This window comes from Terrapene carolina, unplaced genomic scaffold (assembly GCF_002925995.2).
Source record: "Terrapene carolina triunguis isolate 2854851 unplaced genomic scaffold, T_m_triunguis-2.0 Scaffold85, whole genome shotgun sequence".
Classification (NCBI taxonomy): domain Eukaryota; kingdom Metazoa; phylum Chordata; order Testudines; family Emydidae; genus Terrapene; species Terrapene triunguis.
This window is the reverse complement of record NW_020664436.1, coordinates 9,215,321-9,287,409: the sequence shown is the minus strand read 5'-3', so window position 1 is coordinate 9,287,409 and position 72,089 is coordinate 9,215,321. Positions and strand designations below refer to the sequence as shown.

General features: G+C 45.0%; 1 protein-coding gene across 1 annotated transcript; it reads left to right on the top strand.

Annotated features, from left to right (window-relative positions):
* Nucleotides 1-34,776: 34,776 nt before the first annotated feature.
* CDC42EP3 (CDC42 effector protein 3) lies at nt 34,777-41,342 on the top strand. The gene is made up of 2 exons (XM_029911015.1): nt 34,777-34,825; nt 39,249-41,342. Exon 2 carries the CDS (start codon nt 39,549-39,551, stop codon nt 40,317-40,319), a length of 771 nt encoding a protein of 256 aa, XP_029766875.1. The 5' UTR covers nt 34,777-34,825; nt 39,249-39,548; the 3' UTR covers nt 40,320-41,342.
* Nucleotides 41,343-72,089: the final 30,747 nt, after the last annotated feature.

The following is a 72,089-nucleotide window of genomic DNA, read 5'->3' as shown; positions in this document are numbered from 1 at the left end:
TGCATGTTGACCATTCCAAAATCAGGGCCACAGAGTGAAAATGCTTTCTCAGTCCTGTGACACTGTATTTATATAAACTGTAAAAGGAATTACTGCCAATCGCCCTGAAGTAAAGTGCTTAACAGCCACTGACAATAGAGGGGAGAAGTATACATACTGGGTATATATCTAGCATTTATACTTATAAAAATACCATGCATAATGACAACTGTGTAAATATTTATAAAAATATCTTTGTGTAAGGTCTGTAACATATTTAATATTTTCAATCAATTCACATGCAGTGCTTGCGTGTTTGTGCCAAATGTAACATTTTGAAAAATGAACCTTTAGTAAAACTGTCAGAAGAGTTGTGTTAAGTTCAGGTAGCTGCCAACAATAACTTCTGGGAGGATATCATTGGAAGAAGCCAAACAATGCTGGGGTCTCTATCAGGATTAACTATGGCACTTGTAAAAATATTAACATCAGTTTAGTATTTATGGGCTTCCTATCCCATAACCTGCTGGACTGCTAACAACTATTTTCTTAGTTCTTTAACATTCTGTTTAAAGCATTTTCGCTTTCATCCAATAGATGGACAGTTTCCTTTTAAATCTGGCGTTCAAAATGAGCTTGGTTGTGAGAACTCCTAACAAACACAGAAGTGTCTCTCTAAAGCATGTGTTTATATCTTTGGGCATAGCAAAGGCCTGAGCTCTGTTGCCAATTCTTGCCATGTTTGGGGGTTTTCTCTTAGGGTATGTCTACACTACAGGATTAATCCGAATTTAGATAATTCGAATTTGGGAAACAGGTTGTATAAATTCGATTGTGCGCGGCCACACTAAGCACCTTAATTCGGTTTTAAACCACATTAATTCGGTGGTGTGCGTCCACACTAACCCTAATTCGAATTAACAAAATCGATTTAGGCTCTACTCCGTTCGTCGAGGTGGAGTACAGAAATCGATTTAAAGGGCCCTTTAATTCGAATTAACTGGCTCTGTAGTGTGGACGGGTGAAGGGTTAATTCGGATTAAGGCAGCTAAATCCGAATTAAAGTCCTAGTGTAGACCAGGCCTTACAATCCCAGCTCCTGGAGTCATGGCACTCCATGCAAAATCTCACCTCTCCTTTAAGACAAAACAGTCTCCCCAGCCCTCCTAGTTGCAGAGAAAAGCTTGCAATCCTGAACTGTAAAGGATCGAAAAATGAGGAGGCAAATGGAAAGACCCCCAAATGTGGTTTCAAACTCATTTTCCCCAGCCAATCGTGATTTTTGGGGAGAGCTCTCCTGATTTATTTTATTTATTTATTTAGGAATGCCTGGCATTAGTGCAGATGCAGCTTTAACTAGGGAGCAGTTAGTGCCTCCATAATGCTGTGCGCAAACTAGCCATCAAGATATATATTTTTAAAAATCAAGTGTGTCTTGAGTGTATTCCAGCCAGCCCTGGCCTGTGCCAGGTTTTCAGTTCAGCTGCAGTTGGCCTCACACCAGAGAACTGCCTAGCGCCCAAGCAAGCACGTGGGCTTAGCCCTGAGGGTGCCGGTGTGAGCAGACACCCAGGCTCCAGAGGGAAGCGCTGGCCACACGCAGGACCCGCTGCAGACATCAGGCTTGCAACAGCCTGTGGATGCTGCTGCTTTCTCGCCTGCAGCCTCTGGGGACGAGCAAGGAGCAGAGTAAGGCGTTTCCCATCCAATGCACCAGCCCAGAGGAGGGGGAGGGCGCGCAGGGGAGGGAGCTGCCGGGTGACAGGCGGTCACAGGTGCTGCTGTTGCCTCTGAGTCACGGGAGAGGCGTCTCTGCGCCCCAACCAGCTGCTGCTCCCCCTCCCCCTCCTCAAGGCTGCTGCGGCTGCCAGCCCAGACAGAGCCAACTCCTCACAGGCGGCCTTGCTTGCAGGAGGAGCAGCCACCGAGCCGCGCAGCCGGGGGAAAGGAGCAGACGCCCTGGGAAGCCTGTAAGTTGCTGCGTACAAAGATCTGCGTCCCCAGCCCCTGCCTGTGCCTCCTGGCCTGGCAGGCAGGTGGTTTGCAGGCAGCGGGTGTTGTCTTTCCCTTGCATGATGTGGAGATTTCGTGTCTTGGGCTGCAAGCGGCGGAAGGGCGGGTTTGTAAAGCCTAACCCCCGGGGAGCAGCACCCCCAAGGCGCGAGCGGGGCACAGTTCTGCTCTCAGCTGCCCGTGGCGTTGCCCCTGGCGTATCCGGCTTTCCCTGGGCATGTTCAGCGAGCACAGCCCTGTGCCCGGATCCGCCCCATGCATCAGGACTCCAGTGTTCTGCTAGGGGTGTGCAGGGCGAGCCAGCTCTGCGCGCAGGGCTGCCCAGTGCAATGCGACTAGTGGTTCTGTTCTCCTTCCTCCGTGCAAAACAGGTACAATTCTGCTCCCTCCCAGAGCCACCCAGTCCGTCAGGGCTCAGATTTTCCGCTTTCCTTCTCCCCGTGAAACAGGTCCCATTCTGCTCCAACAAACACCCACCTTGCACATCTCTGCTCCAATATTCTGCAGCATGTGCATGAAACGGGCACAATTCTGCTCTCCCCGTGCACCTTGGCTGATACTTTGCTCTCCACAGGGAACAACTGGCAAAATTCTGCTCTGGGATCTACCCAGCGCAGCGTGGCTCTTCTATTCTGCGCTTCTGTGTGCACAGAATGGGCAAAATTCTGGGCGTGGAGCTGCCATAAGCATCACAGGTTTTTTACTCTGCTCTCTCAAGAGCCGATTACAGGAGTCAGGATGCAGTGTGTTTTGCCATAACACATGGCAACTTAGGACAGTTGTACTGAAGCAGCTTGGCTACTGTCCGAGTTAATTTAAAAAAAAAAAACTGTCAATTTCAGTGACTTAAAAATTAGCATTCAGACAGACAAATATAATTGATGCAATTTATTACTAAAGGTGATACCTAGTTTCATTTCCTACTTTCAGAGTCACATATTTGAATAAAAATAGAGTGGTGTTGGGGTTTTTTTGTTTTTGGCAGGATGTCATTTTTGCAGTGCAGTTCTGGATGGGTCAGTTTAAAAATAAATATCTGCTTGAATGCTGCATTTCTGAATAGCTATGTAGCTGTGACTTGAATGCATCAAAGCAGAGTACTCAGCTGAAAAGAGAGCCCATAGTACAGTGTAATACTGGTTGTCTGACAGAGATTGTAAGTCAGGAACTCACCAAAGGAGTTTTATTAGGATGCTATCTAAAAGTAAAGCCGAGGTAAGATTTTTGAGGGGGGTGGGGAATTTTCACATGAAAATGAAGTCCCAAATCCAGGAAGCAATTAGTGGAAGAGTTCATCACTGTAGATTGTAGTTGTGATTTAAAACTATTTAGAATCTTAATATTTATAAAATGAGCTTGAGCTTTTATTTTTCTTTGAAAGCATTTGGGAAATTGCTCCATTGTCACCAATCATTTAAGTGGGCCATTATTCCTTGCTAAATGTGGATTAGAGGTATGTAGGGGACAATATGTTTGAATAAACAATGAAAAGCATGAATTTAAAGACAACTGAAAACCTAAAATGGGTGTTTCCTAAGACCCATCTTCCATTTGAAATCTTAATGAGACCATTCTTATCAAATGAATGTGCTTCACTTAGGATTTTTAGAAACATGGTACCAATAAAGGAATTGTGGTGCTCAGTGAATCTCAAAGAGCAGGATTTTGTGCATTCTTCACAGGAAAAGAAAACACAATATTGGAATCCAATATGTCACCTGGGTGACTGCAGAAATATAAACCTGTATATAGTCAAGTGATTACTATGTTGCAAGGATTTTATTTTTAAAGTGTGTTGTGAAGGGCCTAGTTTTTTACTGGGTTCACATTTAGATTTATGTTCTCACAGCAGCATGTTACAAGTAGCATTACAGCACTGGTATTCTGAAAAGTGAATGAAGTCGATATATACAGCCAAAATATTCTTTGATTTGAGCATTTGTTTCTGCATTGGAATATGCTGGAATACATTGTTCTTAAAAAGGGTTTTGTTTGTCTCTGCAGAAAAATAGTAAAGAGCCAGATTTTCCCTGGCCCTAGTATGGGTGAGCAGTGTTGGGAGAGGAGGCTTCACAGGGTCTATCCTCTGCACAGATCAAGGAAAATTACTGTCCTCACTCTCGTGAGCTCAGCGAGAGTTCACTTGTGCACTGTCAAAAGTACACATCACCCCCAAAAGTGAGGGGAAACATAGCCATGACCCCGCCCCCCATACCAGCCTTCAAAGCTGGCCAAATGCACCGGGAGGAGAAGGGTCTGGAGTTTGCAGTCTGGGGGGAGAAGAGGGGAGAATTATCTTTTAAAGTGCAATCTCAACCCAAGCTTTCCCTGGGGCATTGTGGCTCTGCACTAGGCCTTCAAGTGATGTGGCTAAATGCTGCAATCTAGCTCCAAAAAACTGTTTAAAACTCTTCCAAACCACTTGTATCAGCTCTGCTTTGACCAAGTAAAGCCATAGGTTTGGCAAAACAAAACTGTTCTCAGTTTTTCTCTGTAAACCAGAGCAACATACTTAATAATCTGTTTCAAATAAAATGTCTTCCTTATGGGTGAAATCCTGGTCCCCAGCCCAAGTCTTGAATAGGGGTTATTGTACAGGGTGTTAAAAGGAGAGTTTCTCCTCATGTCTTGTTACCGAGTTCAGAGCACCTTCCTGGCTCGCTCTAGTTATCCTTTTATTTCTCCTTTTCAATGAGATTATGAATTCTCTTGATCCTTTGGAATACAACAGACTCACGGTCCATGCGTCCACTACGCTCCCATTCTGCCATTGAATAGAACTGCTGCTGCACTGGGACGGTAGAGTCCACTCTGTTGCCTCTTCATATCCTGACTCCACTGCACAGCAGAAGCACAGTGTTTGTGCTACTGCAGGATTTGATCTAATTGCACAGCTAGTGATGCAAACGTAAACTAGTGAAAAACGGAGCAAGAATTTTTTTTTTTTTTTTTTTTTACATCGCACTTGAAACAGCCATTGCTCTACTCTGGGGGTTCCCAGGTTATCCTGAATGGAGTCACTCTACCTCCTTTAGAATGGCCTTATCTTCACTGCAGAGTTAACTCGGGGTATTGTCATCCTGCTTAGCATAGCGCAGGTATGAGCAGTCACGCTGCAAAGCCCACCGCAAAATTACTGCGTCCTCACTGGTGCACCACTCGAGTGTGTCGCTAGGACTTATGGGGCATGTGCTCCAGTAAATGGTGCCGCTCTGATTCTTTCCCAGTGGATTGTGGAAGAACTTGTCTTTCCTTCTGGGTACAGGGGGGCAGGGACATGAACAGGAGAACTATCAGCCCTCAAGTGACTTTTCCTGCATCCTCACTGAAAAGTGGATGAGTTACCAGCCCAAGTGAAAGCAGCCCCTGAGGTCTAACCCACTCTTCCAGCTAAGCCAGAATTTAAGCACTGCAAAACTCAGGTGAAAGGGTTTTTTGTGTGGATGGGCGACAGATTAGGGGCAACACTCAAATAAGACCCCGAGTTAGCTCTGCAACGAAGACAGCATGAGGGAGGACACAATAACACAAATGTTCCTTTGCTGTGGGAACGCTCACACCCAGGCTAGGCTAACCCATGTGCCAACTCTATAATGAAGATATACCCTAAAATGTGAATCCATTTCCGTATGCTTTGCAATGGACCTACTCCTTTATTTAATGTAGTATTAATTGTATTTTTGGATGCCCTTCTTGAGGTAATCATTACTTCCAAAATCTTGCATTGAATTTAAAATAGTATTAAGCTCATTTAAAATGGTATCAAGCTATTAATCCAACATGGGACTCTTACAGGAATCAGGTATAACAGAAGCAATCTTGGATTAGGCAAACAGTGATATTTTTGTGGTTTTGGAAGTATCTCAGGTCTCAGTGAGGTTTGCAAAACAATACAGATTGAGTTTGTATACAAAAATAACAGGGAGATAGAGAGCTGGCCAGGGCGATAAGAGGAACTGATGCTGCCATGGGATAAATGCCCAGGTATTGCAAGCTAAGCATTCATTTTCACACTAATACTATTTGAGTCCACAAATTACTAATGACATTTATAGGCAACCTTTATCTTTGGTGGTGTCGGTGAGCTGGAAACGTTTTTCTTCTTAAAAGTCTCGGAAATGATATGCAAAAACCTATATTTGCTAGGACTGCACATTCAAGCACCCAAAAGCCCAGAAATTCAAAAGTTATGGTTGAATGCTCAACCTAAATTTTACCTTCTTGCATTTATACAGTGATCATGTTATTGAAGGTATATGCTACATCTTTGCCTAAAGTTGTAGAAAAAGCTGCTATAATATATTGGTCAGAAATATTATGCAGCCTCATAAATTTAAAGATAGAATGACCATGCATGCAATGGGATAGAGTTAAGGGGGTGTGTTCAACCTTAACTTTTACTTTGGATGAACTGTTGATGCTTAACTATACACTGTTAATGTTGCATTAATGTTGTATGCTTACATTTAATTGGGAAAAGTTCAGAAATTCTATTTCACTACCTAGATTGCTATCAGAGGAGGTAGTGAAGGCATTCTCTTTGCAGAACAAGTTTAGATAAGACATTAGATGAAGTGATGCAGGCAGTTATCTTGCTAAGGGTCAGACTGGGTGATACAAGTGATCTTTTCTGTGATTCTATGCCATTGCAAATAATGACTGACCTTCTGTAGAGATAAAATTGCTGATTACAAGCTGAAGTCATCCAGACTGAGTTTGACTCACCCAAGCTTCACAGAAGCTGTCCAGATGTACTTTTATGGCAGTAAAAATATTTTAAAGGTAACATGCAAAGCATTTTTTTTTAAACTGGGTTTGTTCACTCGTTTTGTGCTTTTTATGGTTTATAAAGAAGGCCTAAAAGGCAGGAGTTGTTGGATTTTTATTTTGTTTTTATCTTAGAAATATTTGAAATATCAAGTCTGATCTTCATTGACGTCCAAAAGAAATCTTCCAGCAAAACAGAGCATGTGTATTATGAGCTCTTGCATCTTAATGGCAGAACTGAGGCGCTGAATCTTTAATCACGACATTTTCTCCTAAATGTTAATTAGACATTGGTGTGAAATGTTAACAATAACAAACAATTTAAAACAATCTGACTAAAGAATGTTAATATTGTTCCATGTGAATTGTTTGTTGGCTTTTAAAAAATCTGGGAAGTTTAAATACAAAAATTAGATTAAAAGAATGTTAAGGTTGCAAAAGTTAGGAAATGCCAGAATTAAGGTTGTTTGTGTTACCTTAATTTGATTCCCTTGTGCATATTTACTACAAGACCATCAGTCATAACATAATCTCATACTATTTTTCACCACAGGACTTCACCTCATTCAGTGCACAATGAATGAGGCCAGAGGTTTCAAGAAGAAAGAAGATATTTTCTTATTTTAAGGTACTGGGCCAGGAGAGCTGGGTTCTATTCCTAAGCTGCCACAGACTTCCTATGTAGTGTTGAGTACCACTGTCATAATGTGTACGCACAAGGGGGCCAAATTAAGGTTGCACAGGAAACTTTAGTCCTGGCATTTCCTAACTTCTCATTACTTGACTTTGCAATCTTAACATTCTAATTTTGGATTTTTTTCATATGAAATTTTAATTATGAAGTATTTTGAACATCATAAGACTTTCCTCCTGCTTCTTGCACTACCCAATAAGGGGGATCAAAGGAGGTTCCCTGCCACTATCACCAGCAGTGCTGGGTTTACAATGGCGCCAGTGACCCCATGGAGCCGGGCACATGCTCAGAAGGGGCCCTGGCCTGTTCTGCTTGCACTGTGCCCTGAGACCCCGCCAGCCCACTGGCACCCCCCCACACCCTGCCCACCACTTGCTCCTCTCGGCCTGCCCACCGGCCGGCCGAGGGCTCCTCTCCACCCCTTGGCCACACCTGCTGGCTTCTCTCTCTGCCTCCTGGCCAGACCCCAGTGCACCTCCAGCTCCAGGCAGTCTCTGCTTCCCACCACCTGTGGGGCTCCACCTGTCTCCCTGGAGCTGAGCCGCCTGGGACTGATGCAGAAGCTTGGCCAGTATTGGCCGGTTGGGTGGGAGGAACAGTGGGGGGGGGAGAGGGGAACTTGGCTGGGCCCTTCCAGGCAAGTGGGTCCTGAGAGAGCCTGGGTGGGGCAGGGGCAGGTCCGACCTGGCTGATCACACCACTTCCGAAGGTCTGGAGTGATTCCCCACTCCAGGACACTGATTGCCAGGCTGAGCTGCCATAGTCGCCTCCCAGTGGGGCTAGGAGGCAGGGCATGGGGGAGTGGGTCTATGAGGGTCTGGGGGGGGGTGCTGGGCTGTGAGGGGGTGGGGAAGATCTGGGTGCTGGGGAACTAGGGAGTGGGGGTTCTGTGTGGGGTGCTGGGCAGTTGAGGTGTTGTGCAGGGCACTGTGCATTTGTGACAGGGTCTGGGGGGTGCTGGGCATAGTGGGTCCAGGGGGGCTTTGGGCATAGGGAATTGAGGGGAGGGGGTCCAGTGTTGGGTGGAGGGCTGTGTGGCACAACATGGGCCCACCCCCAACAGGAAGGGGCATGCTGGCAGCACAGGGCCGGGTGGGCCATTGTGCATCTGGCAACTGCCGGTTTGTAAATAGTGCCCTCGCAGTGGGCTGGGCAGAGCAGGGCCCGCCCTGCCATGCCATGCCCCATTGCCCCTGGCTGGCCCCTCGCTCTGGGGACTGAACCCCCTGTGCCATGCTCATTGCCTCCATGGGGGCCCACAAATATGTTTGGCGCCAGGCCCACAAAAGTTTAATCCGGCCCTGATTCACCAGCTGAAAATTCTTCCAAGGCAGTTGTAAAACCAACTCTCTCTAGTCTAGACAGCAGTACTTGCTTTTCTCCTGATCTACCTGGGAAGGCAACCAAAGACACCTGTGAGGATATGAGTACTACTGCTTTAGATCTGTAATAATCCAGGGGGAGGTGGGAGGAAGAGGTGCTAGAGAAGACTTTAGGTTTAAGCTCTTCAGTGAAGTACAGGCCGATGATGGACCAAATAGCCGTTATTCTAGTAAAGTTCCTTGTTCAATGTTGAAAGGAAGTGACTGATTCACATGACAGGGTTTGCTACAAGAGGGGTTGTAAGAGACAGTTGATATTTCTTTGGTACTTGGGAAATGCTCAGGGACTATGGTGCTGAGGGCATATAAATATTTTAATTTTAGTTTGGTTATTGGGGTTTTTTTTTTTTTTTTTTCCCAAATGTATATTCTTGCCTTTTTAAAAACATAGTAAGAACAGCCATAATGGGTCAGACCAATGGTCAGTCTAGCTCAGTATCCTGTCTTCCGACAACGGCCAATGCCAGGTGCTTCAGAGGGAATGAACAGAACAGGGCAATTATCAAATGATCCATCCCCTATCGTCCAGTCTCAACTTCTGGCAGTCAGAGGTTTAGGGACACCCAAAGCATGGGGTGGCATCCCTGACCATCTTGGCTAATAGCCACTGATGGACCTATCCTCCATGAACCTATCTAATGCTTTTTTTAACCCAGTTATACTTTTGGCCTTCACAGTATCCCCTGGAAACAAAGTTCCACAGGTTGACTGTGTGTTGTGTGAAGAAGTACTTCCTTATGTTTGTTTTAAAATTGCTGCCTGTTGATTTCATTGCATGACCCCTAGTTCTTGTGTTATGTGAAGGGGTAAATAACACTTTCTCCACATCGTTCATGATTTTATAGACATCTATCATATCCTGCTTAGTCATTTCTTTTCTAAGCTAAACAGTACCAGTCTTTTTAATCTCTCTTTGTATGGAAGCTGTTCCATACTCCTAATCATTTTTATTGCCCTTGTTTATACTTGTTCCAATTCTACTATATCTGTTTTTGAGATTGGGTGAGCAGAACTGCCCGCGGTATTCAAGGTGTGGGCATACCATGGATTCATATAGTGACATGATATTTTCTGTCTTCTCTATCTCTTTCCTAATGGTTCCTAACATTGTGTTCATTTTTTTTTCACTGCTGCTGCACATTGAGTGGATGTTTTCAGAGAACTATCCACAATGACTCCAAGATCTCTTTCTTGAGAGGTAACAGCTAATTTAGACCCCATCATTTTTTATGTGTAGTTGCGATTATGTTTTCCAGTGTGCATTACTCTGCATTTATCAACATTGTATTTCATCTGCCATTTTCTTGCCCAGTCACCCAGTTTTGTGAGATCCCTGTGTAACTCTTTGCAGTCAGCTTTGGACTTAACTATCTTGAGTAATTTTGTTTAATATTTCCCTAAGTAGGATATGTTGATGCATCCTTGAATTGTGTGGCAGCACTATTAGATTTTTCTCACTAAGAAAGAGATTTTTAAATGAAGTAAAAAATAGATACCTTTTTAAATATCCTTGATTATGAAAGAATATTGTACAGGTCACGCATCTAGCTATTTGGATTTTACGAAGACTTTTTAATGTCATTCTTGATTCTGATCCTTGGTAAATCTGACCTTTCTAACTGTATTCAACAAAACATTAAGAAAACATACGGTGCTCAAAAAACAACTATTCTTCTCTCCATCCAAGGGTGTTGGAACAGGGGGAAGGAGGGTGCAGGAGGCCATGTCCCTCCCACTTTTTACTGGCTGTAAGGGTGAACGACGGGGACTGGAGGCAGAGAGGAGCAAGTGGGGGCGGGGTCTCGGGGGAAGAGGCAGCACAGGGGCGGGGCCTCGGGGGAGGGGGCTGTGTGAGGTTGGGGGCTCGGAGAGAAAGGGCAGTGTGGGGGTGCAACGCAGGGGGACGAGCCACAGTTCAGTCGCCTGTAGCATCCCCACTTTTAGGGCACTTCCACTGCTCCTGTCTCCATCTATATGTGTATCTCTCCGTATCGTGTATGGGTCTACTACAAGAGTAGAATCAACCCATTTATATTAACACCTCTTTAAATGCTTTTCATACATCTTTGAATATTTGAGAGAAACCCTCTAAATCTACCATTAACTCAAGTTAACTGCTGTAGCTAAATATGGTTTGATTTAGTTTCCTAAAATGACTTTAATTCCCTTTATTTTCTGGGGTGGACAAACGAAACCTGGAACACAGGCAAAGATTAGACAGAAATAAGTGTCACTTTTTTCCCCCCTGTACTCTTCAAGGTGCACATTCCAAATACGCCAACGTTCTGTTTTCAATTTGGCACACCAGTTATTAAGTAACAGCAGCATGCTCAGACTACCTATTGCCACTGCTTCTAATGATTCATTGACGGTGGTAAGTAGTGTTTGGTATCCGTTTACCATCTTTGTTTTCAGGTAAAGTTGATAGACCCTCTTTGAGGGATTACAGTGTTGAATTTTTCTATAAAATGTCTCCCAACCATAGGACTCTATTTCTGTCTTGTATGACAACTATACATTATTGACATCTTCCTTTTCAGTTTCAGACTATATCTGTACCAGTATAAATCTTCTTAATTTTACAAAACCTGTATGATGGCATTGAACCAACCATGATACTATTGTTCTAAATGTGAATACAAATCTGGCTGGGTTTGATGAGAGAATTAAGATACTGGTTAATGTAATCACAAGGAATTAAAAACAAAAAGCCTAAGAAAACAAAAGCTGCATATATCGGGGGCGGGAGGGGGAAATGCCACCGGATTCTGCCCTTAGTTTTTTTAAATACAGCAGTGCCTAGTCATGGAAGTTGGGGGGGATGGGGGAGGAGAAAGGCATAATATACCCTCAGATAGCTCTGTCTCCATCCTTGGTTATGCTTATCTTTGTGAAGAAAAGTTATCTCTGCTCTTGTGAGCATGCCCCATATAGTAAGAAAGAAGGGCTATTGGTGCAATTTTATATGTACAGATATGTTCAACTATGTTAAGTTCCTTTTGACAGCCCCTACCTTTTGTCTCATTCTTTTTTCCAGCTCTTTTGGCCTTTAGATTGTTTGCTCTTGGCCCTGACACTTATTAAACAATGAGAAAATTGGATGGCCAGAACACAAGTGACATTGAGAGGATAATGTAATTGTTTGTCCTACATGTAAGGCACTTGTATATTCCAGCTTGCAGAGGATTGATGCAAAAGTTTACTACCTTTGATCAGTTTAACTTGGCCGCCTGTTTGCTCATGGCTTTTTGGAATAGGACCCTGGAAGAATAACCACAATTCAAGAGGGTATGATACATTATGACCAAAGACACTTCCTGCAGTTTGGCAACATCTTTCAGTGATGTATGTGTAGATCAGGGGTTCCCAAACTTGGTTCGTGGCTGGTTCAGGATAAGCCCCTGGTGGGCCGTGAGACGCTTTGTTTACCCGAGCGTCGGCAAGTACTGCCGCTCACAGCTCCCAGTGGCCACGGTTCCCCATTCCCAGCCAATGGGAGCTGCGGGAAGCGGCGCAGGCCGGGCCACCACTTCCCGCAGCTCCCATTGGCTGGGAACGGCGAACCACGGCCACTGGGAGCTGCGAGCGGTCGTACCTGCGGATGCTCAGGTAAACAAAGCGTCTCACGGCCCACCAGGGGCTTACTCTGAACAAGCCGCGAATCAAGTTTGGGAACCCCTGGTATAGATATGGAATGGAAAACAATGCTTAAAATATTATATAAATCAGTGGTACTCCCTCACCTGGAGTGCAGTGTTCAATTCTGGTCATCCCACCTAAAAGAGATATAGCAAATATTGGTTTCCTTTTTAAAGGCATACAAAATGAATGATATAGAGAGGCTAGATAGGATGAATAGAAGAGTCCGTTGTCAGAGACTAGACAGAGCACTGGTTTTATGGCAATACTATGTTCCTATATGCATCTTTCCCAGTTGGCAGGATTTGATACACCTTCACTGACATACAGTACATGAGCAATATGCATTTGAGGGGCAGTGCTTTAAAACAAAGTACAGAAGACCCTCGACCCGTCCCTGGAATCTCCAACGCCGCCTCAGTTCACTTGTGCCTAGGGTCCACAGCCACATCAACAAAAGCACAGATTTAATGGTAGAATTGGGTGGTCAATTAAAAAACAAAATTCACTTTAATTTCATTCTAAAAAGTTGCAACATTCTTTGTTAAACAATTATTTGACAGTTATTATTCAACCACCTCTGGCCTACAATATCAAAAGTACTAATGGATCTAAAAAGATCTGCTTAGGAGATGAAAATCAACAAACAGGATAAACCAGTGCAAAACTAGTAGTTTTATTGCAAACAGCCATCTTTTGTCTAATGTTAAGTAATAAAAAAATAAAAATTTATTTTTATTGACTTCAAGACTTCTGTATATCATCTTACCTTGAAACTACTCTAGGGTTCTACGTTGGCAGAAGACTATACGCATTTCCTAATGTTAATGTTGGCATTGAAATAGCCACTGGAATGCCAGGACGCTACTTTTGTGACTTTGCAGGAGTCTTTGAAGGAGACTTTGAAGGAAATTGTGGAGTGGCATGTACTAAATCTGAAACAGTGTTTTCATAATTTTAAATACTTTCAGTAATGCCTTTGCCTAGCAGAAAACATATCCATTGAAATTTAAATCTTTGAATTGTGTTTGAAAAATTCACTGAAAATATGAAAAGAGAATCTGTATGTAGCTGAACAATGTCTAAGGAAAGAAATACGTTTTAGGGCCCAATTCTGCAGACTAAACAAGGATTTAAATATCTCATTCTCTCGCCTCCTCCCACCCACCCACACTTCACATTTGCGGGGAAAGACTGCAACACTCTACAAGTATTGTTACAACTTCCTCCTGTAGTACTGCAAAAGAAAAATCCTAGCATTCTAGCTGTTATTACGTCAGTATTAACATCGTGTGTGTGTGTGTGTGTGTGTGTGTGTGTGTGGAGACTACACACAAACTACATTCAAAGAATGTTAAATTGGCAAAGTCAAACGCTCATAAATTAGGGCAGGGATAGTCAATAGGCGGACCGTGGACCAAATCCAGACCACCAGATGCTTTTGAAGGGACCGTGAAATCTTTTTATTTACCTATAGGGCTGTCGATTAATCGCAGTTAACTCACACTATTAACTCAAAATAAATTAATTACTATTAATCGCACTTTTAAGCACACTGTTAAACAATAGAATACCAGTTGATATTTATTAAATATTTTGGATGTTTTTCTACTTTTTCAAAGACATTGATTTCAATTACAACACAGAATACAAAGTGTACAGTGCTCACTTTATAGTATCATTTTTATTCTAAAAATGATAAAGAAATAGTTTTCAGTTCACCTCCTGCAAGTACCTAAGTGCAATCTCTTTATTGCGAAAGTGAAACTTACAAATGTAGATTTTTTTTGTTTTTGTTTGTTTTGTCCCATAAATGTAAACAAACTTGTTTGTCTGAGCAATTGGCTGAACAAGAAGTAGGACTGAGTCGACTTTTAGGCTCTAAAGTTTTACATTGTTTTATTTTTAAGTGCAGTTATTTTTTGTACATAATTCTACATTTATCATGAAAGTTGAACTTACAAAGAGATTGCACTACATTATTTGTCTTAAGTGAATTGAAAAATATTATTTCTTTTTTACTGTGCAAATATTTGTAATAAAAAATAATATAAAGTGAGCACTGTACACTTTGTATTCTTTGTGGTAATTGAAAGCAATATATTTGAAAATGTAGAATACATCCAAAAATATTTAAATAAATGGTATTCTATTCTTTAACAGTGCGATTAATCGCAATTAATTTTTTAAATCGCACAATTAAACGCAATTAAATTTTTTTTTTTTAATCACTTGACAGCCCTATTTCTTATGTTAACATTGCCTGTTTCTGCTTTTAAATGCCCGAGCTCTCAGCCCTACAGCTGACAACTTGGACTGTCAAAAGCAGCAACAGGCGATGTACAGGCAGGGCTGACCACCGGAGCCCTGGGGCGGCAGGGCTCTGGGCTGCGAGTGCCCCACACTGTCAGTTAAGTTTGTGAGGACACACACCACTGACAGAGGGGGCGTAGTGTGGACATGAAAAACCATAATAATTACTGCAGTGGCTGTATGTCGATCTAACTTAAGTTGACTTTATTTTGTAGTGTAGACTTATTGCAGTGTGAAAAATGTTTCTCTGGAGTCTGGTCCTTGACTATACCTAAGGCTTGACCAAAAAGTTTGGACCCGGACAAAAAATAATTGGCTACCCCTGAGTTAGGAAATGTCAGAATTAAGGTTGTCTGTGCAACCTTAATTTGGCCTCCTTATGTGTATGCATGATTACATTAATGATATATTTCAGAGTAGTAGCTGTGTTAGTCTGTATCAGCAAAAACAAGGAGGAGTCCTTGTGGCACCTTAGAGACTAACAAAGTTATTTGGGCTTAAGATTTGGGGGCTAAAACCCACTTCATCAGATACATGGAGTGAAAAACACAGAAAGCAGTATAAATATTACAGCACATGAAAAGATGGGAGTTGCTTTACCAAGTGGAGGGTCAGTGCTAACGAGGTTAATTCAATTAAGGTGGAAGTGGCCTATTCTCAACAGTTGACAAGAAGGGGTGAATATCAAGAGAGGGGAAAATTACTTTTGTAGTGCTAACGAGGCCAATGCAATCAAGGTGGACGTTGCCCATTTCCAACAGTTGACAAGAAGGTGTGAGTATCGGCAGAGGGGAAAATTACTTTTTGTAGTGACCCATCCACTCCCAGTCTTTATTCAGGCCTAATTTGATGGTTTCCAGTTTGCAAATTAATTCCAGTTCTGCAGTTTCTTGTTGGCGTCTGTTTTTTGAGGGGTTTTTTTGTTGACAAATTGCCACATTCAGGTCTGTTATTGCGTGACCAGGGAGACTGAAGTGTTCTCCCACTGATTTTTGAACGTTACAATTCTTGATGTCTGATTTGTGTCCATTTATTCTTTTGCGTAGAGACTGTCCGGTTTGGCCAATGTACATGGCTGAGGGGCTCTGTTGGCACATGATGGCATATATCACATTGGTAGATGTGCAGGTGAACGAGCCCCTGGTGGCTGATGTGGTTAGGTCCTATGATAGTGTCCCTTGAATAGATATGCAGACAGAGTTGGCAGCGGGGTTTGTTGCAGGGATTGGTTCCTGGGTTAGTGTTTTTTGTTGTGTAGTGTGTAGTTGCTGGTGAGTATTTGCTTCAGGTTGGGGGGGCTGTCTGTAAGCTAGGACTGGCCTGTCTCTCAAGGTCTGTGAGAGTGAGGGATCGTCCTTCAGGACAGGTTATAGATCCTTGATGATGCGTTGGCTTAGACAGCCCCCCAGCCTGAAGCAAATACCAGAAATGGCTCAACCATTTTAGCTCAAATTATCCCAATTATTTCATTTGGTGGCCCCTAGTTCTTATATTATAGGAACAAGTAAATAATTTTTCCTTATTCACTTTCTCCACACCACTCATGATTTCGTATACCTCTATCATATCCCCCCTTATTCTCCTCTTTTCCAAGCTGAAAAGTCCTAGCCTCTTTAATCTCTCCTCATATTGAACCTGTTCCAAACCCCTAATCATTTTAGTTGCCCATCTCTGAACCTTTTCTAATGCCAGAATATCTTTTTTTGAGATGAGGAGACCACATCTATATGCAGTATTCAAGATGTGGGCGTAACATGGATTTATATAAGGGCAATAAGGTATTCTCCATCTTATTCTCTATCCCTTATTGAATGATTCCTAACATCCTGTTTGCTTTTCTGACTGCTGCTGCACACTGCATGGACATCTTCAGAGAACTATCCACGAAGACTCCCAAGATCTCTTTCCTGATTAGTTGTAGCTAAACTAGCCCCATCATATTGTATGTATAATTGGGGTTATTTTTTCCAATGTGCATTACTTTACATTTATCCACATTAAATTTCATTTGCCACTTTGTTGCCCAATCACTTAGTTTTGTGAGATCTTTTTGAAGTTCTTCAGTCTGCTTTGGTCTTAACTATCTTGAGCAGCTTAGTATCGTCTACAAATTTTACCCCTTTCTCCAGATCATTTATGAATACGTTGAATAGGATTGGTCCTAGGACTGACCCTTGGGGAACACCACTAGTTACCCCTCTCCATTCTGAAAATTTACCATGTATTCCTACCCTCTGTTCCCTGTCTTTAACCAGTTCTCAATCCATGAAAGGATCTACCCTCTTATCCCATCACAACTTAATTTACGTAAGAGCCTTTGGTGAGGGACCTTGTCAAAGGCTTTCTGAAAATCTAAGTACACGATGTCCACTGGATCCCCCTGGTCCACAAGTTTGTTTGACCCCTTCAAGGAACTCTAATAGATTAGTAAGACATGATTTGCCTTTACAGAAACCATGTTGGCTTTTGCCCAACAATTTATGTTCTTCTATGTGTCTGACAATTTTATTCTTTACTATCGTTTCAACTAATTTGCCTGGTACTGACGTTAGACTAACCGGTTTGTAATTGCCGGGATCACCTCTAGAGCCCTTTTAAAATATTGTTGTTACATTAGCTATCTTCCAGTCATTGGGTACAGAAGCTGATTTAAAGGACAGGTTACGAACCATAGTTAATAGTTCCGCAATTTCACATTTGAGTTCTCTCAGAAGTCTTGGGTGAATGCTGTCTGGTCCCGGTGACTTGTTACTGTTAAGTTTATCAATTAATTCCAAAACCATCTCTAGTGACACTTCAATCTGTGACAATTCCTCAGATTTATCACCTATAAAGGACGACTCAGGTTTGGGAATCTCCCTAACATCCTCATCCTTGAAGACTGAAGCAAAGAATTCATTTAGTTTCTCTGCAATGACTTTATTGTCTTTAAGTGCTCCTTTTTTATCTCGATTGTCCAGGGGCCCCACTGGTTGTTTAGCAGGCTTCCTGCTTCTGAGGTACTTAAACATTTTGTTGTTACCTTTTGAGTTTTTGGCGAGCTGTTCTTCAAACTCCTTTTGGGGTTTTCTTATTACATTTTTACACTTAATTTGGCAGTGTTTATGCTCCTTTCTATTTATCTCACTAGGATTTGACTTCCACTTTTTAAAAGATGCCTTTTTATCTCTCACTGCTTCTTTACATGGTTGTTAAGCCACGGTGGCTCTTTTTTAGTTTTTAGTTTAGTTCTTTTTAGCCGCGTGCTATACACTCCATAATATTTGTGAAGGGAAGGCTGAAAGCTTCACTCAGTGCTGGACCACTGAGGCTCAGCGCCTGGAGGCTGAATTTGAACAGCCAGAAACCAGGGCTATTAGAGGGGCGCAGCGCAGAGCCATAAGGATCAGGGATGCCTTGAGGCTGCAATTTGAAGCGAAAAGTCACTAATATTTGTTGCTATGCTCGGGAGTGCAGTGCTTGTAATGCTAGGAGATGATTGGTGGAGACCATGGACTATGAAGGTTTAAGACAATTGCCTGTTGCTTTGCAGAGCTCTGTTTCCTTTCAATTAATGGAATAAAGATTGCTTTCAACCCAAAACAACAACCGGAGGCGAGAGGAAAAACAAAAAAACCACATCAGCACTGTGGAGGAAGGGAGGAGGTGGGGTTAAAGATTTGTGTATGTCCAGGTATCATATGCAATCTTGTCCTTTGGAGTACAGTGCAGCAGGTACTGTATTTCAGCAGGGCTAAACTGCAGAGGGATGGGTGTAGAGTGCAGTGGGTACTGGGAGTCTGCAGAGCAGGACTGTGACGGGGCAGGAGTGGAATGCAGCGGGTACAGACTGGAGCCAGGAGGTTGATAAGAGTGTGCTGGCAGTATCTGGGGGGCGTATCGGAAAGAGTTTTGCGACAGCAGCTCCAGAGGAGGGCGGGCGTGGAGCTGCTGGGTTTGCAGTGCTATTAGCACCTGGAGCGTGTCCGCTTGATGCTCCATAACATTTAAGAGCCGCTTCGTTCTGGCACGCCGCATTCTCCTTTCGGTCCCTTTTCTCGCTGTCCTGCCACTCCTTCAATTCTTGTTTTTTCGGCTGCGGAGTGCATCATGACATCACGCAGAAAGTCCTCTTCAGTTCTTCGTGGCCACTTTCTAATTCTGCGCAGCCGTTCAGCCTGCAATAACAAAGATGGAGGCTAGGCTCCAAAGGTCATATCTGTGAAGTTTAAATGCAACATTTTACAGAAGCAGTATTGGTTGCAACACACAGACCACTGATTTAAAACACAGCCACTATTCACATACCTGTCACTAACTGGCTGACCCCAGGCTAACACACATGAGCCAGAAGACCCCCAAGATGGTGAGTAACCGCAGGGGGCAGGGAAATCCATGTTTCAGGACTGTACTGGGCACGTGGCTCTTGGGGACAGCCAGCACTGTAGGGGGGGGGGCCTTATAATCATCACTGTACCCACATTTTCCAGAGGCTGTGTTCATTATTATCTCGCTGCTGAGGGTGAGCAGGGAATCAAGGGAGGGTCTTCTCCAAGACTGCGGCTTCTGCCCTGGCTCTTATGCGGCTTTCCTGTGTGCAGCAATGGTGTTCCCCCCCACACACCCACAGTGATGGCAGAGTAGCGCGGGAAAGTTACCCTTAATGGGACAAGAAACAAAGCAGCTCTGCCAAAGAACCTATGGCAGCGGATTGCCCAGTATCTCCATGAGAGTTTCCTGGAGATCTCTAAGGCAGATTCCTGTGAAGTGAGGGAGTCAATCAACAGCCTGTTCCACTGCTCAGTCTAGGCATGTGGTGGTACGTGCATCATACAGACACAAGCCTGCTTTCTGCCACCCTCCTACCCCCAACAACTCGCTTCAGCTATTTCCAAAATCAAAGCCACTTACCAGGGGCCTCCTCTCCTGTTTGCGCTTCTCCAAGCTCCGACAGCTGTGACTGGCTAGCCTTCTCCAGGGTAAAGAAGAGCTCCTGGCTGCATGTATCTCTGACTTCTGAGTCGTCCTCTGCCTCTGGGTCCCCCTCCCCCTCCATATCCTCGTCCAAGATTTCCTCCTCCTGGCTCAGTCCACTCTCAACTGGCACACGAGCCACTGAAATATCCACAGTGGCCTTCGCAGTGGAGGTGGGGTTGCCGCTGAGTATCGTGTCCAGCTCTCTGTAGAACCAGCAGTTCGTGGGCGCAGCACCGGAGTGGCGGCTTACCTCCCACGCTTTATGGTAGGCGTTCCGCAGCTCCTTCACTTTGACCCTGCATTGCAGTGTGTCCTGGGCATGGCCCCTTTCTGTCATGCATCGTGAAATCTGTCGTAGGTATAATAATTCCTACAGCTGGAGCGCAGCTGGACCTGGACAGCCTCCTCTCCCCAAATGCTGATGAGGTCCATCAGCTCAGCATTGCTCCAAGCAGGGGATCGCCTGGTGCGTGGAGCGGGCATGGTCACCTGGAAAGATGCGCTGAGACCACTGAACATGTCACCAAGCAAACAGGAAGGGGACTTTCAAAATTCCCAAGGAATTTAAGGGGTGGGGCTCACGGTTGGTCACCTGAGGGCAGGGCAGTAGACTTCAAACCGATGACAGGCAAGAACAAGCATTGTGGGATACCTTCCGGAGGCCAATTGCAGTGCTGTAATCGACCAGGGTGTCTACACTGGCACCACAGCGCTGTACCTCCGGCGCGGAAAGCTGTACGCCTTTCGTCAGGGGGTGTGGGTGTAGGTATTTTTATTTATTTATTTATTTTTACAGCGCTGCAACTGCATCGTTTCTGCGCACTAAGTGGGTTGGCAGTGTGTACACCGAGAGTTACACCGCAGAAAGCTGCTTTACTGCGCAGAAATTTGCCAGTGTAGACAAGGCCTGTGTCAGCACAACCCTCCTATAGTAAAGATTAATGTTCTGTGGTCACTGGTGAGATCAAACTCTTTGTTATGGATTTCCTTAAGTTATCACTGTGGGGGCAGCGTTGGTTGTATAAGTACCTTAACTGTGAATTTCCTCCATGCATTCAGATACTTTAGTTTCTTGAAAGTTGAAACTTTGCTCTAGATTTCCAGACCTTTCTAATGGATGGGGTGGGAGGGATGTTGGTCATTGTTGTTTTTTCTTGATGACTGCATTGATTTTTTTGTGTGTGTGTGTGTGTGAGGATTAAAATACTTAAATTACTGATATGTACTCTCCACCGTAAGCTTACCCTAAAAAGGGTTGTTTGTTTTGGTTTTGGTTTTGCCTTAAATTTCCTTTATCCCTGTAAATAGCCTTAACATGGGACTAGGAAGAAAAGTGGACTTGGGTTAGGGAGAGAGCAGGGACACTTGCTTTCTTTCCTGTTGGTTTCCTGTATTCTGCAAGAGGGGAGCACCTTTCATGTAGACATAGGCTGGATGGGGGTTTCCTCCTTTGATCTCAGGAGATCTGTAGGAGGCAGAGGGGTGAATAGAATGATCATAATAGCTGGGAGAGGGAGCAACACATCAGTGACTGTTTCCATCCTTTCTGCCTGCAGACCTCTTGAAGCCCATGTGGTGATTCCGACCTTTGGAAGTGTGCAGGAGTTGAGGCCTCCACATGGGTAAAGTCATAAGCCCTAATTCAGTAGCATCACCCTTAGATCCTTAAGAAGCTCATTGTTTGTCGTACCCCAACCCAAACCTTCCTTTCCTCCCTCATGCATCTTAAGACTCATTGGGGTCCCCTCACAGCTCAGGGCAGCTCATTCTGGCTTCCCTCTAAATGTGTGCAGCCTTATGTTTCCCTTCAGAGCCTGATGAACCTAAATAAGCTTGTCAGCCCCGCCAAGTCTAAACAGACTTCTCAAAGGCTGCTGAATATTGTACGAATGCAAGTTGAGGGCCGCCTCTGTGAGTGAAGGCCCCCAAAGGAGGGGTTGCCCTCAGCGAGCCTCCCCAGGGAAGGAGAGGGGCTGATGAGCCACTCTGAGGTGCACTGGGAATTCTCACTGCAGACAGCAGGATGTCAACAAGAAGGGAGGAAATACTCCCCAATCTTTTCCCACTCAAGCCCCTTGCTCCATGTAGCCACACACTCCTTACACTCATATCTCCTAATGGCTGGGCAGTCAGGGCCACCATCCTGCAGACTTCAAAAGGTGTTCAGCAGCTTGGGGAGAATAGGGGTTCAGCTGGGGGTAGGTATGATCAGAAAGGAACTTGGTGGAAGGCATCAGAGCAGGAGACATTCTCCTCTCTTGTTTCTCTGAAGCTGAAGACTAAAGAGGAAACCACCTCTCCCCTGGTTGCTTGGTTCTGTTGCCTAGCCCCTTTCTCTGTTAGCTGCCAATGAGGCTCTGCAGCTCCTGACAACCTAGTCTTAAGTTTCAGTTTTAAAATAATGACTTCAAAATATATCAGGGACTTAACTGTTCTACTGAAGCTAGAGTTTCTGAGCAAGTTCCTTGAAGGAGAAGTTGTTGGGATTTCCACCACCCGGAAAGGAAGTGGAATGTTAGTTGAGCATCTCACAAAGGCATTTCCTCTCTCAGCTTTGCTGCTGACCTCACCTTATTTTTCTTACTGACCTGGTTAGTTGGTGTATGGTAAATCTTTGAAACACTGGGCATTATAATGTCTTAAAGGGGAGGGGGTAGAGGTAGGGTGGGGAATAGCTCTGCCTAGAATCCCGACGTGTAGTGCAGAAATAACTCACTTATTGAATTACTAACTCTTAATATTAATAGATTATGGGAATGATGATTAAGATGGAATACCATGGACTGCACTTATGTTGCTGGTTAGTTCTGCTGTGCAGTAGCTGAACAGAGACCTTATTCTCCTCAGAGTTATTTATGCACTGTGAAATGTCTTAAGGACAGCTTCCTAAACGTCCTACTTTCCCCAAAACAGTAGAAGTCTGTCTAAATATAAAATATTTAAAACTACAGGATATTCTTTAACATTAGTCATAATATTCATTGTGGAAACAAATTCTGGTACAAATCTTCTGGCTTTTCACATCAGATACTGTTGCTGTTTTGAATTTTGCACTAATTCAGTTCGACAAAAGGCTCAGTTTTCTGATGAGGTTAGAACTAAGCTCTGTCTTGAAACTGCAGGAGCAAAGGAAAGTGCCTGATGACAGGAAGAATAGGGACATTTTTAAAGAGGGTATTATATGTGAGTGACAGTGTAGGTGTTGACCAGATCCAGAGTTTGAAGGTCACAGGTTTTAATTTTGTATAAGACTGAAATTTTGCATAGGATTCTGAAAAAGATTTGGGGGTCGGGGTGGATAATCAGCTGAACATGAGCTTTGTGTGACACTGTGGTCAAAAGGGCTAATGAAATCCTTTGCATAAAGAAGGGACTCTTAAGTAGGAATAGAGAGGCTATTTTACCTCTGTAATTGGCTCTGGTGTAAATATTACTTGAATACAGTGTCCGCAATACAAAAGGGTGCTGATAAACTGGAAAAGGTTCAGAGAAAAGCTACGAGAATGATTTAAAGGATTAAAAACATGTCTTATAGCAGGGGTGGGCAAACTTTTTGGCCCAAGGGCCACATCTGGTGGGGAAATTGCATGCAGGGCCATGAATGTAGGGCTTGGGCAGGGGGTTAGGGTGCGGGAGGGAGTGCAGGGTGTGGGAGGGGGTGCAGTGTGCAGGAAGGAGCTCAGGGCAGGGGGTTGGGGTGCAGCAGGGGGTTGGGGTGCGGGTTGCAGGAGGGATTCGGAGTGTGGGCTCTTGCCTGGCGCTGCTTACCTAGAGCTGCTCCGGGGTGGCAGCGGCATGCACTGGGGCCAGGACAGGCTCCCTGCCTGTTCTGGCCCTGCGCCGCTCCGGGAAGTGGCCGGCACCACGTCCTTGCGGCCCCTGGGGGAGGGAGAGGCAGAGGGCTCCGCGCACTGCCCTCGCCTGCGGGTACCTCCCCCGAAGCTCCCATTAGCCACAGTTCCCCATTCCCGGCCAATGGGAGCTGTGGGGGGGGGGTGCCTGCAGGCGAGGGCAGTGCACAGAGCCCTCTATGCCCTCCCCTCCCCCAGGGGCCACAGGGACGTGGTGCCGGCTGTTTCCGGGAGCGGCACAGAGCCCGCGGCGCCATTGGGGTGGCAATCCAGTGGGTCGGATCCAAAACCCCGATGGGCCGGATCTGACTCACAGGCCGTATTTTGCCCACCCCTGCCTTATGGTGACAGTGTCAAAGAGCTCAATCTATTTAGTTTAGCAAAGAGGAGGTTATGGGGTGATTTGATTACAATCTATAAGTATCTATATGGGGAGCAAATATTTACTAATGGGCTCTTCAGTCTAGTAGAGAAACACAATCCAATGGCTGGAAGTTGAAGCTAGACAAATTCAGACTGGAAATAAAGTGTAAATTTTTTTACAGAGTAATTAACCATTGGAACAACTTCCCAAGGGTTGTGGTTGATTCTTCACCACCAACAATTTTTAAATCAAGATTAGATGTTTCTCTAAAAGATCTGCTGTGGGAATTATTTTGGTCAAGCTCTATGGCCTGTGCTATACAGGAGGTCAGACTGGATGATCACAGTAGTCCCTTCTGGCCTTGGAATCGATGATTCTATAAAATATGCCAAATTTCCCCTCCTTTTTCCTGTAGGACAAACCTGTCTGTATGGATTGTGTCTGTGCTTCTGCTGTTGTCTGTAGCACCCCCTAGTAGGCACATGGTAAACTGATGCATGCTCAGTCAGTCACTGCACTGCTCCTCTTGGGAACACACTTGTAATGTCATTATTCTTGTGGGAGTCAGGAAAAACTCCATCCAAGTCACTAGAGTTAAAATGGTGTAAGAGGACCAGGCCCACTACTTGCAGGAACAGCAGTGATATTAAAATTATTCTTTGCTTTTGCAAGAGTGCACTGGATGATGTGGAGTTACATATAATACATCAACATCTTAAGGGTCCAGCCTGCTTTAATTGGAGTGAAGGGAAAACGAGGCGTGATTTTTGATTTCACTTACACCAATTGTACGTTGATGTAATTCCATTTGTTTCAACAGTTACTTCTAACTGAGTGAGATCAGAAATGGGTCTAAGGACCCCAAAGGAACGACATTGGTCTTTCAAGCTAGCAAAATGAGTTTGGAAAAGTGTCCCTGGGTGTACAGTAGTTGAGAAGCAGCTGCTGACCCTAATATTATTTACACCTAACATTTAATTGTAAAACGTACTAACAAAATACTTAGGGAAACTAGAGCATACAATGTATTTCCTGTTAAGAGACACTTGTTACTTTAGCACTGTGCAATGTACAATATTTAATGTGAACTACGGTGGTTTCAAAATTGATAAAACATTTTTTGTGCCCTGAGACTTTGTATGCCAAGTTTCATCAGGGAGCAAATGATTATTGCTAAGCAATTATGAAATTAGGGACTTATAATGGAAAATCCAACAGCAGTGCTCCAATACGTGGAAAAAACACACAAGAAAGCTTTTCATATCTTCTCCCACATGGGAGAAGTAAATATCCTCAAGTATGAAGGGTATTCCACCAGAATAGTGTTAAGGTTGGTTTAATCAAGAGGTAAAAACACACCAGTCTATAAGTATTACTGAAATAAGAAGTAAAGACACTGGAAGTGCACATGTTGGAAGAGACAAAGTATAGTGCAGATTAAGGGTCTCTCTGGATTTTTGGTATTCTCAATATTTGTATATTGCAAGTTTAGCTTTCATTTTAAAATAAGGTTTTTAGTCTTTCTGTTCGCATAGAAATTTTTCCAGATGTGACCCACTGAAATTCTGACTTCCTGGGTTGATAAACTCACTGAAACAGTAGCTTTGAGAGGTGTGAATTTATGAGGGTTAATTTTGAAATCCAGTGAATGTTGTATAAATGTTAACTGCTGTGCTGCTAATAAAAGCTTTACTTCTAATGTGCTTTATTCAGAGTGTTTTGAATTGTTTGAAAGGGCATTCTACGAGAATACAGCTGCAGGATTTAGAAATGCCTATAATTTAATTTTTTTTTATTAAATATTTAATTTTGTTTGGTCCTCAACGTTGGACTCTGAGGGAAACAGGTGATATGGGAGGATTAGACCGTCTCTATAGAAGGGTGAATGTTGCACTCTCATGTGGGTAGTGAAAAGCTGAAGATTGGAGAATGATTTTCTATTTTTTTAAGGTAAATAAATCAAATTAATTTAAAACTACTCAAAAATACCAAATGAACAGTATTCTTGTATTTTGAGTAAGTTTACATAAAAGTAAATCCCACAGTATTTTCCAAAAATTTCATTGGGTTCTGGAAAAGAAAATTCAACAACTATCCAGAGTCCTTATAGTAACACATAGAAACCATGAGTTTATTAGTATTCTTGTGACAGTCAAACTTGTACAATCAAGTTATCTAGAAAGGTGTTATTAATGTGTGTGTGAGACATACACACATACATTGAAGAATATTATTAATTATCCAATAAATCTAGTTTATATATAATGACATTTTAAAAGGTAGCTTCTGGAAAGATTTTTGTTGACTTTATTAAGTATATTTTTCTGTATGAACAAAGAATCATAGAATGTGTGCGGTGGAGAAGGACATGAAAGAAAAAAATATAATAAATCTGATATCAGAGGGGTTACCTACAGTGGGCTACTGTGTGAGTCTTTCACCTTCAGGTTCAAATTCTGCCTTGGATTAAAAATGAAAATTTATGGTTTTTGGTCTTGTTCTAATTCACAGGGAATATTTGTTCCTCAAGTTATGCGTCTGCCCAACTTGGCATGATTATTCTTGGCAGTTTATGCTTAAAAGAGGCACAAGATTAATATAGTAGGAGTGTTATAGATCAGTTTTAGAAATGTTCTGTCAGAGCAACGTGTGGAAATGTTTACAGTGACTGCTGCAGTATAAATCAAAATCTAAGTGTACTCTGCAGCCGGAAGGTATCTGGTGGATCCAGGGCGACTCCATCCCAGTCACTCCATGGTATTTTTCCCCAGTTGGCCACATGAATTTCTTGCAGCTTGGACCAAAGAAGCAGCACTGAGAGGCTGATATCCTCACAGAAGTTTCTAGAATTTGTGGGACTGTCTCTGAGGCCCCATGTTCCTTCCCATGTGAGAGAGACCTTTGCAGAGTTTTTGGGACCTGTGCCAGAGCACCACCTAAAACCAAGCCTGATTGGCCCAAAAAACTTGTGAAAACCTCAAAAAAAGGGGGGAGGGGGCAGTTTATTTATTTGTTTGGTGGGTTTTTGTTGTTGTTGTTGGTTTTTAAGCTTCCCCACAGGCAAGCAGGAAAAAATGCAGGCCACATGACTGCAAAAAAACAACTGCCCCATGCCACAAAAACAAGCCAAAAGTTACTTTATAATAACCTGATTTGGCAACCTCATGACTTTTCCTGTTAATATAGATGAGACACAACTACTTGCTTTCCTCTTATCACATTCAATCCTATTCTTCAGGAAATGGGTGAGGAGCATGTCATGATTACATTACACTGCTGTTTACCAGACTTTCATCCTCCATCTGTTAATTAATGCAATTTTCCTTAACAATACTTCAAAAGTAAAATCTGGGTATTCATGTGGATATTGGAGCACTTTGAAGTATCAGCTTTTACGAGAGTTTAAGCTTTGTTCTCAGGACAAAACTTCCAGAAGGAGACCCTATAGAATGCAGGCAGAAAGCAAGTAATATGTACAACTCATACTCCTAGAAAGCTCACTCGCTCATAGATAGGTGCTGCTTAGATTCAGTCCTAGACCGCTACCTTAATTCCAGGCTGCCTGCAAAGCTGTCTTGACAGAACTCATGCTGCACATGTGCAAATTCTGATTTATCAAGTTGATCAGAGCCACACTGTGAGATGTAACTTTTACCCTGCATAACTTTTGAAATATTGCTCCCCCAAAGGGACAGTGGTTGATGGACACTAGCTGAGATCAGTCTCAAGCTGGTGTGGTAAGTTTAGGAATGATCAGAGCCATAGTATGTGGGCTCACTTGGAATTCATACACTTTGTTTATATATATAAACAGATTTTTAGGGGGCTGCATCTCAGTAACCAGTTGCTCTAACAACCTCCAATTTGGACCACTGATCCTACATCAGACCCTCAAAATGTACTTCATTTTCCAAGACAGTCTGAGAGAGCCTGTAGATTGTAGAGCTTTAAAAAATCAGCTGTTAATGAGCTAGTTCCAGTCTTAATTATAGTGGTGCTGCTGCCACATTCTAGTATTTCATTCTTTGTACCTTATTGTTCTTGCCAAACACAGAATAAGGTCCTAGCATATTTAACTATTTGAAATTAGGCTGCTTCTGCAAAGCGGTATCTGAAGCATAACTGTTTTTCAAAGCACTACCAGGCACTCAGAGCATAAATATTTAAGTGGTTCTTTCCAGAAAAAGATATACCAGGTACATTATATATCAGACACATAAGTTAATGAGACATGACTCCTATGGAGGACTCTTTACCAAGTCATGTTTACTGTCAGCAAACAGATTCCAAAAGGAAGCAGCAAGAATTGCATTACTCTCTGGCATGGTGCATTCATATCAGCAAAGTCCGAGGCAAGTGATAGGTGACAATGACATGCCCCAGCTAGAAAGGCAGTGTCTGACATGTCTTTCACTTGTATGAGAAATGGACCACCCAACATGCAATAACCCGAGTCCGGTGATGCTAGCACATGTAACTCTCATTGAAATCATGCTTTGGAAACGCAAGATTGAGCCCATTTTTAACACTTCGTTTTCATTTTGTTGGGTTCTCGTCTATATGATGATCTAAAACAAACCCAGTAAGATTTATGTCTACACTGCAGCTGGGAGGTGTGATTCTCAGCACAGGTAAACAGACTCATGCTAAAAATAGCAATGTGGACGGTGCAACATTAGTGAGAGCTTGGACTAGCCACCTGAACTCGAACCCAGGGGGTTGGACTTAGTCGGCTGGCGAGAGCTGTCGAGTGCTAGCGAGTGCCGCAATATCCACACGGCTGTTTTTAGTGTGTTAGCTCAAGCTGAGCTAGCGTGAGTCTGTCTACCCATGCTGGGAATCACACCTCCCAATTGCTGTGTAGACCTATTCATTGAAGTCTGCGGGAGAGCAGAGTTCTTAATTCAGTGCAAGACTTCACCACCTTGCCACCCATGGTGATTTATCTTTTCTACTTTAGTCTTTGGGGAAGGGAAGACCTACAACACCGAGAGGAGGTTCACTCTTACCCATGAATAGGGTCCGTACAAATTGTCTTGTTTTCCATTGCCTTGCACTTTGTTTTGTCACTTATACCTATACAAAGTGTGTACTTGGGCCTTAAAACTTTCTCAACACCCGTGTTTCTAAATCTTTTCAGGTTGCTAATCACTGATTTGAAGTTTTAAAAAAGAAAGACTCGGTCCCCTGACATTTACTATAAAAGTAGGAGTAAAAAATGTCATTGATCTGTGCAAGTGTTCAAGTGTTTTGAGAGAATGATAGAGAATACTGGTGCTTGATAGATAGGGGTGTGCAGGGAGCAAGATTTTTTCTTTGCTTTAGACTGGAATAAAATTTTCAAGATCTCATGACCACCAGGACAGCCGTTCATGTTCCCCAGGGGTCCTGACCCACCAGTTGAGAAACACTGATCTAAAGTAAGGATTTGTTTTTAATTGTCACTGGTTCTGATCCTTCAGCTCCCCAGTGAGAGCAACTTTCGGAGGCCCAAGCATAGATAGCTCTCTGGCTTCAGCAGCCATTTTCAGCAAGTCTAATCAACACAGTGCTGAAAATGGCTGCCACAACACCTGTGTTAGAGCTACTCTAAGGTACTAAGGCCTCATTTGTACACAAAGTTGCACCGGTTTAATTAAAGGTGTAATGTTCCACAGAGTTGCTTGGTGCAACTTTTGTGGAGCAAGCCTAAACCAAGGGAGGCCAGATTTAAACTGATGTGGAGTGTCCCCCCACAAAACTGCATTGGTTTAACTAAATTTGGTGTAACATCACATCTTTAGTTAAACCCACCCAACTTCTGTTTGTAGACAAGACCTAACAGTGCTGGAGCTCAAGCAGTGTCAGCAACAGTAGAACTTCTTTTTGGTAAATATTCCTTAATGAAGACAAAAGCCTAATTCTTTGCTACCTTGCACCTTGTGTAGTCACTTAGGGTTAAAGCAGTACATCCCCTCTGTTGCATAGTGAATTAGGGCACGTCTACACTGGAAAAGTGAGAGCGCCAAAGGAAAACCGCTGTTGTGCGTTCACACTGATAGCTGCCTGCATAATAGTGTGTTCACACTTGTGGCGCTATTCGGAGCGGTGCACTCTGCGCAGCTATCCCTCAGCGCACCTCTTTTGCCGCTAAGACTTGTGGGAAGGCGGAAGGGGTTGCAGGACATCCTGGGTTCTGTCCCCTGTGATGCATTGCTTCACATCCCAGCAATCCCTGTGCTTCTGTCCGCATTTGGCGCCATCTTTCAACGGTTTGTGTACGTTGCACCCTGCCTTGCCTCTTTCTGGCTGCAGGAATGGATCCCAAGCTGTTGACCAGTATGCTGTTTGCACTGACCAACACGTCACGAGTGGCAGTGTAGTTATTCCTTAAACTACAAAGGCAAGAGGAGTGCGACATTGATCTTGCCACACGTAGTAGTTATGACACGAGAACGCTTGTGACATTCACAGAGATGCTGACCACAGTGGAACGCTGCTTTTGGGCTCGGGGAAACAAGCACTGAGTGGTGGGATCACATCGTGATGCACGTCTGGGATGACGAGCAGTGGCTGCAGAACTTCCGGATGAGGAAAGCCACATTAATGGGACTGTGTGATGAGCTCGCCCCAGCCCTGCAGCGCAAGGACATGAAAATGAGAGCTGCCCTGTCGTTGGAAAAGCGCATGGCAATTGCAATGTGGAAGCTGGCTACTCCAGACTGCTACTGATCAGTCGCTAACCAGTTTGGAGGGGAAAGTTGACCATTGGAGTCGTGTTGACGGAAGTGTTCAGGGCCATTAATCGCATCCTGCTTCGAAAGACCATGACTCTGGGCAGCATGTGTGAGATTGTAGATGGCTTTGCACAAATGGGCTTACCTAACTGCGGAGGGGCGATAGATGGCACGCACATTCCAATTCTGGCACCAGACCACCTAGCCACCGAGTACATTAAGCGCAAGGGGTATTTCTCAATGGTTCTCCAGGTGCTTGTGGATCACCGTGGGCATTTCACAGACATTAACACAGGCTGGTCCAGAAAGGTGCATGATGCACGCATCTTTTGGAACACTGGCCTGTTCAAGAAGCTGCAAGCCAGGACCTTCTTCCCGGACCCGAAGATCATCGTAGGGGAAGTCGAAATGCCCATTGTGATCCTGGGAGACCCTGCCTACCCCTTAATGCCGTGGCTTATGAAGCCATACACTGGGCAACTTGACAGCAGCAAGGAACGGTTCAACAACAGGCTGAGCAAGTGCAGAATGACTGTGGAGTGTGCATTTGGCCGTTTAAAAGCCCGCAGGTGATGCCTGTAAGGGAAGCTGGATAATAACCAATGACAATAGTCCTGTGCTTATAGCCGCGTGCTGTACGCTCCATAATATTTGTGAAAGGAAGGGTGAAAGCTTCACTCAGGGCTGGACCACAGAAGCTTGATGCCTGGAGGCTGAGTTTGAACAGCCAGAGACCAGTGCTATTAGAGGGGCACAGCATGGGACCATAAGGATCAGGGATACTTTGAGGCAGCAATTTGAAGCTGAAAGCCAATAATACTTGTTGCTATGCTCAGGATTGCAGTGCTTGTAATGCTAGGAGGTGATTGATGCACATGATGCAAGAAGGGGCCTTAACCTAATTGTATGTTGCTTTGCAGTGCTCTTTTTGCTTTCACTTAATAGAATAAAGACTGCTTTCAAACAAACACAATTCTTTTATTGAAAGACAACCAGAGGAGAGAGTCAAACGAAAAAATTCATCAGCAGGGAGGGAGAGGGGGGAATGGAAGGTCTCAAGAGGAGGAGAGGTCCCAGGACAGCTACAGATGTTTGTATGTCCAGGGATCATATCCACCTTCTCCTTCGGAGTACGATGCAGCAGGTGCTGTACTTCAGCAGAGCCAAACTGCGGAGGGATGGGTGTTGAGTGCAGTGGGTAGTGGGAGTCCACGCTGCTGGACTGTGAGGAGGGAGGAGTGGAATGCTGCGGGTAGAGAGTGGAGCCAGGAGGTTGATAAGAGTGTGTTGGTGGTGTGGAGGGGGCGCATGGGAAAGAGTTTTGCAACAGTGGCTGCAGGGGAGGGCAGGCGTGGAGCTGCTCAGTTTGAAGAGCTAGTATTGCCTGGAGTGTGTCCGCTTGGTGCTCCATAACTGTTAAGAGCCGCTCCGTGGCTTCTTTCTGGTGTGCCGCATTCTCCTTTCGTTCCCTCTTCTTGCTGTCCCGCCACTCCTTCTTCAATTCCTTTTTCTCAGCGGTGGAGTGCATCATAACCTCACGCATAAAATCCTCCTTAGTTCTTCTTGGACACTTCCTAATTCTTCGCAACCGTTCTGCCGCTGATAACAAAGAGGGAGGCTGGGCTCCCAAGGTCATCTCTGTGAAGTTTAAATGCAACATTTTACAGAAGCAGTATTGTTTGCAACACAGACAACACTGTTTCAGTGCTTTAAAACACAGCCAGTATTCACACACCTGTCACTAACTGGCTGACCCAAGCAAGCACACATAAGCTACAAGACCCCCAAAATGGTGAGTAGCCGCAGGGGCAGGGCAAATCATTGTTCCCGGACCCTGCTGTACACTGGGCATGTGGCTCTTGGGCACTTGGGGAGAGCCAGCACTGTAGGGGGGCCTGATAATCATTCCTGTCCCCACACTTTCCACAGGAGGTGAACATTATGGAAGATATCTCGCTGCTGAGGGTTAGCAGGGAATCAAGGGAGGGTCTTCTCCAAGCCTGTGGCTTCCACCCTGGCCCCTATGCGGCTCACCTGTGTGCAGCAATGGTTCTCCTCTTCTCCCGCCGGGCCCCCCCCGGTTACGGCACAGTGGCGCAGGAAAGTTACCGTTAATGGGGAAGAAACAAAGCAGCTTTGCCGAGGCATGTGTGGGAGCGGATTGCCCAGTGTCTCCACATTTTCCTGGAGATCTGAGGGAGATTCCCGCGAAGTGAGGGAGTGTATTAACAGCCTGTTCCGCCGCTCAAACTAGGCATGAAGTGGGAGACAAGCCTGCTTTCTGCAACCCTCCTGCCCCCAACAACTCGCTTCAGCAATTCCCAAAATCAGATCCACTTACCAGGGGCCTCCTCTCCTGTTTGCGCTTTGTCAAGATCCAACTGCTGTGACTGGCGAGGCTCCTCCGAGGTAGAAAAGAGCTCCTGACTGCATGCGTCTCTGGTCTCCGAGTCATCCTCTGCCTCTGGTTCCCCCTCCCTCTCTTCATCCTCCTCCTCCTCCTGGCTCGATCCACTCTCGACTGGCACATGAGCCAACGAAGTATCCACAGGGGACTTTGCAGTGGAGGTGGGGTTACCACCGAGTACTGTGTCCAGCTCTTTGTAGAACCAGCAGCTCGTGGGCGCAGTACCGGAGCAGCGGTTTGCTTCCCGCGCCTTGTGGTAGGCATTCCGCAGCTCCTTCACTTTGACCCTGCACTGCAATGTGTCCCGGTCGTGGCCCTTTCCTATCATGCATCTAGAAATCTGTCCGGAGGTATCATAATTCTGACGGCTGGAGCGCAGCTGTGACTGCACTGCCTCCACTCCCCAAATGCCGATGAGGTCCAGCAGCTCGGCATTGTTCCAAGCGGGGGATTGTGTGGAGCAGGCATGGCCACCTGGAAAGATGCGCTGAGACCACTGCACGCATCACCAAGCAAACAGGAAGGGGACTTTCAAATTTGCAAAGGAATGTATGGGGTGGGGCTGACGGTTGGTCACCTGAGAGCAGGGCAGTAGAGTTCAAACCAATGGCCAGAGAGGTGAGAACAGGCATTGTGGGACACCCTTCTGATTTCAGAGATATCCTTTCAAGTGTTAATAAGTGCAAGGCTGTTTTAAGATTGCTGATTGAAAGACTAAAATAATACCTCCTAGATGTGTGAATTACCCCATTCATTTCAGTGGGGTGGGTAACTGAAATTTTAGTATGACCATTGTAATGGCAACTTTATCTTATTGTTGTGCATTTTAGTAGAAGCAACTAAGGTGCTAAGGTTTGATTTGTGTGAGGCGGTTTTCCATGGGGGAAAGGCTGCAAGATTTAAAGATGCAAATAGCTGAATGATTTTTCCAAAAGTTTGATATTTATTTTCATCTTCAACATAAGAGGGGACTCTGTGGGGAGAGCAGACATAGGAGGAATGGAGATATCTAGAGGCAGGGGCTCTAAGTTCCATCTGTCCTAGCCTATCCTTGCAGTTCAACTGTCTTCACCACCTGTCTAAACATTGCTGGCATACTTTTCGTCTAATGTTTCATTAAATTGAGGGAATCTAACTAGAGGAAATGAAAACATTTAGGGATAGAATCCATATAAGAAGTGTTTCACACCTTTGGGAAGGGAAGTGGAGAGGAAAGTGTTCCTGAAAATGAACCAGTTCCTTTTATTCTCCCTTCAGCTCACTATGACATCAAATATTTGAAGCTTTCCATGCATTCCCTGTCACTGACAAATATGTCCAGTGGGGAGCAGGAGGTGTGATTTTTCTTATGTGTTTATGTGGGGTTTTTTTCTTCTTTTTTTACAGTTTCTTTTGAGTTAAACTGGGACAGAATGGGTAAATTTAATCTAAAAGGGCTGGGTTGAGCAGTGTTAGGGTAAATCACTTGAACTGAACTGGTGTGTGAATTGGCCTGAATCTTTAATGGAGTAATTAAATTTGTGGCCTGAATCAAAAGGATGCAAACTCCTTTAGCAGGGAGCAACAAAAGAGCTAAACAGTACCAACTGATTTGGTTGGAGCTACTCAGAAGGGATTTGGAGCTATATAAACACAGAAGTTAAGGGATCTTTTCCAGGAAACAGACATATATGTCCTTCTCTCATATTTTCCAGGGCCTGCTACAAATACAGAAATCTAGATGGAATTTCAAAGATAAGAGATGGTAAGTTCTTAATTAAGTATATCAGTACTGCTTATATTATAACTAAGGGCTTGTCTACACTGTACTAACTAGTTTGCCCTGACTTCAGCCATCATTGGCCAGCCATGGGTTGTAGCTGCACCAGAGCCTCTGATCTGGTTTGAGTAATGCATTTTCTGTAGAACCCGTTTCTGTCTTGCATGATGACTCTATTGGCCTTTGGCTTTGTAAGCAGCATAAAATATATTCTGTATGTATTTTGAGTGTCCAGCTTTTCAAGGGAGTTTGCCATTGTGCTAATTGAGGACCCTATCAATGCATATTCTTGTTAGTGTTGACAAACAGGAGAGTATCTGAATAGCAGTCTAGTACTTAATGCATCTCCTTGTTTTTTAAATTCAAAACAAAGAGTGTCTTGTCAGGACTTGAAAAATACATTCATCTGGTGACTAAGTGACAAATCTACAAGGCAAGTACAGAGATTGTCCTGTTAAGTTCTGCAGAGTTGAAGATTATTTTGTATGTTTCTAACTCCAATGTAAATTAAGAGAACCTCCGAAATGTAAACTGATGCAGGCTCAATGCAGTGTCATTTTGTTGAGTTGGCAGATGCACAGATTCGTTGCTTCTAGCTTTGCCAAGCAGCATCAGAGTCAAGTTAACATGGTTCTGGTCACTTTTGACTGCTGCTATTCAGAACCCTGTGAGCAGCAACTGAAGATGTCAAATGTATATTGCTTCTGCTTGGGAAAGCTCTGAGCAGCAACAGAGGCATGCACTGGAGTTAATCAGAGGAGAGAAGGCTCCAAGGGTAGGGGCAAAATAGTGGAGATCCTCTCCCTTTTAGGAGGCATCTCCTTCCTCCCAACAGTTTGGGGGTGAGACTTCAGATTTAAGGCTTGGTCTGAACCCAAAAGTTGCACTGGTGGAACTAAAGGTGTGGTGATGTGCCGATCTTGTTAAACTGGTGCAACTTTGTATGTAGAACAGCGCTAAGACACCTATTAACCAGAGATAGATATGAAAGATGGAGCCCCCAAAAGAGATCACTCTAATAAAAGTTTGAAAACCACTGTTTCATTTGCGGACCCCTTTGGAAATCTTAGATATAGTCTGTGGACCCCAGGTTGAAAGCCACTGCTCTAATAGAAATCCCATCATCACCATCCCAAAAGATGGGATGGGTGTGGGGGCTGGGTTTCTCACCAGGAAATTGCCTCTGGCCTTGCTGGGGATGGTGATGGGAATCTGCCTTTACCTTATGTATTTACCTCTGCCTAGTAGCCCTAGTCCTCAAAAACTAGCTTGTAACTCTTTGTGCAGTGCTGGCTGGGGTATAAACTGAGGCATCCATTGAAAATTTTAGGCTGCATGAGGGAGGCTTATGCTGACTGTGTACTGGGTTGATGAGACTGCTGAAAGGAGTCTGAGACAGCATTATAAATGTTTGCTTGGTACCAAAGAACAGAAGGTAAAACTGCTTGAGTGAAAACAGGGTTATAACTGAAGCAAATACTGAAAATGGGTCATTGAGGCTGAAATGTCTCAGGCCTCGTCTCTATTCAAAGTATGTGGGGGGGGGGGATTTTTGTTGTTTTATTTTTAATTTGAAGGTGATCCTTTTCACCTTTTTTTTATTAAGTTTATTTGTGCCCTTTTTATCTGTTTATTTTACCATCGTGCCTAGGAGCCTTAGTGATGGAGCAGGACCATATTGTGCTATGTATAGCCTTGGCAGAATCTGGGACTTGTATCTCAACTATTAATATTGTATTTTTCACTTTTAAGAATTTTTTTAACTATTTTTAGTTTTACAGTTGCTGTAAAAATTTTTTTTGGGGGGGGGGGCACGGTATGGATAGGGCAACACCAACAGCAGGGCTGCAGGGGGCTACCAGTGCCAACAGCAGGGGCCCAAGACACTGAGGCATAAGATGCAGGGCAGTATGTGGTCATGGCCTGGCAGAGCAGAGACACCCCCCCCCCCCCCCCAGTCAGGACTGCCAGAAGGGAGGATGAGCGCGTGGCCATGGGGTGTTCCTGAACAGTTCCTGCCTGTGGACTGAGCCATTCAGCCACTGCACTGGGTGGTCTCCACCATGGCCGGAGGGAGGTTCATTACTGTTGTCCTCCTCTTCCTCACAGCCCTGGCCATGGGTCTCTGGTCTGCTTCGCTAGGACTGGAATCTTCCTTTCCCTCACCCCTACCTTGTGTCTGCAGGCAGTGGCGGATTAGCCATGGGCCAATGGGGCCCATGCCCAAGAGCACCAGCAAAATGGGTGCCCCCGCGTTGGCTTGCCCTCCTCTGTCCACCCGGCGCTCCTGCCGGGGAGTGGGGGAAGCCCCCATTGCCCAACCCCACTCCTCCCCTGCAGGAGCGCCGGGGGGAATGCAGGGGGAAGGGGTAGGGAAGGGGCCCCACTTGCTCTGGCCCAGGGACCCACAAACCCCTACTTCACCTCTGCCTGCAGGGATCCATTGTCCCGGGCCCTGCCGCAGTTCCAGGAGTTCTCTGCAGCTCTACTATCACAGATCCACTCCCTTACTCTTGTTACAGCAGGGCTGCAGAGGCTGGCATCATGGGCCAATCATCCTGAATGAGAGATGAGGAAGGGTCTTAAAGTTCCTTGGAAGTGAGGACACATAGCTGACGGTTTATATGATGGAGAAAGGGAAGCCAAGGGAGGGATATGAAGGTCACTTTCCAGTGCATGTAGAAGTCACTGGCTATAAGAGTTTTTAACTAGGCACTTAGTTCCTAAAAGTGCACACTAGGAAACTGAATAGCAAGAAGTCAAAAGGGTAAATCTTGCAGAGGGCTGACTTTCAAGCTGGGCCAGTCTTGCTTGTGTTGTTTGGCACCAACAGTGAATTACTCCCACAATTTTGCTCCTTCCTGAATGAATACTAGGCACAGTTAATTGTGGATGTAAAATTTTGCCTGTAAAAACTGGAGGACTGGCTTGAAAATCACACCCAGAAAACCAAGAAATAAAAAAAATTAAAGTGAACTTGACCACCTTGCACATAAATGATGTTTTCTGTTCTTAACCATATAGCTTTATTTCTCATTTTAGTAAATAAATCTAATTGACCACAGATAGCATGCAGCCTGCCTGAATTAATGTTGCTGTTAGAACCTGTAGCCTAATTCCATTGACTTCAGTAGACTTTAACCTGGGATATGGTTTTTAACACTTTCTGCACTTCCTTATGTCCTGTGATTTGTTTCAAATGGGCAATTTTTTGAACTTAATTATAATTGAAGTGCTAATGACAACTGTAGTTAAGGCTGAAGTGGGAGTTTCCATTCTAATATCTTTTCAGGGGGGAGGGATAGCTCAGTGGTTTGAGCATTGGCCTGCTAAACCCAGGGTTGTGAGTTCAACCCTTGAGGGGGCCATTTAGGGATCTGGGGCAAAATCTGTTTGGGGATTGGACCTGCTTTGAGCAGGGGGTTGGACTAGATGACCTCCTGAGGTCCCTTCCAACCCTGATATTCTATGATAACTTTCTAAAATTTTGACCTTTTGGGGAAGCAAAAGAGGGCCTACAGTTAGGCTTCTAAATAAATGATCTGATGCTTTCATTTTCTTGGGGGGAGGCAATGAGAGGTGGTGGGTGCTTAATGCTCTTGAAAATCAGGTATCTTATTTAGATGCTTCAGTATGGGGGTAGGAACCTAAATCTAGGCTCCATGGCTACACTACATCTTAAGCTGTCATAGTTATGTCACTCATGGGTGTGAATTAGCCACCCTCCTGAGCAACGTAACTTATGCCAACTTAAGTGTTGGTATGGTCAACGCTATGTCGGTGGGAGAGCTTCTCACGCCGACATAGCTACTGCCGCTTGCTCGGGCTGGAGTAGTTAAGCCGACAGGAGACCTCTCTCCCGTCGACTTAGCGCGGCTACACTAGAGAGCTTACAGTGGTGCAGCTGTGCCGCTCGCTGTAAGCCATAGCCTTTTACACCATTTTTTGAAAATCTTGGCTATACAAGTCTAACTTTAAACTTTCTCAGACCTATCTAAATCGTAATGTGTATAGGCCTCTGTGTTAAAGTGTGTGGGTTTTTGTTTAAAAAGTTTGAGGGGTTTTTTCTTTTAAATGTCAATGTAGAAACCTTTGAATATCATTGCTGCCTCTCCAGATTGAAGATGACTGACAGAGTGAGAGAGAAACTGAGATAGTGAGTTTACCAAGTGAACTGTGCTCAGCAACCGTGTCTAAGGAACTCTGACTTCAAAAAACTATGAAGTCAGGAAGAGGTTAGCTAGCCTTGTTAGACTAAAGCCTTTTATCCTGCTTAATGAAGGGAAGCAACATCATAAAGCTAATCTGTAGGCTGGAACTGTCAGTACCATTACTAATTTTTTTTGTAAAAGCAAGGCTGAGTGAACCATGAAGAGTAAGCTAATAACCTGCTTTGTTTCCCATACAGGTTTTCTCAGGTTTTGGAAGTAATAGAGTACTTGGTCACTAACTCCTCACCTGAAGGACGGTCGTATGCTTAAACTTGGAAAGCTCTACATTGAGGTTCTTCAGCTCTCTTAATTCCCAGATTCTCTTTCCCAGAAGAAATGGACCCTGATTGTGAGAGGCATCCAAGTCAATAATGTGACAACGATAACATTGAAAGTCTGCTGGAGAAGAATCGCTAATTCTTATAAGAAGTGTTTTGGTTTTTTTTTTTTTCATCCCTTATAAAACAGACCAGACCACCTCAAAATCTGCAAACAAAATGCCAGCTAAGACACCCATCTACCTGAAAGCTGCCAATAATAAGAAAGGGAAGAAATTCAAATTAAGGGATATTTTGTCTCCTGATATGATCAGTCCACCACTTGGTGACTTTCGCCACACCATACACATTGGGAAAGAGGGACAACATGATGTTTTTGGGGACATCTCATTTCTGCAAGGAAATTATGAGCTGTTGCCTGGGAATGAGGGAACACCAAGAGTTGGTCAGTTTGGTGGACATAATGAGTTCTTAAGGGCAAACAGCACCTGTGACTCCATGTTTACAGAAACTCCTTCACCCGTGCTCAAAAATGCCATCTCGCTTCCTGCCATTGGTGGTTCTCAAGCCCTTGTGTTGCCCTTATTGTCACCAGTGACATTTAATTCAAAGCGGGACTCCTTTGGGCCATCAAAGAATGCAAGGCTTAGTTGTGAGCCCGTAATGGAAGAAAAATTGCAGGAGAAAAGCAAACAGTTGGAGAATGGGGAAATGTACAAAGATGACATCCTATGGGAGCCGAATGGTTCTGGGTCGCATTATATTAATGGCAGAGAGAGTCATTCATCCAGCCTTTCTGAACAATGCACTGATTGGCAAACAGTTGACTTACTTGATGACAGTCATCTCTCATGTGAACTAACCAAGGCAGAGACTAAGTCAGAAGAATCCCTTTCAGATCTTGCAGGCTCGCTTCTTTCATTGCAGCTTGACCTGGGACCCTCACTTCTGGATGAGGTCCTCAATGTAATGGACAAAAATAAATCCTAGGACTGTTGTACTTTTTTGCCTCTTTGTAAATGATACATTAAAAAAAAACCTGAAGAATATATATATTAAAAGAGCAGCTGTATTTGCAGTTGTTTGGGTTTTCTAAAAATCTTTAAAAATATTTTTTTATGTTTTTCATGGGGTTTTTTTTTTTTAGTATGGTAAACATCTCGTAGCAAGAGGATACATTTTAATAAAAGTTTTCAGCAACCATACAAATGTCTTTCAAATACCAGTATTAGTTATCAAAAAATTAAGAAATGTTGTTTGGGGATAATAATACTACTTGTGACCATTAGCTTAACTGACCTTCAGTGGCTTTTGAGTAATCAATCTGTAAGCATCAGACTAGAGACTTATGAGGTGAAGAATAAATATTAATTATTTCAACATTGCTTTACATCTAAGATTCTTTCTAGAATCTTAAATTGTTTAAATTAGTACTATTTCTTTTAGCTGCACTGTAGCTAGTTTTTCAGTGTTGAACAATTGTTCTGTGTTCAAATATGAACAACTTGGGGTTATTCAATTTAAATATGGGTCAGAGCCTCAGGTGCTAAGGATCTGGCCCTATATCTATAGATCAGATCATAGACCATACGTTGTAAACACAGGTAACATAAGCAAAATATTACTGTATTTAAATTATTTTAAAAGTTAAAATATATATTTTTGTGCTTATTTAGCTTTTTTTTTTTTTTTTTTTTTTTACTGCAGAGTCTACATTTACAGATAGAGTATCATCAAAGTAGTTGCTTGACTTCATTGGCGGTCCTCTGTAAACTGCATTTTTGAGTGTTTGAAAAAATATGTATTGATAACTTAGCTTTTTCCTTCATTTACTACCAGAAATGCTTAAACTTGCAGCTGATTGTCACCTTTTAAAGAAGGCACTGATTACTCACCGTGTGTAAAGAGACTGTGCTGCAATGTGATGTTTTGGGAAATGTGGATCCTTAACTACACTACATACATAAATTGCATAGATACTCTGAGCAATACAATAAAGAATAAATGTTTGAATTCCCCTGTCTCTGTGATTAAATACATAGCTCTCACATGAAATATTGGGTCTGATTTAGGCTTGTCAGTTTTGGATGGGTGTATTCCTGGAGATTTCATCACATGACGTCTCTAATTAAAGATTAATCTTTAATTCCTGGAGACTCCAGGACAATCCTGGAGGATTGGCAACCTGAGGGCTGATTGTCCACTTCATGGAGCAACATTAGTGGAAAATGAGTCATGCAGGAGACAGAGTCAGCCCCATTATCTTAATTAAACGTTAGTCTCTCCAAAGTTAAAAGTAGATAGAAGTTTTACTAAAAGGTCAAGTCTTTCTAAGCTAATTAAAAGAAAACTAATGCAGATGAAAAGAGTTTTTAATTGCAGCTGAGGGGTGAGGTTCTATCCTCCACCCAGCTCCCTTTGTGCTGGATAAAAGGGCCAGAGAAGTATAAAGGCGCCTTAAACACCCATATTCAGATGGGGAGAATTCCTCCAGTACAGACACAGCCATAAAGTTTCCTTTTGAGGACTTCATTGCAAGCTCCAGCCCCCCTGTAGGGGTTTGAGTTTGGGGGAGGAAGGGTATGTCAGGTGGGGTTGAAGTGTATGGTGCTGCACGGATTCTGGTTGCTGTAAGAGTGTGTGTGTGAGAGAGAGAGAGAGAGAGAGAGAATTGTGGCAGGGAGAAAGCACAGAAACCAAAATTTTGCAAATGAAACTTGATAATTTTGGATAAACAAATGGTTCCTCTTCAAAACCTACAGAACCAAAATAACTTTCTGGGGTTTTTTTGTGGGTGGGTGTTGGTGGCTTAAACTAGTTCTAATTACTACTGCGTAGAATCAAACCCTTTTGCCTAGACCAATTGCTGGACTTCAATTAGGCCCTACCCAACTCCCAGTTGGATAAAGGACTCCATGAGCCTATTCAGGGCCCATTATGGAGAGGCATTCTTCCCTGAGCTGACTGAGGGAAAATCTTCAAAAGGACTACAGTTAAAGAATGAGATTGGGCTATTCTCTTCCCTATTGGACTGTTTCTGAAAATTAGCCTGAGGAGCCATTGAGGCTGGTCTTTTGCTTTTGGCTCCCTTAACACTGATGATGGACTGAATTCTGAGGATTTTCTTTTAAACCCATGTTTTTCCTTTTGTGCAAACTTTGAGATTCAACAGAGTTGCCCCGCGAGGACTGAGTAAAATGGAGAGTCTGATCATCTCCTGCAGAACAAACTGGGAACAGGAGCTCTGCGGCTGTATTACATTTGTATGGGGAACTTTGTGGGACTAGTTGGGGAGAATGCATGTACCACCACCCATACTTTGGAGGCTTACAGAGATTCCTGGTGGAGTTGGGATTATGATGAGGTCCTTACCCCAGGCAGCCTGAGTAGAGGGAAAGAGCCAATTAACCCTGTGATAGGCTCCATGTGGGAGAGAGTCAAGGCTAATGTGCTTTTAATTGATGATGAAGCACAGCTGGATGAGGGGAAGGCTTGCAGTCACTCTGAGTTTAGAGAAGAAAAAGAAGAAACCAGGGGGAGCATAGAGGCTCTGGGATCCTGGCCATAGGTGCTGACTCCATGGGTGCTCCAGGGCTCAGCCGATTAGCTCCTTCCCCTCCCTCCCAGTGCCTCCTGCCCACCACACTCAGCTGTTCAGGGGCATGCAGGAGATGCTGTGGGGAGGGTGCAAAGTGAGAGCAGCGTAGAACGAGGTGGGGTGGGGCTTTGGGGAAGGGATGGAGTGGGGGTGGGGGTTGAGCACCCCCCAGGAAATGACAAAAGTCAGCGTCTGTGATCCTGGCTCTGAGGTAAGGGCATACATCTCGAGGAGGATGGAGAAGGATTCCAATCAAGACAAAGTAGGAAGTAGCCCAGAGAAACTGCAGCAAGGTTTGAGAAAGTGCAGATCTTTGCTGCTTCCTGTATGATCCCTGGGCTGGAACATGGGTTCCCCTACCCGCCAGTGGGGAAATGGCACAGGCTGGGTAGTGGAACAGAAGATTGGCTGAGACAGATGGCCTAGTGGGACTTCGATACCCCAGAAGCAGAGGACTGTAGTGACCTGGCTGGAGGGCTAAGCCACAAAGAGCACCCTGACTCATGCAGAGAGAGAAAGAGGCTGTGGTTCACATGAATGAGTGACAGAAGAAGGGATTAGACCTGGAAGGAGCTAGTTCCCAGAGGCAGTTAGAAGGCGGTGTCCCAGGGAGGAGTGACTCCCATCACAGGAAGGATGGGGGGGAAATATGCAGCCAATGGTTCGGTAGTAGGTGAGAGCCCCACATGAAGGAAGGGAGGGTCTGCTGGCATGATCACACTGAGGAAAAACCTTTCCTCTAATGGGCATAAAGGCTAAAATCCTGACCCCATTGAAGAGTCGATGCGAGTTTTACCATAGGTGTCAATGAGGCCAGGTATCAGAGGGGTAGCCGTGTTAGTCTGAATCTGTAAAAAGCAACAGAGGGTCCTGTGGCACCTTTAAGACTAACAGAAGTATTGGGAGCATAAGCTTTCGTGGGTAAGAACCTCACTTCTTCAGATGTCTTGCATCTGAAGAAGTGAGGTTCTTACCCACGAAAGCTTATGTTCCCAATACTTCTGTTAGTCTTAAAGGTGCCACAGGACCCTCTTTTGCTTTTTAATGAGGCCAGGATTTCACATAAACACTGTTGTTATAAGATGCTTCTCTAGAACTGACCTCAGGAATATATATTGTATCTGTCTTCCAGGAAATAGTGATAGAGCCCATGGATGATCCAAATATTTTATCACCCTCAAAAAGTCCATTAAGGATCTCTACTAATTCCAGCCATGCTACAAGTTTAGTTTTAAAAACAGTTCTTTCCTAGTTTCAGAGTGGTAGCCGTGTTAGTCTGTATCAGCAAAAACAACGGGGAGTCCTTGTGGCACTTTAGAGACAAACAAATGTATTTGGGCATAAGCTTTTGTGGGCTAAAACCCACTTCATCAGATGCATGCTTTTCTTTCCTACACTCCCACCCCCTAAATCTGCTACTGAATCTGCCTGTGCTCCTTTAGCTACGGTACTTAAATGCGCCCTTTACTGTAGTAGTTGAGCACCTGATAATCTTTGATGTACTTCTGACAGCACCTGTGTGAAATGAGGCAGTGCTATTATCCCCGTTTGTACAGAGAGAGAACTGAGGCCCAGAGAGGCTACGTGACTTGCCCAAGGTCACACAGGAAGTCTGTTGGAGCAAGGACTTGGTCCCTGAGCTCTCAAGTCCTAGGCTAGTGCCCTAACCACAGGCCATCTTTCTTACCCCATCATGGCTATTCTGGAAAGTTCTTCCAGGCTACATACTGAGAGTCTCCCATTTGTAGCCTGGCAGTGTGGGAAGGGGAAAAGCCAGTTTATTATACAGAGAAGAGAGACCACAACATCGTGGAACCTCTCATGAACTCAGTAGTTCTAATCTTTCCACCTACCAGTTGACTCAGCACTAGTGTGTTTGAAAGTTATGGGGAATATGGAAGAAGGATTTTGAGTTTCTATAACAGACTTGCTCTTTCTCTGTGTAGGGCAGCTTCACACAAAACCAGGATTTGCAACCTTTCCAGAGCTTGCATTTGATCAGAAGTGTGATTTCTTTGTATAAATAAAAATTGCGAGGCAGTTGGATCACGCTCTTTAAGAAAAATCAGCCTCTTATGCTGCTTTTAAGGTAATGTGGTTTTTAGAAAGTTGTTTTTCACTCCAGGTTAAGCTTTCAACTAGTCTTACTACTGACTTAGCCTTTTATGTTTCATGTTCTTTTAATAAATCCCTTGCCCATTTTGCTGAACACTCAACGCATTTTGTTTAAACAGCTATGTACAGTGCTTAATTTGTGCCAGGGCTGAATCTCAGCACCTCTAGGCTTGGCAGTTCATAGCCCCGGCACCTCTGGCTGTGTCAGTTATGAAAGTAAAAAATATTACTTGAGCCCTGGCACCTCTTTCATTACAAATTAGGCACATAGCCAGTGCCCAATCTTAACCATCAGTTCTTTTTATTTGATCTCGTAATTAGACTGCTGAATGAGTGATATGGCCTAGAGACACTGTCGTGGAGTAGACTGATCTAAAGCCGCAATCTTGATTGCAGGCAGAAAGGATGGTGAGGATGGAAATCTCTTCAAATGCACATTTGCAACTGAAGCAGAAGGTAAAGGAAGTTAATGGCAAAATAAGTTGCATCATGTATAAATGTTGCTTTTTTCCAAGTTCCCCCAGCATGAAAGTTTCCCTAATAGCACATGCTGGATCTGTGAATAAGCTTAGGTTTGCCAAGCATACATGTAAGATTTACAGCACATTTAAAAATCGGACTGGATTCAGATCGAACGTAATTTTTAAAATGCACACTTCTGTAAAACACCTCTGTTTTACCCAGCTCTCTCTAGCCTCATCTGACATTGTAGCTGTCACAATATGCATTGTCATAGAATCATAGAATATCAGGGTCATCTAGTCAAACCCCCTGCTCAAAGCAGGACCAATCCCCAACTAAATCATTCCAGCCAGGGCTTTGTCAAGCCTGACCTTAAAAACCTCTAAGGCCTGGTCTACACTAACCCCCCAAGTCGAACTAAGGTACGCAACTTCAGCTACGTGAATAACGTAGCTGAAGTCGACATACCTTAGTTCGAACTTACCGCGGTTCAGACGCGGTCCACACGCGGCAGGCGGGCTCCCCGTCGACTCCGCGGTACTCCTCTCGCCGAGCTGGAGTACTGCAGTCGACGGCGAGCACTTCCTGGTTCGACTTATCGCGTCCAGACCAGACGCGATAAGTCGAACCCAGAACTTCGATCCCCAGCCGCCGAACTAGCGGCTGGGTGTAGACCAGCCCTAAGAAAGGAGATTCCACCACCTCCCTAGGTAACCCATTCCAATGCTTCACCACCCTCCTAGTGAAAAAGTTTTTCCTAATATCCAACCTAAACTCCCCCCACTGCAACTTGAGACCATTACTCCTTGTTCTGTCATCTGCTACCACTGAGAACAGTCTAGATCCATCCTCTTTGGAACCCCCCTTCAGGTAGTTGAAAGCAGCTATTAAATCCCCCCTCATTCTTCTCTTCTGCAGACTAAACAATCCCAGTTCCCTCAGCCTCTCCTCATAAGTCATGTGCTCCAGCCCCCTAATCATTTTTGTTGCCCTCCGCTGGACGCTTTCCAATTTTTCCACATCCTTCTTGCCATGTGGGGCCCAAAACTGGACACAGTACTCCAGATGAGGCCTCACCGATGTTGAATAGAGAGGAATGATCACGTTCCTCAATCTGCTGGCAATGTCCCTACTTATACAGTCCAAAATGCCATTAGCCTTCTTGGGAACAAGGGCACACTGTTGACTCATATCCAGCTTCTCGTCCACTGTAACCCTTAGGTCCTTTTCTGCAGAACTGCTGCCTAGCCATTTGGTCCCTAGTCTGTAACAGTGAATGGGATTCTTCCGTCCTAAGTGCAGGACTCTGCACTTGTCCTTATTGAACCTCATCAGATTTCTTTTGGCCCAATCCTCTAATTTGTCTAGGTCCCTCTGTATCCTATCTCTAGCCTCCAGCGTATCTACCACTCCTCCCAGTTTAGTGTCATCTGCAAACTTGCTGAGAGTGCAGTTTACACCATCCTCCAGATAATTAATGAAGATACTGAACAAAACCGACCCCAGGACCGACCCTTGGGGCACTCCGCTTGATAGTGATTGTCAGTGATGTTTGAACTCGTACTGCTCCATTTTAATGTTTGGTACATAGAGGGCCTGATTTTCCATTGCTCGGCTCTGCCCCTTGTGTAGCCACTGATACCGGTACAAAATGGATGTTGAGAACTACCATTTTTTATTTAGTAAGTGACTGGCAAAAAAAGACATTTAACAGAATAGGGTAATGCAGAACTGGGCCCAGAGTATCTAGAAAACTATTACTGCAGTGATGGATGACTCAAGATACGCGTCACACTAGATCTGAGCAGAGAATTAGCTTCATAGTCTTTCTACTATTTGCATTGGTAGGTGTCAGTAAAGTAGTTTGGCTGCAGGGGTTAGGACTGGGAAGATTTACTCTAGCATGTGCTGGAAGCTATCACTAGGTGAGAAGAATGGGATGCAACATTTAGGTTTTAAATCCAGCTGCTAACACGAGTTAAAAGCAGAGCTGCTGTGTCTTCACTGATATTGTAACCTGGTTTGGCTAACCTGAGTTTAAAACACCTCCCTTCCCCCCTCCCCTGGTTTTTTTTTGGGAGGGGGGGGGCAGTGTAGACGTAGCCAAAGAAATACAACACACTTTGGCAGCTGGGATGTGAGTTGGTTCAAGGGCATATGTCACTGCTGGAGTATGTGAGGTAGGATAGTAAGGCTTTGTCTACACTGGCAAGTTTCTGCGCAGTAAAGCAGCTTTGAGCGGTGTAACTCCTGAGGTGTACACACCACCAAGCCACTTAGTGCGCAGAAACTGCACAGTTGCAGTGCTGTAAAAAAACAAAAAACAAAAAAAACCACCCCAAGAGGCGTACAGCTTTCTGCGCCGGGGCTACAGCGCTGTGGTGCCAGTGTAGACATCCCACAATGGCTGTTCTCGCCTCTCTGGTCATCGGTTTGAACTCTACTGCCCTGCCATCAGGTGACCAACCATGAGCCCCACCCCTTAAATTCCTTGGGAATTCGGAAAATCCCCTTCCCGTTTCCTCAGTGACGTGTGGAGTGGTCTCAGCGCATTTTTCCAGGTGGCCATGCCTGCTCCATGCACCAGGCAATCCCCCACTTGGAGCAATGCCGAGCTGCTGGACCTCATCAGCATTTGGGGAGAGGAGGCTGTCCAGGCCCAGCTGCGCTCCAGCCATAGGAATTATGATACCTATGGACAGATTTCACGATGCATGACAGAAAGGGGCCATGACCGGGACACACTGCAGTGCAGGGTCAAAGTGAAGGAGCTGTGGAATGCCTACCACAAGGCACGGGAGGCAAAACGCTGCTCTGATGCTGTGCCCGCGAGCTGTCAGTTCTACAAAGAGCTGGACATGATACTCGGTGGCGACCACACCTCCACTGCGAAGGCCACTGTGGATATTTCAGTGGCTCGCGTGCCAGTCGAGAGTGGACCGAGCCAGGAGGAGGAAATCTTGGATGAGGATGGGGAAGGGGACACAGAGGCAGAGCACGACTGAGAGGTCAGAGATACATGCAGCCAGGAGCTCTTCTCTACCCCGGAGAAGGCTACCCAGTCACAGCTGTCGTAGCTTGGCAAAGTGCAAACAGGAGAGGAGGCCCCTGTTAAGTGGCTTTGATTTTGGGAATCGCTGAATTGAATTGTTAGGGACAGAAGGGTTGCAGAAATCAGGCTTGTGTCTGTATGATGCACGTACCACCACATGCCTAGACTGAGTGGCGGAACTGGGTGTTGATTGACTCCCTCACTTCACGGGAATCTGCCTCAGAAATCTCCACAAAACTCTCATGGAGATACTGGGCAATCCATTGCCGCCGGCTCTTTGGCAGAGCTGCTTTGTTTCTTGCCCCATTAAGTGTAACTTTTCTGCACCACTCTGCCATCACTGGAGAGGGGACCATTGCTGCACACAGGTGAGCCGCATAAGGGCCAGGGTGGAAGCCACAGTCTAGGAGAAGATCCTCCCTTGATTCCCTGCTCACCCTCAGCAGCGAGATATCTTCCATAATGAACACAGCCTGTTGAAAATGTGGGGACAGGAATGATTATAAGTTCTCCCCCCACCCCGTGCTAGCTCTCCCCAAGAGCCACTTGCCCAGTGGACAGTATGGTCCTGGAACACTGATTTCCCCTGCCCCTGCAGTTACTCACCATTTTGGGGATCTTGTGGCTCATGTGTACTTGCCTGGGGTCAGTCAGTTAGTGACAGGTATGTGAAAAGTGGCTGTGTTTTAAATCAGTGGGCAAACAATACTGCTTCTGTAAAATGTTGCATTTTGGCTTCACAGATATGACCTTGGGAGCCCAGCCTCCCTCTTTGTTATCGCAGGCTGAACAGTTGCACAGACTTAGAAAGCAGCCACGAAGCACTAAAGAGGACTTTCTGCTTGAGGTTTTTCGGCTGTGGAGTGCATCATGACAAGAATTGAAGGAGTGGCGGGACAGCAAGAACAGGGACCGAAAGGAGAACGTGGTGTGCCAGAACGAAGCCACGTAGTGGCTTTTAAACATTATGGAGTGCCACATGGACACACTCCAGGCTCTACTAGCACTGCAAACCGAGCAGCTCCATGCCTCTGTTGGAAAACTCTTTCCCATGCACCCCCCAGATACTGCCAACATACTTTTATCAACCTCCTGGCTCCAGTCTGTACCCGCTGCATTCCACTCCTGTCCCATCACAGTCCAGCTCTGCGGACTCCCAGTACCCACTGCACTCTACACCCATCCCTCTGCAATTTAACCCTGCTGAAGTACAGTACCCACTGCACTGTACTCCAAAGGACAAGGTTGCATATGATATCTGGACATATACAAATCTTTGACTGTCCCGGGACCCCACCTCCTCCTGGGACTCTCCCTTCATCCACCCCCCACAGTGCTGATGTGGTTTTTTTGTTTGTCTCTCTCCTCCAGTTGTTGTTTTTCAATAAAAGAATTGTTTTGCTTTGAAAGCAATCTTTATTCCTGTGGCGGGGCGAGACTCACCAGTGCAGCGCCTCCTGCTGGTTGTTGAGGGACTTAGCTTTTTTCCAGCTCTGGAGCGCCCTCTGCCGACTGATGTCTCACCTGCCACTGGCCCCCGTGTCCCTCCCAGACCCTGGTGCCCCTCTATGTCAGGGTCCTGCCCCCAGCAGTAACCCACAATTTGGGTCTCCCCACCCCAGGGAACCCCCAACCTACTATCCCCACCCTGCCTCAGTGGCTACTGCCAGTCATCATCTAGACCCCACTCCCTGGGGCAGACTGCAGTCTACAAACCACTCATCAGTGGCAAGGGGTGTTGGACCAGCTGCCTCTGCCTATATCTGGGCTGCCCCTCTGCAGCCCCAGTACCTTTGTGGGCCCTTACCTCAGCCTGCGGCTTTGCTAGGCTGGAGCTCCCCAGCTCCCTCTGCCCTTCCCCAACACTGCTTCACGTCAGGTATCCTGCTCTGCTCCCAGACAGCCAGGGCCTTCTCTCTCAAGGAAGCTAGAGAGAATGTCTGTCTCAGTCTCTGGCCCTCAGCCCTCTTATAGGCCCAGCTGTGGTCTGATTGGGGCGTGGCCCCACCTGTGGCTGCTTCCCCCAATCAGCCCAGCTTTTCCCCTGCCACAGCCCTCTCCCAGGGCTGTTTTAAGCCCTTCAGGGCAGGACCACCCTGCTACAATTCTATTAATTGAAAGTAAACAGAGCCCCACAAAGCAACAGGCAATTGTCCTAAGCCTTCATAGTGCATCATCTCCACCAATCACAATCACCTCCTACCATTACAAGCATTGCACTCCTGAGCATAGCAACAAATATTAGTGACTTTTAGCTTCAAATTGCTGCCTCGAGGTATCCCTGATCCTTATGGCCCCCTGCTGTGCCCCTCTAATAGCCCTGGTCTCTGGCTGTTTAAATTCAGTCTCCAGGCACTAAGCCTCAGCAGTCCAGCCCTGAGTGAAGCTTTCATCCTTCCCTTCACAAATATTATGCAGTGTATAGCACACAGCTATAAGCATAGGAATATTATCACCGGCCAGGTCCAGCCTCCCATATAAGCAGCACCAGCGGGTCTTTAAACGGCCAAAAGCACACTCCACAGTCATTCTGCACTTGCTCAGCCTGTTGTTGAACCGCTCCTTGCTGCTGTCAAGTTGCCCCGTGTATGGCTTCATAAGCCATGGCATTAAGGGGTAGACAGGGTCTCCCAGGATCACAATGGGCATTTCGACTTCCCCTACAGTGATCTTTGGGTCCGGGAAGAAAGTCCCTGCTTGCAGCTTCCTGAACAGGCCAATGTTCCGAAAGATGCGTGCGCCACACACCTTTCTGGACCAGCCTATGTCAATGTCTGTGAAACGCCCACAGTGAGCCACAGGCGCCTGGAGAACCATAGAGAAATACCCCTTTTGATTAATGTACTCCGTGGTTAGATGCTCTGGTGCTAGAATTGGAATATGGGTGCCATCTATTGCCCCTCCGCAGTTAGGGAAGCCCATTTGTGCAAAGCCATCCACAATGTCACACACGTTGCCCAGAGTCACGGTCTTTCAGAGCATGATTCGATTAACGGCCTTGCACACTTTCATCAACACGAGTCCAACAGTTGACTTTCCCACTCCGAACTGGTTAGCGACTGATTGGTAGCAGTCTGGAGTAGCCAGTTTCCGCAGTGCAATCACCATGCGCTTTTCCAACGACAGGGCAGCTCTCATTCTCGTGCCCTTGTGCCGCAGGGCTGGGGCGAGCTCATCACACAGTCCCATGAATGTGGCTTTCCTCATCCGAAAGTTCTGCAGCCACTGCTTGTCATCCCAGACATGCATCACGATATGATCCCACCACTCAGTGCTTGTTTCCTGAGCCCAAAAGCGGTGTTACACTGTGGTCAGCACCTCCATGAATGCCACAAGCAATCTTGTGCTGTAGCTACTACACATGGTGAGATCAATGTTGAACTCCTCTTGCCTTTGTAGTTTAAGGTATAACTCCTCTGCCACTCATGACTTGTTAGTGAGAGCGAGCAGCATATTGGTCAACAGTGCGGGATCCATTCCTGCAGACCGAAGAGGCAGAGCGCGCAGTACACAAACCATTGAAAGATGGCACCAAATGTGGACGGAAGCACAGGGATTGCTGGGATGCAAAGCAATGCATCACGAGGCATTGGAACAGGACCCAGGATGCCCTGCGACCCCCTCCGCCTTCCCACAACTCTTAGCTGCAGAAGCGGAAGAGATGCTCTGTGGGATAGCTGCCCAGAGTGCACCGCTCCGAATACCGCTGAAAGTGCCGCAAGTGTGAACACACTATTGTGCAGGCAGCTGACAGTGTGAACACACAACAGCGATTTTCCTTCAGCACTCTCTGAGCGGTGCTGTAACTGCCAGTGGTATAACTCTGCCCGAGTAGACATACCCTAAATGTTACCAGGGGGAGGTCTTAGCTGGACTATTTTTTTGAGAAGGTAGAAAACCATCTGTCAGGGAATTAGTCCTTTGACATTGCAAATATAAATAATCCTGCTGTAAGCATAACAAACTGTTGGTCTATGTATCACAAAGCCAAATAAAACTAAGATGATGCGAAGGATGGCAGAGTTGGATGCACACTAGACTTTCAGAACTGGGTCCAAAGAAAGCAATTAGCAGTCTTTTGTAAGCAAATTAATTGAATAGCTGTGACCTAACTTGCTTTGTCTGCTTCCATTTACTTTTCATATGAACATTAGATATGTTAGTACATCTGTTTCCTATAAGTGTTTTTTCATTTTATACTTTTTTTTTTTAAGGAGAGGAGGACTTCCTGAGTCCAAAATCAAGGCTCTATCACTCACTCATCGCTTCTCTCTAGTTGCAATTTTAAAAGTGCCAGAAATCTTAATGTGACCCAGGTGCCCCATGTTGGCAGCAGATACAAGTCTATATCCCAGGGCCTGGCTAGACGTGCCCAAATGGGAATGTTTCCCCTGTGATCACCATCTTTGTGATATTTCACCGAAGGGGGCCCTGTGTGGTCTCTGCCGAAAGCTAAGAACTTACTGGCTGTCATGGTTATTGTGGGATATAAGTATGGAAAATATTTTAAGAGTTATGTACCATGTAGAGTATTGTGTTCCAAAACTGCTGGATGCGAAACTGGTCACCTGGGGCCGGATGGCTCTTAGAGCTGACTTAATCAAGAGTGAGAACAATTGACATCTTTTAACCCAGCCCAACCAAGTGTTTACAGTCTAGACAAGGTGCAGGCTAGGGCCTTTATAAATGAGCCCAAGACCATGAATAGGGCAGTCAACGGAGCAAACAAAACGCCCTGGTTTTGAAAAGAGACAAAAGATATGGAACTGTACAAAAGGAGAAAGAAAGGCACAAGATGGTATCCAGTACGGAGGTGACACTCTGCCAGCATGAGTGTCTCAAGAAAAGTGGATCCTTTCCAGCTCTTTCGACTAGACAATACCTGTGTGGACTGACCATTGGGTGATAAATTTGACAGGAAAGGAATTTGTTATTAAGTTTGGCTTTAAATTGCATTTTATGTTTTTCATCTGTAACAGTATGTTTCCAATCCTTATACTTGCCTCTATTTGAATCTTTATCTTATGCATTGTCAAATAACCTTGTATAGCAGGGGTCTCAAACTCAGTTTACCTTAGGGCCAGTGCCAGTCCTCAAATCCTCCCAGTGGGCCAATAATGTCACTCATGCCGCCCAGAATCTGCCCCCCAACTCCCCCCCCCACCTGCCTAAGGCTCTGGGAGGGAGTTTGGGTGGGGGAGGAGGTCTGGGGTAGGGGATTGGGGTGCAGGGTGCAGGCTCTGGGAGGGAGTTTGGGTGCAGAAGGGGTGAGAGATTGGGCTCTGGGAGGGAGTTTGGGTGGGGAGGGGTTATGTGATGCAGGCTCTGCAATGGAGTTTGGTTGCTGGGTGCAGGTTCTGGGCTGGGGCAGGGGGTGGGGGTGCAGGATGGATGCAGGCTCTGGGAGGGAGTTTGGGGATGGGAGGGGGTGTGTGGGAAAGGGGAGGGGGTGCAGGCTCTGGGAGGGAGTTTGGGGGCGGGGGGGGTATGTGGAAGGGTGCAGGCTCTGGGAGGGAGTTTGGGGGTGGGAGGGGATGCAGGCTCTGGGAGGGGGTCGGGGGGTGCGGCGCTTACCTGGGGCTCCAAGGCGGAGCAGGCCTGGGGGTCTCCGCATGCTGCTGCCCCCAGGCACCACCTGCAGGCACTGCCCCCGCAGCTTCCCATTGGCTGCAGGGGCACTCGGGGCTGGGGCAGCACACGGAGGCACAGCCCCGCCCCGGGGCCGCAGGGAGGGGCCAGCAGCCACGTGGAGTGAGCGCAGGAAGCCGCTCAGCTCCGCTATGCTGCCAGTGGTGGGCGGGGCCCAGGCCATTTTAAATCGTCCGTGGGATGTGGGCGGGGGGGAGCGCCCGGGGCGGCAGGCGGGACCAAGGGAGAGACCCGGCCCCAAAATTGCTGGAGCCCTGCAGGCCACATTGGGGAAGTTCTTGGGCCACAGATGTCCCGCAGGCCAGGACTTTGAGACCCCTGTTCTATAGGGTTTTACTATAGATACAAGCACATGCTATGTGCTAAGATGAGTGTTGAACTGAGGTGAAGCTAGTAACTTGGGGTGCAGCAGTGCCGGAAGCTCCCTAGAAGTGGGGTGGCCACTGGCAGCCGAACCGTGGCCCTGCTCTCCCACACCGCCTCTTTCCCCCCAAAGCCCACCCTCGCACTGCCTCTTCCCCCTAAGACCCCGTCCCTGTTTGCTCCTCTCCGCCCCCTCCCACTCCCATCGCTCGCCTTTAAGGCAGGTAAAAAGTGATGGGACCATGGCCCTCTGACCCCCCTGTTCTGGTGCCCTGGTGTACAGATAGGTTGGAGGGACCTGTGCCTGGAGGCGGGAGCAGAACTCTGGAGGCTCTCTCTCTCCATAGAGTTAGGCCCAAGTTACCTCTGTTCCACTTCAAGGCAGAGCCTAAGGGCTGGGGGGGTGCAAATTGCTAGCCTGCAGAGGGAAAGAGCATGGCTTGCGGAGCCAGAAGTGGGGTGTTTATGTTGCCAGCAGCCGACGGTGTTGGGTGAGTTCCCCCAAAGGGCACAGACAAGGCTCCCTTGCACTATAGCACTAAGCAGCTGGTAGCAATTCACCCTGTACCTCTTGGGTAACTCTAAATGTATTACACTTAAGTAGTACTTAATGTTTCCTATTTACTTTTTTAGATACAATAGATTATTTTCATCTCTAAAATTAAGGGGGGAAAATGGGCTGGATCATCGGCTGGTGTAAATCAGCATAACTCCATGGAAATCAATGAATACTGATTTACGCCATCTGAGGATCTGGTGCACTGTCTTTTTATAAGACTGTTGATGTGTACCGCCATTAATAGTCTCTACTTGATTTTTTTTTTCTGTCTGTCTCAAAGAAAATGGTAAAAATCTATTTTAATTTGCAGTTCTTGAGACTCAAAAACTTCAGGAATCATAGAATTGTAGGACTGGAAGGGACCTTGAGAGGTCTGTACAATCTGGGGTGTACAAGTTATATGTGATTTATTTATTTCATATATTCTCCTCTGCTTCATGAATCTTATCCCAGCTCCCAAGAAATGGACTGTACTTGAGTACAGACTCTGGTAGATTTTTGTGAATAAGACTTTTCATTGTGAAAGAACACCGAGCCAACTTCTGCCTTCAATTACTTAGAAATGAATTCCATTGAAGCCAGTGGGAATTGCATGTGAGTATCTGACAGAATCTGGCTGACTGACAAACGATGAAAACCTTGGGACAAATCCTACTTGCTTTATTCATGCATCCATGAGTACCATACACCCCGTGGGTACGTTCACATTCTTGGAATCATTACATCTAATTACAAAGAGAAATCAAACACTAAAAGGGCTCCTTGTCTTTTCTCTGCAGACAAGGGGGATGACCATGGAGTGTCACCGCTGCAGCATTATTGCCTTCCTCCAGACCCTCCAAAAGCCCATCCACAAGGAACTGAATCTGTGATTGGAGTGGGGTCCTCTCCATGAGTTGTCCCTCCATCAACCCCAAAGGCATTCTTCCCGCCACTAATATTTATTATTAATCGATATTCATTTTCTGTGGACTATTTGCATGCTGTTGAACCTTTCCCCACTCCGTCCCCAGGGGGACCGCTCTGGCATATTGGCTCTTGAGTAGTTATAAATTGGGCTTCTGCAGAGATGTTCTGCCGAGGGGCTGCAGACAGCACCAGCTTTTTCATTTCATGTTTGCACAGCACCCAGCACAGTGGGGCTCCTCAGTGCTACAGGAATACAAATAATGGAGTACAGAGACACGAGAGTTGATTCTCAGGTACAACTGAGCTCCATTTGGCACAGGTCCTAAGTGGGGAGGGCACAGGTGACTGCGCCAACTTTGTGCCTTCCCTATTCTGAGACTGGACTTGCAACCAGCAGCCTGTGGCTCCCAGGGGCTGTTGCAGCAGCTGGGAATAGAAGGAGTGCAGCTGTGCTACAGCCATGCCCCTTTCCCCTCCACCACTTGGCCCTTATGCTAACAGCTGTGAGAAGGGTGGAATAGGGTCACTACCCCCAGCCCACCACACAGAGAGCCCATTACACCAGGTGAATTCCCTAATGACCAGCTCTATCTTCAGGAAGATTATTTTCAATTGCAATATATTTTTGTTTTCTTTTGACTTGATTTATCTGGTGCCTGTATAATCTTTAGGCTGACTGTTTCACCACCTGTTAACTGTGCGTTGACACCCTACAGTTGTCACATGGGACTTTTGGACTGTGGACACACGGAAACAGTGAAGGGAGGAAGGGCAGAAAGAATTCAGGAATAGTGTTACATTAATTTGATTTACAAAGATCCAATCCTATGAAAATCACCCTTTCCATAAAATCCACTTTTAAGGGCAAGATGGCATCTGGCTGAAACTCTTACCTTAAGATCTAACCAGGACTAAGGACTAAGCCCTAAGCAGAAAGTTCCTGAACACTAGCTTTTTAATTCCTTTTGATTGCATACACTCATCACTATCCACCTCCCCATGATGTTGAAAATTTCCCCTCCCACCTTCTCTCTCTTATTTGTGTATGAGTTTTCCACTTTCCACCTTACTTTCCTCTGGCAAGGGGGAAGTTTAGGGGTCACCACTGACAAACCACCCATCTAAATGAACCAACCAGAATTAAAACAAACCAGCCAATGAGGTTGCCTTCCTGGCAATACTGCATTCCGAAAAACAAATGGTCCTGGGGAACAGCATAAAAATACAGCACATGCGAGACTCCTCTTATGTGACCCAAAATGGAGTCTCACAGCCACCAGTTAATACTGCAGCTTCTTCCGGTTCCAGGGAAACCCTGCCAAAATTATTGCCCTAAGGTAAGAATTCCCAACTCTCTCCTTTTTGAAATATGGACAACTGGAAAAAGGAAGACACCAACTCTGCAGAATGCACCCTGCAATTGGGTACTCCTTCTCTCACTTCCCCTTGAGATACTGCATATAAGTCACTATGAGCTTTAAATGCAAGTAACAGACCGTTTTAGCTATTATTCATTAATTAATCCTTCAACAGCTCTACCTCTTGAGTTACTATGCTCTCTATAGTAGCTTGCTCCATCACAGAGATAATGCTACTTATCTGCTTAACATCTAAGTTCATGAATATTTATGAAGCACTCTGAGCCCCTTGGAAAGACTATGCTATGAAGTGCAAAGTATTAATAATATTGTCTCTCTCTGAGAATTCTGTTTTGTTTCAATGATCCCAGAGATAGAGAGGGTCATGCCCACTTGTATTGAACTTAGGGTAGTTGGTATTAGATTTAATACACGATAGGCAGGTCAGAGACCACTGCCTATCATGCTGACCAATATTATCTAATTATACTCTCCCATCTGTCTATTCATCAGTTGTCTCTTGTCTTATACTTAGATTGTAAGCTCCGGGGGCAGGGACAATCCTTTTGTTCTGTGTCTGTACAGTGCCTAGCACAATGGGGTCCCCAGGCACTATGATAATACAAATAATGGTGATCGTAATAATACAGTATGGCAATTCCTATGTTCTTCATATATGGCCAGTGATTGGGCAACTGAAGGAGACAGTTGCTTCACTGAAAGCATTTGCACATTTACTCCATCCATTAAACTGCTCATTATCAATTAATCTAATGCCAGGTGGGAGATGTCAGGCTCACAAATAACCTTTTTAACCACTAACAGTTAAATAGCTACTGCCCTCCTAGTCTTTTTTTAATAATTTAAGGCTACATCTACAGCTACAATCTATGTCTGCAAAACTTATGTCTCTCAGGTGTGTAAATATTCCACACACACCCCCAGAGCGACATAAGTTAGATGACATAGGCATTTGCGTGCACAGCGCTATGTCAGCAGGAGAGCTTCTCCCGCTGACATAGCTTATGCCGCTCGCAGAGGTGGGTTTTTTTTATGCCAACCAGAATGCTCTCTCCTGTCGTCAGAGAGCATCTTCACCAGACGTGCTGCGCCGCTACAGTGCAGTACGTATAGACAGGGCCGGCGCAAGCCATTAGGCGACCTAGGCGGTTGCCTAGGGCACTACAATTTGGGGGGCGGCGACCGCGGCGGTATTTCGGCAGCAGAACCTTCCGCTGCCTCTGTGGGGGGCAGCATTTTGGGGCGGGACCTTCCACCGTCTAGGGCGGCAGAAAAGCTGGCGGCGCTCCTGTGTATAGACATACATACCCTAACATTTTTATTGTTTTTGTTCTATTTTTTCTAACCTTAGAGATCCTTAGTCCCTTTAAAGGCTACTTAGAGGTGCAGTAAGTGGCTCTGGGTGGGATTCACAAAAGTATTTAGGCACCTATCTCTTTGTGAATCTCATCTTCTGTTGCTAACTGATCCAACTTGACATTCTCTTTATCACTCAGAGAAATGTCTCTCTTTTCTTCCCTAAGAAGGCAGGCTGCTTCAGGAATGCAGGGGTGGGAAAACCTTGCAAAAACAGACTTTTTTTTTCTCCCCATGATTTCCAGTATGTGATGGTATCTGCTGGGTTGGAAATACCACGAGAATAGCCTTATTCTTGGTATTTCCTGTCCTGGCTAATATCCATAAACATCTACACTTGATGGTTTATATATTTGTTTAATCACCAAACTTTTTCTAAATACAGAAAAGCTTCCAGTCAATTGTTATTTTATCTGAATTGCTGTAGCCTAGAAAAATTCAGATGGAGACAAAATGACACAAAAAGTAGAATTTAAATGCTGATCTTCAACTTCCTCAGTGCTACAAGAAGTTTTTATTGCTTTTGATTTATGAAATTATTTTGTTCATTCAAGCTCAAACTACAACTAGGTGAAATGTTAAACGGCCTGCTTAAATGACCCCTGTCTCCTCCAGCCGTGTTTGGGAAATCTCCCACCATTGACTCTATCCCTGCTAGAAATACTAATGTTGATCAACCAGCAGCAAGAAGGGATGGCCATGGTTGGGGAAATCTCAGCTGTTTATAAGGCATGTACCTTGTAACATTTTGCCCATCTGTCTATTACTGTGTGTCTTTTTTCAAAGGTATGCTATTGGGGACAGGGATTGTGTCATTGTATGTGTTTGGAATGCCGTTAGCATGCCCTGGGTGCTCCTGCAATCCAAATAATAATAAAATAAATGCCCAATATTGGTCTTTTCAACACAGTAACAGTGTGATACTCCCTGTGCTCTGACATGCAAACACAGATGTCAGGGAAAGGTCAAATTTAGGCCGATTCAATTAAGTGTGAACAGGTGCCTCCAGACCACCATGAAATAGCTGTCTGGGTAAGCCACTCTAATAGGGTTTGTGGGATTCTCTCCGATCATTGTGTGTAACTTTAAACCATCCTGTGACAACAGAGATTTTAATGAACCAGACTGCTTGACACAGACACCCTTACAATTACCATTCAGTCATAAAAATGAATCTGTAAAAAAAACCATTTTATTCTGACAGTAGTCCAGATTGCCCCTGCTGTTGAAGTACTCTTGGGAGGGACCATGGTGAAGGGAGTAAAACTTCTGCTATGGAGTTTCTGGGTGGGGCGGAACTAGAACCTTTCCCCCCAAATCATTTCAGTAGCAAGGGGTGGGGTTTATTTGACTCCATGTGGAACAAGCAGTGGTTCAGACACCCAAATTCTGTAGCTCTCCCAGAATCTGCAGGAGGCTGGGATCTTCCACGCTAGAGAGGGAGGGTGTGTGTGTGTGTGTGTACACACTGTACTAATCTATACCCCACACTGAAGTTGTGTGGAGTGTAAAGAAATCCAGAGTTTGGCCCAGCACATTGAGATTAAAATGTATGCTACCTAATGCTAATAACTGCTCAATTTTGGAATGTTTGTTCACATTTCTTAAGGATTCTTTCAATCCACTGTGGGCAGTTCTGTCACTTCCTTTTTAGGAAATGTCTTTAATTTAAACTGACTCGACAAATATTCTTCATTGTCAAGCAGTGATGTGTACAATTGTGCTTGTACATGGCTATTTCTATAAACAGTTTCCTTTTAGGGGAAAAAATCAATTTACAATGCAGAATACCATTAGTCTTCATTCATGGGAGGTGGATGTGTGACGGTTGCTGTATACTCTACCTGCTAGCTGAAATTCAATATACTTTGCGAGCTCTGCCACAAAGAAGTTTATAATAAAATTATCACCTGCCATATCCCAGCTTTCCAGCTCAACCAAATCTTTACACTTGTATAAGCAAAAAGTCTGCAGATGATAGATTTGATGTAGGGCAGCCACACATTAATCTATAATCTTCAATTTTAACTTTCCCCTTCAGTGACTCACTGAGTAATCCACTTGAGGAGATTTTCTATACTGAAATCTTCTTTTCCATTGAACTAATCTCCCCAGTCCTGTTAAGTGCTTTCTGTAATTAGGGGTATGTATATGATAGAAGAAAGTTAAAAAAAAAATTGTTGGGTAGGTGGGGGTTATCCCAAAAAGAAAATTGTACTATAAGGAAAATATTACCAAAGATGCTGGACATTCAGAAACTGGACAAAGTAGGAATTAATCACTGCTCCTACAGAAGAATGTTTTAGAAAATAAACTATGACAACTGTGATGTTTCTTTTTTCTCATTATATTAGTGTTTGTATATTTCCTTAAAATTAAATCAAATGTCTGAATTATTAAAAGAAAAGGAAAAAAAGAAAGCGGGTCAGATCCTCAGTTGGTGTAAATTGTCACAGGTCCATCAATGGACCTGTGACAATTTATACAAGTGAGGATCTGCCTCAGTATCAGGTAGACTCCACTAATTTAGGCCCAGATTGTCTCCTAAACTGTAAAGCTCTGTAATAGACTGGAAATTCTCGACCTGATCCAAAGCTCTTTGAAGTGAATGGCCCTCTGTGAAGTTTTCCTTGTATAGTATCCTTGCAATCTTTTCCCCACTGGGGTAAGGTTTGGCCCTTGTGGAATGCACAGGGAAGTTTCATCCCAAAATGTGGGGGTGGTTCAGATCTCAGTGGACCCATCAGAAATCAGGTCTCTCCACAAAGAAGTGCTCTGTGAGGACTGGGTATGTCTATACTGCAAATGGGTCTCGGGCTAAGGGGCAGTTTAATTGCAGTATAGATGTTCAGGCTTGGGCTGGAGCCTGAGCTCTAAGGGCTGGTCCACACTGGGGCGGGGGATCGATATAGGAAACGCAACTTCAGCTACGAGAATAGCGTAGCTGAAGTCGACGTTTCCTAGATCGAACTAAATTTACCTACTTCGGGTCCACGCGGCGCAGGCAGGCTCCCCCGTCGACAGCGCTTCCTCCTCTCGGCGAGCAGGAGTTCCGCAGTCGACGGGGGAGTGCTTCTGGGATCGATCTATCGCATCCAGATGAGACGCGATAAATCGATCCCAGAAGATCGATCTCTACCCGCCGAATTGGGCGGGTAGTGTGGACCAGCCCTTAGAGTCCCAGAGGCCAATCTCCAGCCCAAGGCCAAATGTCTGCCCCACAAGCCCAAGTCAGCTGGCATGGGCCAGCTGCAGATGTCTAATTACAGTGCAGACGTACCCTGTGAGTTTCTATATTGTCTCAGAGGTTGTTGGCTGATCTCTAAGCTCCATGGCAACACAATTGCAGGAGAGCGCTGCTGCAAAGGCCATCCCTAGCCACTGCCCCAGGAGCTTTCCACAGCACTGAGGAGTGCTCTGCAGAGAAAAGTTAATACTGTATCAGAGTGCCAACTATGCACTCATCAATAGTATTTCTAGTCATATATAAGTGTCCCTCGGAGTTCTCCCAGCCATGTACTGCCTCAGCCCAGCCCAGTGTGATTGCTGATCTGAAATCCAGCCCTGACAGGATTCTAGTACGGGATGGATGCCTCTTGAACTCATATATACCTGGCATTGCAATTGTTTTCTCTGGTAATTTATTCCTGATGTTTATGTTGGGGGAATTTCATAAATCTTTAATTCTTAATTTATAAGATCATTCCCGCCTCCCCCTCCCCCTCCTGTCTGCAGAGCTAGAGCCAATGGGCCTCAAGTCCTCCCTGACATCAGTGGAATTACACCAGGGATGAATTTGGCCCACTATATTTTATAAATAACAGCTAAGCTGTGTGTATAAAATTACTGACTAGCTAAGTATACTGAAGGAGAGTGTAAAACATTCTTTTAGAGACTGCGTGTGTGAGGACTTACTCCAATAGCTGAGCAAAATATAAGAATTTTCAAAAAGAAAAACGGAACCTGATCTTAAATGATATTGGTTCTAAGGTACTGTTTTTCATTATCTATTTAAGAGTAGTGCAGAGGTCTCATTCCTTACAGGCCAAACCAGCCATAAACACAAGTGGGGCCTCTGCATTTGATCGAAGCTCTGCAATCCATGGGGTATCCCTGTGTCCCTTTTAGGACTGGATGGGAAGGAAACAACATACCTACTTTAGAGATTCCCTTCGCCTCCTCCAGCAATAGAACTGGAAGAGAAGGCCACTAGTGACCTGATTTCCCCTTTCTAGCAGCTTAGGGCCCCATCCATCCTTGGAACCTCATGAATTATAGCCAGCCTCATGAATTATAAGGCCAGCCCTGTTTATTTGCTTTACTGCAGCTCAGTTTAGGGTTTTTTAGCTTAATTTTTTTGTTGCGGTTAAAAAAAGCCAAGAAGAATCATTTCAGAAAACCTAAACTAAGTGACTCTAAATTGCTTCCAAGAACTCAGTGTCAACAGAATGACAAGACAAAGAACAAAGTACAAGTAATTATAGCTAATGGCCAGTTCTAGAGTCAGTCACTTGTGTGCCTATTAATTCTTATATGTGGATTTTGTAAAGCCCCTTTTTATTAAGTCATCTATTAATACAATGGTGCAAAATTTAAAATATCTCTAAAATGATTTTTTTCTAGTTCCTGAGTCATATCAGTGGCATCTTGCATCTGGCGCCAAAGAACACACATCACAGGAGTAATCTCCCTATAAAAACAGCTAATACTCCTTGTATAAAATAAGATCCATGTGGTAAATGGATTAAAATAAAATGAATAAATATGTGTATTTAATTATAGCACTGGATTCTGAAATCAGAGGCAAAGAGAAAGTTACTGTGGGGTTTCAAAAGATAACAAAGGTCCATGCACTAAAACATCTGCTCATCTCTGAAATATCTGTAGTGATTCTATCTATCTTGGTATTTACAGTATGTCTGCCATCACAATAATATCAGAACATTTCCCAAGTGTTCAGAAAATCACAAAAACTCCCTCTGTGTTTTGTCCCCATTTATAGAACTAACAATTTGAATAAATAATTGAATTTGCGTGTGTGTGTATATAGAGCTTATTGAGGGAATTCAAGGACATGAATTTTGCATTTATAGTTTTGAATGCACTGAGATCTATGGTTCATTCTTATTTCTGAAAGTAGAATGTTCTACTGATAGTAAGGTTGAGACTATTGCGTTGCTCGTGAGAGAGCCTTTACTGGTTTCGTTGTTCCAGTGGAGCATAGCTGTTGTGGAAGGTCATGATCACAGTTGGAGAGGTGATGGAGCTAGTTATTTCAGTGCATGTTTGTATGTAGACAAGCCCCTAGATAGCTAGCTCCACTCCCATGGGCATCTTTGACTTTCAGTACTAATACTTTGTATATCTTGCATTTGGTATTGAACAGGGAGCCACTATAGAAAGTGGAGCATTTAGGTGATGTGCTCTTGGTGACCTTTGTTGCTAAGCAGATAGGCTGCTGTACCAAATGGCGCTTTTTCCAGGTACGTGGCTTCCTTTCTAGAGAAGAGTTGCAGTAATTGAACCTTGAGTTCCCAAATGCATGTCTAGGGCTTAGTCTACACTATGAAGTTTTGCTGGCATAGCTATGTCAGGTAGGAGTATGAAAAAATCAGAACACCTAGCCAGCGTAGCTATGTTGGCAAAACCCCTGGTGCAGATGCAACTATGCTGACAGGAGAGTGCTTCAGTGGGTTTAGCTAACGTTGTTTAGGGCACACCAGAGCTGGGCACAGTGTTCCAGCTGCGGTCACACCAGTGCCAAATACAGATGTAAATTAACCTCTTTACTCCTACTCAAGATTCCCCTTTTACTCATCCTAGAACTGCATTAGCTCTTTTGGCCACAGCATTAAACTGGGACCTCATGTTCTGCTGATTATCAGTGTCAGGTTTACAATGGCTTCATGGAGCTGAGCTTGCTCTGCTTGCACTGCACCCTGAGACCCTGCCAGCCCGCTGGTTCTCCCTCGCCATCACTTGCTCCTCTCCGCCCCCGGCCTAGAGTGACCAGACAGCAAGTGTGAAAAATCGGGACAGGGGGCGGGGAGTAATAGGAGCCAATATAAGAAAAAGACCCAAAAATTGGTAACCCTACCTGGCCCCATCCGCCAGCTCCACTCTGCCCCTTGGTCGGACCCCAGTGCATCTCTGGCTCTGGGCAGTCTCTGCTTCCCATCCCCACCTGAGCCTGGCCAGTCTCGTCCAGTTGGGGGCGAGGGTGCGGGGGGCTTGGCTGGGCCCCTCCAGGTAAGTGAGTCCTGAGGGAGCCCAGTTAGGGCAGGCCCTGGCCTGGCTGATTGTGCCACTTCCAAGGAGCCAGAGCGATTCCTGGTCCTGGGACCAGCCCTGGCTGTGCTGCTGGCTCAGATCGGCAGACACAGTCGACTCTCAGCAGGGCCGGTGAGTGCGGCCAGGAGGCAGGGTGTGGGGGAGTGGGTCTCTGGGGAGTCTGGGGAGGTGCTGGGCTGTGAGGGGGCGGGGAAGATGTGTGTGTGTTGGGGCACTAGGGAGTGGGGGTTCTGTGGGGGGTGCTGGGCAGTTGTGGTGGGGCTGTGGGCATGGGGGTGCTGGGCAGGGGTGGTGGTGTGCAGGGCACTGTGCATTTGTGTCAGGGTCTGGGAGCGGGCACTGGGCATAGTGGGTTCAGGGGGACTCTGGCCATAGGGAATCGGGGATTTTCTGGTGTTGGGGGGGGAGGAGCTGTGTGGTGTGGCATGGGCCTACCCCCGATGGGAAGGGGCATGCTGGCAGCACAGGGCCGGGTGGGCCAGTGTGTGTCTGGCAACTGCCGGTTTGTAAATAGTGGCCTTGCACTGGGCTGGGCGGAGCGGGACCGCCCCTGCCATGCTATGCCCCATTGCCTCTGGCTGGCCCCTCGCTCTGGGGACTGACCTCCCCGCACCATGTTCCATTGCCTCCCTGGGGCCCACAAATATGTTTGGCGCCAGGCCCACAAAAGGTTAATCCAGCCCTGCTGATTATCCACCACAACCCATAAATCTTTTTCATTGTCACTGCTTCTCAAGACAGAGATCCCCATCCTGTAAATATGGCTTGCATTTTTTGTTCCTAGATATGTACATTTAGCCCTCTTAAAATACATAGAGTTTGCTTGCATCCAGATTACCAAACAATCCAGATTGCTCTGAATCAGTGACTTGCCCTCTTTATTATTTACCACTCCCCTAAGTTTTGTATCATCGGCAAACTTTGTCAGTGATGATTTTGTTTTCTTCAATTGATAAAGATGTTAAACAGTGTAGGGCCAAGAACCAATCCCTGCAAGATCCCACTGGAAACAAACCTGCTCAATGATGATTCCCTGTTACATTTTGAACCTTTTTTTTCAGTTAGCCAGTTTTCAATCCATTTAATGTGTGCCATGTTATTTTTATATTGTTCTAGTTTTTTAATCGACACGTCATGCGGCACCAAGTCAAGTGCCTTACGGAAGTCTAAGTATATGATGTAAGCACTATTCCCTTTATCAACCAAACTTGTAATCTCATCAAAGAAAGATATCAAGTTAGTTTGAAAGGATTTATTTTCCATAAAACCATGTTGATTTGTATTAATTACTTTACTCTTCTTTAGTTCATTATTAATCGAGTCCTGGTGGAACTGGGCAATATTTGCAGCTATTTGGGTATCCAGTATTATTGAGGAGTCTGAAAGGACCTTAATGCTATGAAAGGCCCTTAATGCTATGAAATAGTCTGTGGGTAGATGTTTGGTAGGGAGGTGAGTTTTTTCAAAGCATTTCCCCTTTTTTGCCAACAAGATTGCTTTTGTGCCTGAGTTCATCTTCCGTCAGGTGCTGATCTTGCTTCAGCACTGAGAAGATTGAAGATGTTGCTGCTTACATTTGATAGGTTAGGGGGTCTATTACAGGAGTGGGTGGGTGAGGTTTTGTGGCCTGCAATGTGCAGGAGATCAGACTAGATGATCATGATGGTGCCTTCTGATCATAAAGTCTATGATATAGAGCAGTGGCTCTCAACCTTTCCAGACTACTGTACTCCTTTCAGGAGTCTGATTTGTCTTGAGTACCCCTAAGTTTCACCTCACTTAAAAAATTACTTGCTTACAAAATCAGACATAAAAATATAAAAGTGTCACAGCACACTATTACTGAAAAATTGCTTACTTTCTCATTTTTAACCATACAATTATAAAATAAATCAATTGGAATATAAATATTGTACTTACATTTCAGTGTATAGTATATAGAGAAGTATAAACAAGTCATTATCTATATGAAATTTTAATTTGTACTGACTTCCTAGTGCTTGCTATGTAGCCTGTTGTAAAACTAGACAAATATTTAGATGAGTTGATGAACCTCTTGGAAGACCTCTGCGTACCCCCAGGGGTACACGTACCCGTGGTTGAGAACCACTGATATAGAGAACCTATATAAATGCATGTATGCACATACTGTGTGTACATCCCAAGCTGTCTAGTCCGCTCCCCCAATGGCCTCATGTAGATAGTGAAAAAGATAGGGGACAGGATCATGGTCCATGCTCCTCTAAGTGTGAATGCTCTACATAGGGGATTTTCTAGGGCCTGGAACCACAAAGTGTTGAAGTGTTGCAATTCTGTTTGTCTTAAAGCCTAACCTGTAGGTGCCTAGAAAATCACTGGAATACAAAACGCTGAGTTAGGCTGCTAGGCTCCCTATACAATCAACAGAGCATAGGCAACCCATGGGGTGGCATGCAAGGTCAAGTGCCCCCCCAGATTTCTGCTTGGCCTTCTGGGGGGGGGGGGGAGGAGAGGGGCTCCCTTCTCCTGCACCTTGGCATGCTCAGGCCCTGTCTCTGGCAGCTGGACCTGGGTGGGGAGTGGGCCACCGCTGCCTTCCTACCTGGGCTCTCTCTCAGGCAGCGACCCAGAGCAGCCAGCTTCTGAGAAGGGGCTCCCTCCCCTCCCGCTCCCCGCCTGGGCCCGGTTGTCAGGGAGAGCAGCCAAACGTGTTGGGGGGGCAGGTGCAGCGGGAGAAGGACAGAGCACCACCCCACCCCCACAGGTAACTCTGGTGGGGTGGGAACAGCGCAGCAGCCCCGGGCTGGGTATCACTGGGGAATGCGCTGGAAGCAGGTTCCCTGGCCTCTGCTCAGCCAGAGGTAGGGGCATTGCCTATGCCCTGTGTCTCCCTTGATGAGGTGTCTGCGAGCTCTGGGGAGACACTGGTGCTGTGAGTCTCCTCAGGCCGGGACTGGCCCCAGCGAGGCCCGGAGGCACCTGCTTCCCGCTCCTGTGGCCCAGCCCCCCAGAAGCCAGTGGGATTGGCCGCCCTGGCCCAAGGAGGTGGAGCTGGAAGTTCCTCACAGAGGAGACATGGGGCGATCAGGTGTCCTTCCCTTTACATTGTGTCCCCTCCCTTCCCCCCTTTCAGGAGGCATGAGTTGTCTATGGAACAGCGAGAGATGGGCACTTAAGAATGGGATCTACAAAAGACAGCACACTAAACTGAGAGCTGCCTAAGCTAGCCAGTGACAGATGGTGAGAAGAAGGGTGTGTTCTCACAGAGTTCGGCACCGAAAGCTGCAGGTAGGCACTGATCTCTGCTAGTGATCCACATGCAGTACCTAAAACATTCTTGTAACTCCACAACGAATTGCTGGGGAGAGGCAGGGGCCTCCTTTATAATCTTTATTCCAGTGGCTCAATTCTTCCCTTTGTCTGATGAGGAGAAGGGATTTGAACAGGGGACTCCCATCTCTGAATGGGGTGCCCTAGCCAGGGGACTATAGAGTTAATCTCACTGTGTTTTAGGCCTAATTAATACTTAATTATTCAATTAATGTGGAATGGCTTCAACAGGAGAGATTGACAGAGCCCCACATCAGGAAGTTCCATAGCTCAATGGTTAAGGCGCTCACATGAGCGGTGGGAAATCTCTGTTCAAATTCTATCTCCTTGTCAGTCAGAGGGAGGAACTGAAGTGGGGTCTCCCACCTCCTGGGCGAGTGCTCTAACTATTGTGCTACAGCAGGCTATAAGGGACAGTGTCTCTTCATTTTGTATGGAGATAAATGTACTCAGGCCCCACAGGAGAAAGGCAGAGGAATGCCTATCTTCCCCTCCTTTGAGGATTGTGGTATGGTTTAGGCATGAGATAAGCATCCAGACACCTGCCTGAGGAAGCAGTGAGCATGCCCAGAGGTAAAAATGTAGGCTCCTAGGGAACTTTTACAGTGAAAATTTAGGCACAGAGTGTGTTTAGGTGTCTAAAAGGGTAGACGGCAGCTGAGCCAGGGGTTTTGTGATCACATTAGTGCCTAAAACTGGGACTCAGGTGCCTTTGTGATTCTCTTTGTCCCTCGATTTTTTACCTGGCTCCCCAAGGCCCCTTGTCAACATAACTGCTTCAAGAGTCAGGCTAACGCTTCCAAGAAGACCCCCCCACACACACACACTTTCCCTAGCCAACCACTGCTCCTGGAATCCTACTCCCCCCCCAGGGGGGGCCTTCATAGCATGGAGAGGGAAGCAATGTAAGTTTTACTTATGCTACCACTCCAGAGGCTTGGCGAGTGTAGAAATCTGGTAGACCTGGACCATCACTAGGTGTTTCCTCAGGATTGGGAAAGAGTGGAGCGTGCCACAGCTGCAGCACTCCTTCTTTTCAGGAGTGTTTTGTTTCTTTGCATGTTTTGTGTGGATACGGCCATTTGTGCTAATTCTCATTTTCCTTGAATTTATTTTTCCTTATAAACAGAGAAAAATCAATGCTGAGTCTACTTAGATGGATCCAATTTCAAAATCCTGGGCCCACTTAAAACATTGGCAAAACTCCCATTGAATTCAGTGGGGCCACCATTTCACCCCTAGAGTATAATGCTGCAGCTGCCGTTTGTTATCCTCTTTGGCAAAACAACAAACCTTGCGTGTGGTTTATTTCCATGGCCAGTTTTCATATTGGTAACAGAAGGTGCATTAGAGAGAGCGGTGACAACAAAAGGGCAGATCCTCAGCTAGTGTAAATTGTCAGAGCTTCTTGAAACCAACTTACACCAGCTGAGGATCTGCCCCAGAGATTTAAAATGGAGGAACAGCCCATGTTTTAGGAAATCTAAATGTGTGAGAAATGATTTAATAGTTGATTTAGTTTTAAAGTCCGGCAACCACTAACTGCTTCATTTTTTGTTGTGGAAGTTCTGTTTCCCTCTTCTCCCCTGCAACATTCAGGACTATACTCAAGGAACTGAATAAAGTATATTGTAAAGCATATCAGAGTTTGCATGAAATGAAGCTATTGTTGTATGTTATTGGTTATAAATATAGACCCACAAGCAAGGGAGTAATGTGGAAAAACTGATGGAAACTTGTATTAAAATATGATACCTTGCAAATCAATGTCTACAGGCTGCAAGAACTAATGCATTGTGAGCAAAACAGTGCTTTCACTATAAATCTTTTAAAAGAAAAAAACGGGTTCAGAGGAAAATGTCCACAGTGAAATCGCTGATGGCTTTGGCCTTTACCATGTTAGGTATTACTAATTAAAGAGCTGAAGAGTTTTAGATTAATAACTTCATGGTAAGTCATTTTGAAGCAGCTTGGGGTTTTTTTTCTGATGTTTTTAATTTATTCTGGTTGCACTACAATGTGATCGTTTTATTTAAGTGGGGGGAAAAATAAACTGAGGTTGTTTTGGTTTTTTAGGATATAAATAGTTCAATGTGATATGAATAATGAAGTGAGAAGCAACCAGAGGTGGCTGGTGTTAGAGCTTAGTGACATTAAAATGGAATTTCACTCTTTCCTCCATAGCTCAGCACCTGAAAGGTGATGATTTTATGGAAAAAAGCTGCATAAAAATACCACTTTTTGCAGAACATAATTTATACCTCTTACTATAATAAATAAAAGCCACATAAGTTTAGCAACAAAGTTTAAAGTTATTTTAAGAAGTGAAAGGGATTCCCTTCAAAGTGTTAAGGAATGTCACAGGAGACAATGAAATAGCCAATGCATAGTGTTTACACTGCAATTAATAATACTGTACTTCTGTTTCTTTTAATAAAACTAGCAACTGTATTTTAAATTTGTTTTATTTAAAAGGGTATAAAATATTATTTTGTCCTTATTCAAGGAAGTATGAATAAATAATTGATTTAAATATGGAGGTGCAGACATGTTAACTTGCTGTCTTCAGTTTTTACTTTCACTTCCCTCTCAATTGAGTCTTAAAGAATAATTGAGTAGCAAAGGGTGTCTTGATTGAAATAACAGAACATTGCAATAACATTCTCTCAAACTCCTCTCCTGTCATTTAACACTTTATCACACTTAATTTGTATTTTCCATAACAGTAAAAGATGTGACAACTTGAAATAAATATAAAAAGTTTTATATCATTGATGGAGATCCTTTCTTTTTAAGTTAAAAACCAGAGAGTCAGTACCAACTTTAAAAAGTAGGTGACAAACGACATTTAGCAGCGCATTCATTGTCTTTGACAGAGTCCCTTTTGTAAGAGAATAAAGGTCATTGATGGTAGCTGCATTTAAATGGCTTTCCTTCAAATTGTATTGCACAATAATCGAGGCCTTGGCTACACTTGGGGATTCACAGCGCTGCCGTGGCAGCGCTGTGAAGCGCGAGTGTAGTCGCAGCGCTGCAAGTACTCCACCTCTCCGAGGGGAATAGCTTGCAGCGCTGCGAGCGAGCGTGCAGCGCTCCAGGCGCTGATTACACTGGCGCTTTACAGCGCTGCGCTCGGGGGGGGGGTGTTTTCACACCCCTGAGCGCAGCAAGTTGCAGCGCTGTACAGTGCCAGTGTAGCCAAGGCCTCTGACAAGAAGGTTTGGGGAATAACAGGGGAAGGGACCACTGTTTTATTATTTTTTTTATTCTTGGATGTGCCACAGATTTGCTTAGGCTTTGTCTATAATAGAAGCTTTTGCTGATTTAACTGTAGTGGTGTAATTAGAGCTGCAAACCCCACTTCATGTGGATGCGGTTATATTAATATGAAAGTGCTTATACTGGTATTGCTTATTCTGGTTTGGGAAGTATATGTTATCTTTATATACTGGTATAACTATGTCTACACTAGGGGCTTTACCAGTATAACTATTTTGGTTAAAAGTCTCACCCCTAACCAGAATAGTTATATCAGAACAACCTTTACACCAGACCTTCGAGCTAGATGCACAATACCTAACCCCTAGGTGGCCTGCTGGCCAAGTGAATTCTCAGCTCTGAGTTAGGCATCCAGGGCATGACTGTCTACACAGCCCATACAAGTGAGCCTTCCTTCTCAGCTGTAAACCCTCTCCTGGAGTTAGGTACCTAAGTCAGG

Bases quoted from the DNA above. Each gene is read 5' to 3' on its own strand.
- CDC42EP3 (XM_029911015.1), top strand. From the start codon at position 39,549: ATGCCAGCTAAGACACCCATCTACCTGAAAGCTGCCAATAATAAGAAA.